Source organism: Nuphar pumila, chromosome 13 (assembly GCF_984573655.1).
Source record: "Nuphar pumila chromosome 13, dmNupPumi1.hap1.1, whole genome shotgun sequence".
NCBI classification, from domain to species: Eukaryota; Viridiplantae; Streptophyta; class Magnoliopsida; order Nymphaeales; family Nymphaeaceae; genus Nuphar; species Nuphar pumila.
The window spans coordinates 94,838,580-94,901,645 of record NC_143261.1 but is presented as its reverse complement, the minus strand read 5'-3'; the positions used below and the strand labels follow the sequence as shown (position 1 = coordinate 94,901,645).

The 63,066-nt window shown below is 37.7% G+C and overlaps 3 protein-coding genes across 3 annotated transcripts; all 3 read right to left on the bottom strand.

Annotated features, from left to right (window-relative positions):
* Positions 1-10,678: 10,678 nt before the first annotated feature.
* On the bottom strand, positions 10,679-24,876 carry LOC149819282 (uncharacterized). Its single transcript, XM_089986372.1, has 2 exons — positions 24,822-24,876; positions 10,679-11,313 (listed from the first exon to the last, which is right to left on the bottom strand). Exons 1-2 carry the CDS (start codon positions 24,874-24,876, stop codon positions 10,679-10,681), a joined length of 690 nt encoding a protein of 229 aa, XP_089842498.1.
* Positions 24,877-34,822: 9,946 nt separating this feature from the next.
* Positions 34,823-35,818, bottom strand: LOC149819281 (large ribosomal subunit protein eL37z-like). Its single transcript, XM_089984009.1, has 4 exons — positions 35,753-35,818; positions 35,509-35,644; positions 35,194-35,295; positions 34,823-35,096 (listed from the first exon to the last, which is right to left on the bottom strand). The coding sequence occupies exons 1-4, from the start codon at positions 35,753-35,755 to the stop codon at positions 35,050-35,052; spliced, it is 288 nt and encodes a 95-aa protein (XP_089840135.1). The 5' UTR covers positions 35,756-35,818; the 3' UTR covers positions 34,823-35,049.
* A 13,057-nt stretch (positions 35,819-48,875) lies between these two features.
* On the bottom strand, positions 48,876-61,258 carry LOC149819280 (pre-mRNA-processing factor 19-like). The gene is made up of 18 exons (XM_089984008.1): positions 61,191-61,258; positions 60,926-61,011; positions 60,730-60,801; positions 60,559-60,621; positions 58,726-58,812; positions 57,751-57,898; positions 57,518-57,639; positions 57,212-57,328; positions 56,930-57,025; positions 56,648-56,707; positions 53,175-53,249; positions 50,823-50,936; positions 50,636-50,752; positions 50,443-50,520; positions 50,193-50,289; positions 49,584-49,635; positions 49,362-49,432; positions 48,876-49,286 (listed from the first exon to the last, which is right to left on the bottom strand). The coding sequence occupies exons 1-18, from the start codon at positions 61,201-61,203 to the stop codon at positions 49,174-49,176; spliced, it is 1,581 nt and encodes a 526-aa protein (XP_089840134.1). The 5' UTR covers positions 61,204-61,258; the 3' UTR covers positions 48,876-49,173.
* Positions 61,259-63,066: the final 1,808 nt, after the last annotated feature.

Sequence of the window (63,066 nt, the reverse complement as noted above, 5' to 3'; positions counted from 1 at the left end):
ATAAGTGGATCCAGTTTCAGATCCACATCCAACTTGGGATACATGATAGAATCCTAGATCCTCCTCTTGTACTAGATCCACAGAAAGTGGGTCAAGTATATATATGGGCTTTCATCTGAAATGAATAAAACTTGTTGATTCTAACCCAACCTATTCATTTATCCAATTTTAATCCAGATACGACTAAACTAAGATGTTCTGAATCGGATCCATTTATAAAACAGACATTTAATTTTATGGCTTGAAATACCTTAGACCAAGTCAGATATCTGAGCTAGATCCGACCCACTTTCACCGTGATAGGGTTGTGGGGAACACTAATAGGTGTAAGATTTAGGCCTTGAGGCTGGTATTTGAAACCTTAAGGGTTTAGCATGATTTTTCATCTGAACCCGATCTAACACAGATTGTCAATTCTGAATAGTAGATATTACCTAAAATCCAGTTTGAATCCCGAATAAATCTAGTACGGTGTTTCTCGACCCAGGTCACAATCGGTTCAAATCCATATCCACTTGAAACCGGAACCGGTATCGTCTCAGGCATGACCCGACCCGTTTTTTCCGGGTCTGCCCCGCATTGCAAGCACGGGTGCACTTCCCCATGTGCCGACAGCTGCTGACGCAACTGTCCGAGACATGTCCACGCACCTGGGTCCGCCTCGCCGACAGCAAGCGACAAAAGTGCCTCGAACGAATCTCACTCTGCTGGGGATCCCCCATGACGTCACTGCATCTCAAAGTGACGTTTCCCGGTTCGCTTCGACTCGAAACCCACTGGGATGGAATTGGTTTGGTTTTTGTCTCGGCCTATTGCAGCTGGTTGGCCATAGAGATCACACACTCAAGGGGAACCCTCTCCGACTTAGCAAGGCCGGTCTAAGTTAGGATGAGGCTGGCTTAGGTCTATAAATGTCTCGACGGAGTCGAGCAAGTCTTTCACAGTCGTTACCGAGTCTTTGATTACTACAATCTCACTGTCACAAGCTCGACGTAATTCCGGTATGTAGAAGAGACAAAAGCTTCACAAAGTGTATCGGTCCGATCCGACGATGTTTGGCTAGGACTTTGAACTTGGTAAGGTACGAGTCTATCCGAAGTCGACCCGTACCGAGTCGGCAAATGGTGCGATATATTAATTTGTCTGGTTTCGAATTTTAATGCTCAAATATTCCATTTTATTTGCTTTGTAACAAGTTGGTGAATGTGGAACTATTTAGTTGTGTGCCCTAAGCTTATATTCTCATTCTGTTCAAACATGGCATGTGATAATAAGATGCCTTGGGCCTTGGATGTCTAAGGCATAAAATTTTGCAACTTCCAAGCTTTAAAAAAGAGTGGGAAAGGATTTTCCTAATTCCACTATTTTCAACCTTTTTGTGTTGGAAATATTACTGACATACAACATGACACATGAAAAACGAGCGGTGTCTATTTGTGACACATGATCATGTCTGATAAATAATTAAAGAGGATACAGTATTGCATCTATTCTTGCAAATAGTTAAGCACACATTGGATCTATTTGGCCATTATCATGACCTACTCAGTACCAGACAAACTTTATGTATGGTGATTTGATGCTAAGATATGACTTTCTAGAGAATGAGACAAACCGAAAAATAAAAAATTCAGATTTTGTGGGAATATATAGTCTTTTTGGAAATAGATAATAATATATGCCTAAACGCCAAGGCATTTGGCAAAGAATATGCCTAAAACTTTGGCAGCATACCAAAGTGTTCTCTCTTTTGAACTAAGAATACTTTATGTTATTTTTCCAAACCTCATGTACCATGCTAGAGAAGACCTTGGTGTAGCACACTTTTGTGGGCCTTTTTTTTAGAGAGAGAGAGAGATAAAAAATTCATTTAGATGTAGGGAGAGTTGAAAGATGAGAAGTCACCCTATATAGGGATGGCAGTGGACCTGGGGAAATGGGGCCCTGCCCCACCTCGCTCCATTTGGACTGAGGATGGATTTATGCTTTCCCCTGTCCCACCCCGTCCTTATCCTTGATCCCCGCCTTGCTCCACCCTGTCCCTTACTGAGGAAAAATGGAGCCCCACCCCGCCTGGATCTGTGTGGATCGAGGATGGAGGACATGAAATGGGGATGGAAGTTAAAATTAAAACCTGTGTGGAGGATGGAGGTAGGGATGGAGGTTAAAACCAAAACCCGTGTGGGGATAGAGGTGGAGATGGAGGGTAGGATTTTGAGACAGAAGCGGGGTTGGAGACTTTGTCCCCTGCTCCGGCCCCGGTCCAATGCGCTCCCTAACCCTATAGATTCAGAAAACAAAAAGTAACATTAAGAAAAAACAACTTAAAGAGAATGAAACTATTTAAATACTCAGATGGTCAAATCGTCCATCTCCCTCTACAGTTCCCTCCATCATCCATTAAAACTACCACGAATACTTTATTCTTTTTTTATTAATTTTGGAGTTTGTTGGGGAGTCGAGCAAGTTAATATCATGGATGATCATGGAGTTCTAGGCCATATCACAAAGGCGAATTCATGAATTTTTCAGAAAATAAAACACTAAGACAGATTTTTCATTGTTTGATCGATCAAAAATATTTTTTGATATTTAATGTATATTAAAAAATAAAAATTATTATGATTTTATCAAAAACAATAATGTACATGTCCTTTTTCATGATACTTACACACATCGTCCTACTGTCACCACCACCATTGTTATCACTACGACCATCATCACCATTTCCACTACTTCCATCCACACCACACTCTTAATATATAAGAGATTTAGTCCCCCCACAAAACTAGCCTAGCCTGCACTACCTCCCTAAGCCTTGCCCCCAAAATTGCTCTTCAAACTAGTTATATATATTGGCAGAACCAATGACCATAACAATGGTGGTGACAATAATTGTGATGATGGTAATGGTAGTGGTGGTAGTAGTAGTAATGATGGCGGTGGTAATGGTAGTGATAGAAATTGTGGTGGCGGCGGCCGTGATTGTTAATGATGATGGATAGTTCTGGTGGTGGTGTTTATAATGGTGGAGAAGTGGTGGTAGTGAAGATGGCGGTGGTGAGGTGACGAAAGAAAATAAGTAGTTTTAAACGTCTAATTGGAGCTACTTATTTTTCAAGTGAGAGTAAATCAAATTTTTTGTTTTTTGTTTTTTATTGTCAAGCTGGGGTTAGGCAGATATATACAGAACATTGCAAAATGTTGTGGCCATTTTTAAAAAATGTGTTATATTTTGTGGACATGCCGGTCATTTATCGTTTAAATTATGTTAAATGTTATATAGATGATAGGGCTTAAGTTTACAGGAGCTCAATGCTTTAGTTTCCTCACTCAAAAGAAAGGTCATATTCCTATTCATAATTAAATTGGAATAAAAAAAAAGGCGGACCAAATTTCCATTACGTGGAGAGCATATGGAGCAGGGAGCTAAGTGCCATGACTATTCTACACAGCCAATCACGTGACAGCATTTCATGTGGGGGCCTGCACTCCGTATCTGTGGGCGTCATGTGATTGGCTATGGCACTTAGCCGCTCCTTTGATCTCATCTCGAGCATGTTTAATGCAGCGATGTTGCATATGCAGCACTGTTGATAGCCGCACATCTCAACATTTTTGAGATAGAAATCACGCCCATCTCGAGAAATGCCAAGATGGGTGGCTGTCTGGGCGATGCATGATACAGCGGCGGCTGCATTTTATTTCAACACTATTCTATTTCCCCCTTCCTTTTTTTCTTCTCTTGGCATCACTTGCTCGAAATCAACAGTTTAGACTCTAGAGGGCGTACATGATTGACATTGACAATGTAACATTTTCTGTGGTGGGCTTTCACTTGACTCAGGGCTGTCCATGGGTCGAGTATCCAACCCATTATGGTATACCCAAACCCGGTCAAACAATAAATTGGCGTGTTCGGGTTTTGTATGGGCATAAAAATGAAATTCTAAACCCAGATCCGTGTAATTTCAAAAGTTTACTTTTATAAAATATGTGAATCGAGTTGAGTACCAGACAAAAAAGCTGGAATACCCGGTAAAAATCATAACCCAAACCCAGCCTACATATCAGTTCAGGTCGGCTGGAGTATTATTCGAGCCCATATACTTTTTGTGCCCATACCCAAAAATTCAGGTTCAGGTTGGGTCAGGTATGTGGTACAAACCCGACTAGAACTTATGATAAGCAAATTGCCCACAAATTGGTGCATTCTAGAACTCCTATATCCAATAAAAGCTTATTTTGGTGGATGTGGGTGACAATTTAAGGGTATTGACGGATCACATCTTCACCCGACCCGGTTTCCAGACCAGGTTCTATCTATATATAACATGCTGGCCCCAGGTTCAGATCGATGTCTGACCGGACCTACCATTGTCCAAACCATACTTGAATCCTATATGAATAGCATAAATCAAACTCGAATTAGACTAGTGATAACCATTTTAATGGACGGTGAGATCAGTACCGGGTTTCCCTTTGGCTTAGCCCCCAAAAGAAAATCCAAATAAAATACGGGTCGGATATGATGTGAGATTTTGCATTCAATTAGATATGGATATGGATACGGCTTTAAGTAAAAAATCTAAACTTTCCACCAATATCTAACTCATGTTGTTACTGAGATCATTTAACTGTGAAACATAAAAAGTGATCGGATAACATTTGACTTAGTTGGATAAGGAAACTGGATATATATATTGATCGAGTTGATCCTACCCCATCAATGACCGACACCTATCTTAACCAACTTATAGTCCCTGCTGTTTAGCTCGGCTCAGACTCAGAACTGGCTATTGGAACCGGATCGGTTTGAGAGCATTGACCAGAGGCTGTGAGCTGCTCCCTTCTAGGCTTGCTCATTTTATTCTAATCTCACCTCTATGATTAGAATACAAAGGTAAAAGTAAATTAAAACACTATCTAAATCAATTTTGATACTTAAAATGCCCTACCATCTCCAACTCCAAGAGTAGTCATGTCAAATCACAGGAGCATTCATTTCATTTAAAGGCCCAATGGGGGTTGAGGCCTTGGCTGTTTGACTAGCAGTCATGGTTCGATTCTCATGGGGGTTATTAAGGCAAAGATCCAGACTATAGAGCATTCTAATGATAATGATGTGATGCCTTCCAAAATAACAAAGAAAAATGTGGTGCTTTACAAAGATAACAAAGGAAAAGCAAAATTCATAATAAAGAAAGCTTATCAACCCGTTAAGGATAAATTCAAGAATCATTCAGTGCATAGGAAAGTAATAAAATAAAAAAGAAAAAAAAATCAATAGAAAAGATTAACTTAGAATATTAACAACTAAGAAAACTAGTTGTAAGGCAGGGCTTGATGAATGAATTAAGCCAGTATGTGTTTTGATGTATGTAGGCATAATAGCCGAACCACATTAATACGTGTTCAATTTCTTCTCTCTTTCTCTACTGTTTTGATTTACCCCATGGCAGGCTGAGCCAGCATGACCAGATCTTTCATGCCTGGTGTGGTTTCTTCAGGTTATAAATTCAAAAAAAAAAAAAGGCATTTCATTTAAAGTGTAATAGCATGTATGTGCTACAATACCCTCCACATTTAATTATGGATCAGTTCTTTACTTGGTTGACTGATGCATTTATTAAGATCACCAATCTTTATTAGGTTTGAGCATCAACCCAATTTATGACTTCCTTCCATGCATTAAAAAATAGATTTGGAATAAACAAAAGGGATGGCTCAGATTTCATAATATGGAGAACATATTCTATTTCCCTCTTGTCTTCCTTTTTCTACTTTTCTTGACTTTACTGCTTTTTTGCTTCCTAAATCAAACAGCTTAGAGCGTAAATGATTGACTTTGACAGTGTACTTGACTTTGACTGTGCCTTCCATCATCTTAGTATGTGTGCAAATTGTCGAGTTGATAACATAAAAAATTTCTCTAAAAAAAACTTCAGTGCAAATGTGCTGCATGTTGTGTGTGTGTGTGCAATAGTTTTTTATTCAGACCCAATGATTAAATATTTCATTGCAGTAGACCCAAGGGGTTTGGCGTTGTGGGATAGGGCCTAGACCGTTTAACAGGCAGTCCAGGTTCAAATCTGAAGCTAGGTGCCTCTGTAGGGTCGATCGGTAAGCCCTCGGAGTTTTACGCTGACATGGATAGAGCCTATAAATAGAGCTGGTAGACGAACAGAGCAGCTTGTAAGTTGACTCAGTTCGGCTTGTCACGAACTCGTTCATGATCGTTTGTATAGTTGGCGAGCTGAGCCACAAGCAACTGGTTTAGCTTAAAGGAGTCGAGCCTGCACACAAGGTGTTTAGATCCACTCAATTCGATAGTGCTCGTATAGATAAAATATATATATTTTGTGCAATATATAAAAGGAAGAATGCATATAATATATATATATATAAGGCTGAATGAAAAATATATACATCTATTAAGTGTAATTTATAAAAAGTTATATATATTTTCAAGTATACAACAACAACAAACAACAACAACTACGCCTTCATCCCAAAACAATTGGGGTCAGCGATATGAACCAAAAAAGAAATTCATTTTGGGTCTTCCACATGAATCCTTTTCCTCCAATCATTTCTATCCAACGCCATGTCCTCGGTGAGGTTCAAAGCATTCATATCCTTTCCTATCATCTCCATCCAAGTCTTCCTAGGCCTACCCCGACCTCTTTTAACTAATATATTTTCCCATTTCTCCAACCTTCTAACTGGAGCATCATTAGGCCTTCGCCGAATATGTCCAAACCACCGTAAACGATTCTCTCGCATCTTATTTTCAATGGGTGCAACACCTACCTTCTTACGTATCTCTTCGTTCCGAATCTTATCTTTTATTGTATTTCCACACATCCATCTAAGCATCCGCATCTCAGCTACACTCATTTTTTGAATATGATGTCTCTTGGCAGCCCAACATTCCGTACCATATAGTAAAGCGGGTCTAATAGTCGTCCTATAAAACTTTCCCTTCAACCGCAATGGCATTTTACGATCGCACAGCACTCCAGTATATATATTTTCAAGTATAATATATAAAAATATATATACTATGTATAAATAACATATAATGTTTTTACACTAGCCAGCTCGTGTTCGGCTTGTCTCATTCAGGGATGAGCTACAAGCTCAATCCACTAGTAAACGAGCCGAGCCCCAACCTGCCCTGTTCGGCTCATTTACCACCCCTACCAGTAAGTATGGCAGGCTGAGCCAGTGCAGTTAGGTCTCTGCGTCTGGAGCAGTTTCTCCAAATAATTTTTTTTTCATTGCAGTAATTTTTTTGTTCAAACTGAATGATTAAAGGCACGTTCGTGTGACTCCATGCCACTCGATTCCATATCATGTGATATCACAGTGTGGACAATGTGATTTGGGATCACATGAAGCCCAGTAAAATGGCCCCAAATGTGATTTTGAATCTCACTGCATTATTTTCTCATGTTTGCTTTAAGAAGTATTTTAAAAAAGTGTAGCTTAACACCATTGCTTGTATTCCTGCAGTTTGCTTCTTGGAATCCAAAACAGACAATTTAGAACTATAATTTTGTCATGCATGTTCATTCTTCAAAAATTGACAAACGGGCATTTCTAACTATTATCTAAGAATGCTCTTTCCTCCTCTTTTTTTTCTCTTGGATATGAGTTGGTTGATTTATTTCATGTAAACCACTGTCTGGTCGCCCACATGGTCAGCGGGTGGTTGTGAAGGTGTTGAGATGAAAGCTTTGAATCAAACCCCGCTGGCACACGAGTGTTTTCATATATTTTGAATGTGGATGGCATAAGAGCAGCATTCAATCTGGGTCCACAAGAGATTCATTTGGATTCAATTTAGTTTTGGGTTATTTGAGTTTTTACTTAGATTTACATAATTTTTATCATGCAATGGATCCAATTTAGAATTAGGGTTTCATGTGTCTTCTATAAATGCTCATTATAGGGATTTTCCAAGGTGGTTGATTTATTGAGATTTATAGTACTTTTCTTTATTTTATAAATTATTTCATTGCTTAATTTCCATTCTTACTGCTTTTCTAAGCATAGGAGTAGAAGTAAATTAGACTTTCTCTATAAATCTGGTGACAGGAATGGGCTCCACGGGGGCTTTGCCTCGCTGGGGATGAGTCCATTAAGTGGCCTGGTTCTCAACAAAGGTTCCTCATAATCAAAAAATAAAAATAAAAAAACATATAAAAATTTTCTTCAATCAAGTGTAAGGTAGTATCTCTCCTGGGTTTTCTCATGGCCTAAGCAAAAAAAAAAGGTCACCATCTCTTCTCTACTAGCAGTTTGAAAATGTAAAGCTTTCCATGCAAAGGAGACCACTAACCCAAAGGCGTAGCTAGGGGGGGGGCAGGACGAAACAGTTAATTTTTTTTTTTTTAAAAGCCGAGTCCTAGCCCAGCCCTGACTGCAGCAAATAGTTTGATTTGTCCATATGAAATAGATTTTTATTAATAATTGTAGCCATTTTTTATTTTATCTCAAAAAAAAAAATTTCGGGGGCGCTGCCCCGGAACCCCCGACTATCACACAATTTTTTTTTTTTGCTACACCCCTGTTTGCCCCCCCCCCCTCACACGAATCCTAGCTACGCCCCTGCACTAACCTATAGCGGCGCAATATAAGAAACGGTCTCTCCAACGCATAGACTGTTGAGAGTTCACATTCCCACATTAATGGGTGGTAAAAATGAAGACCTAAAACCAAAGGGGGCCTCCCCTTGTCTGGTAGGAGAAGTTAGTGCACGTCAGCTTGTGTTGGGACGTTGCAAGTTCGAATCCCAATGGTATAGTTGTATAACTGGCAGGGGCCTGCCTAACCCCCAGCTTTCTCTGTTGAAAAAAAAATGCAGACCTAAAGAACATTGGATGGCCCAATGCAGCAAACCAAAAGAATCTTGTTTCCTCATGTAATTCCTCAAGCGTTCCCATTTCCATGTGCATCTTTAGACATGAAGAATCCCATGTCACAAGCCTAGGAAATCAAACACATTTCACGGACTATTATTTAATTCCAAGTATAATTAAAATACATTAGGGCATGAAATGCATGCACGTATGCATAAATGCAAATCAATCTCCAATCTATGCTCATTTGGGTCATCAATCGGGTCAGACTTGACTTGGATCAGACCTTACCCAGATCCCTGTAGACAAGATTACGTACCTGAGCTCGAAAGATAGACCACACCCAGTATCAGGTTTGACTGTTCCCATTAGAACTGGGTTTCATCCAACTTTGACCAAGAGTCGATTGCATGTTTTTTTTTTCCTTAAGTGTTGGACCCAGCACCATGTGGACCACATCCAGATCCAACTTCGACACCAGCTTGTATCATGAACCTCAGTTTTATTCTTTTATATCTGTTCTGTTTCTTAACATGCATGTGCCAGTTGGGTCTGCAAGCAAACCTGTTTAAGGAATGGCAAAGCAGCTCAGCCAGATCTCTGCACATGGTAGCATGAGCCCATCCAGGCATCCACACGGTGCCACGATTTTTTCCTATTTCCTGTTAATCATTAGACAATATTTGATGAATTTCACATAGTATTATAAACAATTGAAATAATGATAATATTGTGATATTGCAGAACTCTTGTACATTAAAGTAGCTTTGCTGCTAATGGTGGTATCTGTATGAAGGTTAAAAAGCTTGTGCCCAAGCGCCCTAGAACAAGATAGTTGATCTTTCCTTTTCTTGTTAAAAAGCTAATTTTCCTTATTTTGATGTGGGTTTTTGTTGGCTTATCAAAATTTCAATCTTTTTTCTTTCCCTCATCAAGAACGAGATAGTAAAGTTGGAATTACTGTGTGCCAGCAATCTGATAGATGCCTGGCATCATCAGGAGGGGAGAGCGTAATTGACATAAACCACCCACATGCATGATCTACATGTTGAGAAGATGAGAACCATCCTGTTTGCATTGCAAATAGAATGGATGCCCACCAGCATTCTGATGATCTGGAACTTGTACCAATTTGCAACTTTTATTACAACGAATCTTGTTCTTTCTACCATGTTACATAGTAAAGGTGATTTAAGCAGCTCTGTTTTCCATATTTTTGGTCTCCCTAGCATTCAACATTGATCTCAATTTAATGGTAGTTATACTTTTGGCGGGTCCCATAAAAATTTTGTTTCCAACACATCCTACACAGAACAAAGGTTCAGTATCAGTGGCTAATATTAGCTCCTGTTTATGGTGTCCAGTGCCAGATATGCTAACACATGAAAAAGTGTGACTCAAGAACTCTACGAGAACTCCAAGCAAAATCCAGCATGGCCAAAAGTTCACTCCCTTCAAAACATGGTCTGGCTTCCCATGTTTCAAAATGTTTCAGAACTAAAAGAGAAGTAACATTATCCAGCCTGAGATTGTTGGCTTCTAATATCAATTCTCTGCAGAATGAATTGAGAACCTCTATTTGATTTTGCTAAAATCTTCAAAATTTCTTTCAAGTTACTATGCTCCAAAATAATTTGGAACCAATCAAGCACGGGCCTTATACTCTCATTCTGTTGGATGAATTCCTCTAGTAGATTTTCCTAAATCAGTAATCCATGGGGGAAGGTAGTGACTTTTTCTATAATGAATCTATTAAAAGAAAACCGTTCTTTAAGTATTGTATGCAGGGAAAGGGTAGTTTCAGAAGTTTCTCAACAAGCTGGGAACCAGACAAAAAGGGTATTCAGCATCAAATCCCTGCTTTTTGTCACTGTAGTAGCTTTAAAACCCCTGCACACCACAAAAGACATATTTTGAACCCAAGGAGAAGAAACAGTGAATGATAGTCCTGAGCCATCAGCGTCTGAATCTTCTCCCAGCACTTGTTTGTATGATCTGCATACTTGATACACATGCCTTCCCATAGGCAACAGAAGATGAAACAGAGGCGACATATTCTTTGTTAGGCTGTCAGGGTCTGCGTGCAGATTCACCACCACCGTTCCATGATCAGGATGAAGCAGGGTGCTCAGTGCTTTAAGAAATGGACCATCTGCATCCCACAGCTTCCGAGGAAAATTATCATCACCATCATAAGCATCAATGAAGACCAGGTCATAAAATTGGACAGACATTTCAGTCGCACTTTTCATCACAAAACTTTCAGCGTCAGCTTCAAAGAGAAAGAGCCTTTCATGAAGACCACCCCATAAGACTTGATTGATCGAATCCACTTTTGTAAAGGATCCGGTGCTCGCAATCTTCGTTGAACATAATGGAAAACCCATTGCTTGGAAGGAGGCCGTGATAACAACAGGATCTATCTCAACCACATGGATTATGGCACCTATGCAGTGGAAATCCAAGCTTGATGGTCAGCATGGGAACATAGTTATAGTATACAATATTTGCAGTGAAGTTTCATATGAAAGACATGAGTGGAATATCTCCAGTTTGAGTCACTGATTAAATCATCAATAGACGTCAGCAATTTGATAAAAGTAATGAACTTATTCACACCAACTCAGCCATAGGCATTAAAATCCCCAGACTGAAACATGAGTTAGACGGCCCAACTCACAGTTAGACTTTGGTTTGATGCAGTCCGGTAATTAAATGTTTCACAATTGATGAACTATGGTTAATATATATATATATATATATATATATATATATATATATATATATATATATATATATATATATATATTTAAAAGCCCAGTCCTAGCCCAGCCCTGATTCCATATGAAATAGATTTTTATCCATTTTTTTAGCCCAGTCCAGTCCTAGCCCAGCCCTGACTGCAGCAAATAGTTTGATTTGTCCATATGAAATAGATTTTTATTAATAATTGTAGTCATTTTTTATTTTATCTCAAAAAAAAATAGGGGGCGCTGCCCCCGACTATCACCCCAATTTTTTTTTTTTGCTACACCCCTGTTTGCCCCCCCCCCCCCCCCCCCTCACATGAATCCTAGCTACGCCACTGAAAAAGTGCAAGGCATACTTCTGAATAAGTGGATATATGAAACATTTATCTCCAATATCTTAGATATAAACAAAGATATCTGCCTAAACAATGTCTCTAGCACCAATTCACTCACAATTCTTCCACATGGACTATATGTTAAAGTTTCCGAAAAGATTGTCTAATAGATTGGTGTTTTCCAATGTTCCTAATTTAGGGACCCTTGATTACATGCTTTAAAATCAACCTGCATGCACACATGAGAAGCAACTGAAACATCCCTTGGCCAGAAAGCGGGGAATAATAATAATCATAGTTGTCCTCATCCTTGGTGGCTAACAGGAACCATCATCATCAGCTAATCATAAGGAATTGTGACTAATCAGCTAAAATATTAAGTCATTTGTCTATTCTTTGCATGTTAAAGTCATTTTCCGTACATTAACTGGACACCCTAAAATAAAAACAATATCATCACTCCTAGCATTGGTCAAAAAGAATGTTTACCCAATAATTTAGTTGATTAGAAAAAGATCAATTTATCATTATACTAAACTTCATGTGTAATAGCACTATGGAAATTATTTAAAAAGGAAAACTTCAAAGAAATTTCTTAAGATCATCTCGCTGTTCTTAGGCATAAAGCTTTCTCTATGTCATGAATAGTAATTTTTTTGAAAATTTTTGCAGTAAATCATGATAAATCATGACTATTTATCAATAAAACGAACAGACAATTTTCAAGGGAAAATCGTGAAAACCACCAAAGGTGGCCACAATAATAATCATGATATAACACACAAGTATGAAATTACAGACCTGCATAAATTTTCTTTGGTAAAATGTGGAGTTTGCACAACAATTATCTACTGATATCATTCGTCTAAGAATCAGATTCACATCGAACCAGAACTCTAGAGCAGTAGGCCACAAGACTTGGTCAAGTTATTGAAAGTTCTTTAGCTTAGCATGAAGATCTACATTACTCTAGAGAGTATTTCTCTTGGAAGGTGTCAAATATTCTTTAAAAAAGAAAAAACCTACAGCAACCATGTGGTGTAGGCAGAATTAAGACCTCAGAAGACAGTTCACCACTTGAAGTTGAGACAGACTGCTCACCTTCACTCAACACAGACAAAGACCTGCCCTGGTGACTGTCAACTTTGCATTGCAGATAAAAGCGGCTATGAGATGCAATTTCATCATCTTCCTTTTACAGACAAGCAATGTCAGGCAAATACATCTCGGACAAAGCTCAATAATGGTATGAAATTCTGGGATCTTCTCATTGTATTTAATATTTCAGGGCAACTGAATGAATTAAGGTGCATTTGATATAAAATTCATCAAAGTTTTAGCACTGAATGATAACTCATCATTCAGTCTAAAGTGAAAACTTCCAAGTAGATGTACTTTTTTTCTCCCAAGTTCCTAATTTTCCTAGGTTGTCATTCTTAGGGCACGTTTGGAAACAAGAAAATTTCTCATAGGAAAAGAAAATTTTGCCTATGAGAATTTTTGATAGGATAACTTTTCTAAATGAAAATTTTTCACTTGTTTGGGTAGTATGAGAAAAACAGAATAGAAAATGTGAGAAAAATGGGGGGGGGGGGGGGGGGGGGGGGGGGCGATCAGCCTCCTCTCAGAGAGATAGAGGGGTGGTTGACCACACCCAAGAGAGAAAGAGGGGATCGATCAGCCCTCTCTCAAAGAGAGAGAGAGAGAGAGAGAGATGGTGGTGGGTAGGAGAAAGATGAAGATGAAGATGAAGGAAGCTCTTCTTGTGGCAGCCCATGTGATGAGATGTGTTGTGGGTGAATGATTGCCCTAATAAAAATTAATTTTTGATAGGAAAAATTCCTCCACCCTTCCCCCCCTCCCCCCTTGAGGAATTTTTCCTATAAAAAATCACACTTTTTAGAAAAATCTTTCCTTTCAAATTTTTTCTCTCGTTTGGAATGGTTGGAAAAGTTATCATTTTTTCTTTCCTACTTGCATTTTTCCTACCATTTTCTTGCTTCCAAACTTGCCCTTAGATTTAATTGGTTTCCTCACTTCCAAGACCAGCATGTTACCTTGCCCTTTAATTTTCCTATGCCACGTTTCTTATCTCTTAACTAATCTTTCCTCTTTTTTAAACTATCTTCTTCATTATATTTTCAGGGGAGACAAATGCCCTTCACCTTGCATATTTTTGTGACAAATTTAAACAATAATACTGCCACTGCCTTAAAGAGATTGAGATGGTAGCACATCAAGAGATAAAAATATGTAATCACCGATGGTGCTAGACTCCAAAAAAAAAATGCAAATGACCATGGATACTACAGATTTTCAATAATGTTCTAGTCACCTTGAAACTTGCTAGCCAAAACAGTGGGATGCTGCCGCCACCATGACCAATGCATAAAATGTGCAATGTTTTATCACCAAAGATGGCACTCTTGAAGTCGAAACAGGTAGAAGCAAAAGCTGATATCATACTCTTCACATCTATCAGAAAGCGATTGTTTGGTAAAAATGGAGCATAAGAAAAATACAAAGAAATGGTAGCTAGACTATAAATATGCAGTATCGAGGCTTAAGAGCCTACCAAGAAGTTGTTAGAATAAGAATGCAATGTGAGCCCATGAGATAAACACAACAGATTAAAACATGGAATACAGAATGCTAATAATAAAGCAAACATCTGCTCAGAAAAAAAATACGCACAGATAAATCATCTAATTCAATTCAAAACATCACTTTTGACTGCACCTGCACAAATCATCCGAAGATTCACATGGCAAGCAGAGGAAGGATGTGAGATGTTGCAGATATATTGGGATTTGAATCATGTTAATATAGCTGACAGAGCAAATCAATGTCTCAATTGTGCATCAAAGCATATGATGAAGTTTAGCTTGTTGAAAAAGACAAAATGTTTTCAAGAGCTGATTTTAAATTATTATTTGGTGTACAGTTCTTGGTTTAAAAACATTAATGTTTTCAAAATCGACACCAAATTTTGGTGTTGTTTGTCGGGAAATGGTGAAAGGCAAAGTTCACTTCTTGCTTTATTAATATCTGTATTAGTTAGTTTATATCTATAGATTCTTACATAGTTAGATATAGATTTTAACATAGTAAATATAAGTTCACTTTTTCTTGTTTGTTGCTAGTTAGAGTCTTCTGTTTTTATTAGATTAGGTTTGTTTGTGCATATTTGGTCTAGGCACGTGTATGCAAGAGCGTTGGACTTTGGGTAACCCGTTGCATCTCTTTGTTGAAGATACCGAGAGAAGAATTCATTTTTCTCAAGATCAATGAGAAATGGGTGACATGGAGCCCACTACTCCCACATGCCCTTTAAGGGAGTACTTCTTACCCATAGAGTACACCTAGAGTACTCCCAGGCATCCTGCATCAGGAGACCTGCTGAGAATAAGGCAAGTGTGATTAAGATCTTACCCTCTTTTTATGGCCTTAGTCATGAAGATCCCTATAGGCACTTAGATGAGTTTCTTGAAATATGTTCTATTGTGAAAATCCAAAATTTTGGGGACAATGCTTCAAGGTTGACCATCTTTCTGTTTTTATTGAAGGATAATGCTAAGTATTGGTTAAAGTCCTCAAATATCATAGAAATAAGGTCTTGGGATCATATGCAAAAGGAGTTTTTAAAAAAATATTTTTTTATTGGTCGCACAAATCAATTTAGCCTAGCCATTACTAGCTTATCAGAGCTAGAGGGCGAACAATTTTATGAGACCTGAGAGAGGATGAAAGATCCCCTTCAGAAGTGTTCCCATCACTAGGTGCCGAGATGGCAATTGGTCCAATGCTCTTACGATGGTCTATCTGAATGAAATTATGAGATGATCGATTCTTCTTGTGGGGGTACATTCATGTTAAAGAGTGAAGATGAGGCATGAGTGTCATTCAACATTTCAGTACCCTAAATTTGTTTAAGAACAAGTTTAGGATGCTCAAGGGTTCACCAAACCCATGAATGATCTATTTTCTGTAACGTATAATCCAGGTTGGCGAAACCATCATAATTTCTCATAGAGGAACCAACAAGCTGTGTCCCTCCAAATCAATAGGTTAGGCCCAATGCATTCACTCATTCCTATAAGAGGCCAAACCATCTCCAATATTCTCCCATGTTTTTCACTATTACCTCTCAGGAGACCACCCCACAATTATTCTTTAAAGAGAAACTTTTTCAGGCATTTCAAGAGGTGAAAACCTCAAGTCAAAATGCTTTGGAGAAATCCAATCAAGTGCTAAACTCTCATACACAATCAATAGCCAAATTAAAATCTCAGATGAGACAAATAGTAGAAGCATTAACTAGGAGAAATGAGGATAGTTTTCCAAGTCAACCTGTGATAAACCCAAGGGTCCAAAAAGACCCATCCGATAAGTTTGGAATTATAAAAATTGTCTGTATTGATCCATAAATTAGTTTATTTTTATATTTGCATTGAATAGATTAGCTTCAGGTTAGTTTTAGATTAGATATGATTTTCTTTTATTTCAGATTTATATTTTGTATAAAATAAAAATATATTAAATTAGGTTTTATCGATTTTCATGATATTTAGGCATAGTTTTATGTTTTAGTCAAAATTGTTAGGTATAGATTGGTTCTTTTTTATTATTTTTGTGATTTTCATTCAGTTTAGGTTTAGATTTAGTTTAGATTTAATTTAGAATAGGTTTTAATATTCGGCATTTGCTTAGAATTTTGCAACTTTAGAAAAATCTAAAGTTGTCGATTAAAGTTTTTGGTATTATTTTTTATTATTTTTAAATTTTGGTACATAGATATAATGTTTCCAGTTTCTTTTTATTAACAAGTTAGTTCTTTAGTGATTGAATTGCGTTCTTGTTATTTTTTAGCATGTTAAATTAGTTTTGTTTAATTATAATTATCGTTAGTTAATAATTATTTTGTGAATAGTTAGATTAATTGATAGTTAAAATAAATTAGAATAATTAGTTTTTTTATTCAACCGATTATAATAGAGTATTTTATTTCTTGCTCTTTATTAGTTAATTATGTTATTTTAACTCTATCACGTTATTTCTTGTATTTAGTTTAGAAAATAGTTATTTAATTGTAATTATCATTTTTAATTAGATGTTTATTGTTTAGCCGATCTAGATAATAATTAATTGTTCCTTTTAGTTAGAAGTTTTAATTTCTGTCAAATCCTGTTTCACCGTAGTTAGATTAGTATTGTGTTTAATTTAATATTAGTAAATTAGATTGGATTAAATTTAATTAACTTAGTTAGTTTAGATTAGCTGAATTTCCTCTTTTGTACAATTATTGGTTTTTAGCATAGTTAATAATATTTTTCATGTATTCATAATTTTTGTAGATAAATTCTAGTTAATTCTTGAATTCGGTTAGTTGTTTGCTTTCTTGTTTCTTGATTAGTTAGTTTCTTTCTTGATTCATTGAAATCATATTAGATTAGTTGTTTTAGTTAGTTAATTATTAATTGCATTAGTTAACTTTTGATAATTTAGTTTATTTTTTTAGACGATAGAATAATATTAGAATAATTGATAATTCTTTTTGGTCGATAATTATACTTTAGTTTTAAATTCAAAATAATTAGATAATTCATTCTTGTATTGTCGTTAATTTAGTTATTTATATTGTGTCGTTAGATATAATTAATTCTTTAATTGACATTCCTTTGCTTAATTGTTTAGAATATGATAGTATAGTTTTTCTTTATTTTATTTTATAGCTAGCTTAGTTTAAAATTTTTATTATTTTTGTTCCTTTTTAATTTTAGTTAAAATTGTAATTAAAGATAGTATATTTTTTCTTTTTCAGTTATTAATAAAGTGAATAAAGTGAATTGCTTTGCCTAAGTTCTGTTTTTGAAGGAGACGATCCAACTTGCTAGTCTGGAATGAGTGCATGAGCTGATTTTAAATTATTATTTGGTGCGTAGTTCTTGGTTTAAAAATATTATTTTCAAAATCAACACCACTTATGATTTTACTTTAATATATGCTCAAGCTTTCTACCCAAAAGTATTTAGCATCTGGATGGTTATAAAAATAAAAAAAATAATATATAGGATGAAATTCTTTTAAGATAAAATATACTTTCTAATATCTAAACACCATATCATAATATAGTTTCAAAAGCGCCAAAGGAGCGTGTGGTTTCATTCTTTGTAACTGTGGGGTTATTTGGATGACATGGGTGCAAACCTGTTTTTTTTGCAAGATGGGCCAAAACTCAGTTTTTTAACAAACACAGTTTGCCAAAGCCAGCCTTAATAGGTTATTTGGGTGACAAAACCCTGGTTTTCAGGTTTTCGGTCACCCAAACAAGAAAATTACAAAAATCATGGCCGGCCATTTTCTAGAAGGTGACTGGCTGGAAAATGGCCAGCCACCCATTTTTTAATTCATATCTTAGGAAAAAATTAAAGAAAAAATTGTTGGCCTAAAATTGGCCTGCCAGCCATTAACAAAAAAAAGAAAATTGGTCTGCCATTTTTCGGCCATCAGGCAAAGCCATCCTCACCATTTGTTGGGTGATGGGTGGTCGAAAAATGGCAGAATGATTAGTTAAAAAAAATCACACATTTCGGGCCATTTCCAACCAGTGATAAGGTGGAGAGAGAGAGAGAGTTGGGGGAGGGGCTTTTGATAAATCAAGGGTGAATTTTTTCACTTAGTCAAGTTTTTTCAAATCTTGTCTTGAAACCAGGTTTTGGTGTATCATTCAAACACACTAGCGATGGCAGTACCGGGACGGGGGCGGGGATGGGAGACAAAGTCTCCACCCCTGCCCCGTCTCAAAGTCCTGCCCTCTGTCCAAACAGGGCAAGGCGGGGGTGGGGCCCCATTTTCCCTCGATCCACTGCCATCCCTAAAAAAGGATTGGGGACGGGACAGGGCGGAGCAGGGCAAGGCGGGGGATTAGAGAAGGGAATGGAGTGGGGCAGGGAAAAGCGTAAGTCCATCCCTGCACGGGTTTTGATTTTAACCTCCATCTCAATTTCATGTCCTCCTTCCCCAGTCCAAACGGGGCAGGACCCCATTTTTTCCTGATCCACTGCCATCCCTAAAACACACCAAAACCTAAGTTTTGGGCACATAACTCAGTTTACACCCAAAACTCGGTTTATAACTGAGTTTTGGATGTCATCTAAAAGGTACCTGTGGCATAGACATCACGCCGAACCCAAATTGAGCCCATCTTGCCAAACCATTTAAATAGAAGATGGGATCACATTAGGCCTAGCAGGGTCTAACCGAGCTTTGACTTAGGGCCATAATTTATATTTTGTATCAACCATGATAGGCAATCCTCAATGATTTGTATCACTTAACCCAATAGGGGTGTCAACGGGCCGGATCTGACTTTGAGGTGCTGACACTGGCACTGAACCCAAACCCAATCAAATCTACCATAAGACATACTTGGGTTTTATATGGATTACTTGGTCCAGACCTAATAACATAATATTTTAACTTTTTACATTAAAAAATCATGGATCTTAATTTGAACTCGGGTCGGACTCAGGTCTGGTATGAAATTTTACACACCATACCCAGCTCCATATACTAATCGGATCCTTCAGCCTCAATCCTGATTCTAATTGGGCCTCCTTTATTACCAAACCCTAACCCTATAGGGTTTGGCATGGGTAAGGTTCGGGTCAAACCTGACCCATTGACACCCTTAGGACCAACCCAACTCAATTGAAGTTGAAATATTTTATTTTAGAAAATTTTCAAGAACACACCTAAAGTTTGGGCATTAATAAAAAATGTGCTTAAGTTTTGATTTTTTTTTAAAATGTATCTAAACTTTGCACTCTTAATCAAAAACAAACTTTCATTCATTTAACCTAGGTTATCACTAACCTAAAGATGAGTAAAGAGAGTCAGTTTAGTTGTTAGCCCTTTAAAGACTCATTCCCTCTCTTCCCAGGCGCATTTTAAAAAAAAAATGATAGCAGGGGTAAAATGATAATTTTACATCACATTTAACAGCCAACTTGACTGTAATAAACTCTTAGGCTTTTTTAATTAACTATGGTATTTTTGAGGTGTATTTTTATATTTTTTTCAAACCTAGGTGCCTTTTTGAGTAATGCCCAAACTTTAAGTGTTTTTTTTTTTATTTTACTTTTTTTTTTACCTTTCTATTAGGCCAAGCAAAACTCATCACTTCACATTGTTGGTGAAACCCTTGAGGTCCATCGTGGCCACAAGGAGTACACCCCATCTTCTACTCTGGGCAAAGTATGTGCATGGGGGGTTTCGATCTCATGACTTGATTAGTTTCAGCTGAGCTCAACTAGGGATGACAGTGGATTGGGGGAAAATGGGGTCTCGCCCCGTTTGAATAAGGGATGAAGGACATGAAACGGGATGGAGGTTAAAATCAAAACCAGGGACAGAGGCGGGGATGAACTTACGCTTTCTAGTGTCCCGCCCCATTCCTGTCCCAACCGCCCCCTTACCCTGCCCTGTTTTCAATCCTTCTTTAGGGATGACAACAAATCGAGGGAAAACGGGGCCCTGCCTGGCCTCGCCCTGTTTGGACGGAGGATGGAGGACATGAAATGGGGATAGAGGTTAAAATCAAAACTCGTGCAGGAATGAAAACAGGGATGGAAGACAGAGGGGTGGAAACCTTGTCCCCAACCCCCAGCCCGGTCCATTGACATCCCTAAGCTCAACAAAGTTTCAAAAGGCATACATTACAAACTACTACAATTTATATAAATGAAACTGATCTTTATTAAACCGTAAACAAAAGTAAGAAAATAAGAAACAAAATAAACTACAGTAGCCATCCAACCAATCTTGCTATTGCTTTTGAACGAAAAGCCTTAAAAGATACATAGTTTTTAAATATGGATGCAATATTCAAATAAAAAAAAAGGATTCAATTGGATCCTATGATCAATGTCGCCTCTCACTCCTGGTCTATGTTAGTTAGGTCTCACCTAGTTGACTAAACTGGTCTTGATTAGGCCCAACTGATCTCATGGCAAAAGCGAGTTAAATTACCATTTGGGTTTTGACTAGAATCCTTCCTAATTTTGTGTCTCTCCCACCCATAGTCACAAATATCGCTAACTTTTTTAAAAATTACTGCAATAAAATCATGATATTTTTAAAGAGTGATTTTATAACGAGAAAAAACACAATATTTTAAAAATATCATGTTTTTAACCCAATATTAATACGATAACAATACTTTTGTCCAGTTTTTATATTATTTATATTTATATTATACTTAGAATTATTTATGTAAACCAATATTCATTTGCGATTCTCCCAAGAAAATCACTTTTTTCAAAATATCATGAGATTTTCATCCACTGACTTTTTGTTTGCTTTTTGCTAGGCCACTAAAACCTTTGAGGTTCCCCCCTACTCAATAAGGAAAATTGATAAGATATTAACCTGAATCGGTTATTTTTAATAAATACAAAAAATACTTAAAATTAAATTATTTTAATAGTTTTGACATGTGTCATGTTCTGATTGACACAAAATATTTTTAAATTATTTTTAGCCGATTCAGAACGATTCACTTGAGAATACTCAACTTCAACCTTGCAACAAGGAACACCTTAGTGGTCATCAACTTGGTGAAGTTCACTAGTTTCCTGGACCAACGATAACAGCCCTTGTGAGCACCTCATCTGTATTTTCTCTGAGCAAGATTTGTGACTATGCTTTCAACCCAATTTTCTAAATTGGGATGAGGATGAAAGTTTTGCAATTTTTGGATAATCCCTATGTATTTAGCTACGAATAGAGTGCAATGGCATGGCATAAAATGTGTGCATTAGGCACTTGATGGACCTCCATCAGGCATTAGGGCGGGGTTTTGAGACCGGTCCGGGTGACCTTGTCCCTGCCCCTGGTCCACTGACATCCCTAATGCTCGATCGCAAAAAAAAAAAAAAAAGGAAAACCCCCTGGTTTTTCAAGTTGACTACCTGCCATTATTTCCTGGTGGTTTCCTTGCTTTGACGTTACCATATATGCCTTTGGTCGGCTTTGATCTCTTTTGTATAGTACCAACAGCATAGAGAGGAAAAGAATAAAACAAAAAAGAAAAAGACCAACCGAGAGAAATTTGGAGATTTTTTTCTCCCTACTTCTAGCGAGTAATTCTTTGTTTTTTCTCTTTTGAGATTGGATTGGGCAAGTTTTGATCTCTTTCTTTCACAAAAAGACTATTTTCTGATGTTGGTATCCTGCTTTGGTTGATGATTGCAGTGTATCCAAGGGTGAGGGTGAGGGTGAGGGTGGAAGATGACTCTGTTGCAAAAGCTGAGGCAGAAAACCAGTTGCCGTTGGAGAAATTCAAATCTCTTTCTGTGGAGAATTCTGACCGTTGCTCACACAGTATTGTATTTTCTTAGTGTTGTTGCTATGTTTTTATTTCTGAAAATTTCTCTCTTGTTTTCTTTTTTTACTTCTTCCTTTGCCTTTGGGGTTGATTTTTGTGATTTTCTTTTCGATTCATGAATGGTGGGGAAGAAGGATTTTGTGTTTTTCTCTTTTTGGTGATTGATGATTAATCGATGTTTGAGTATACAACTTTTTGGGGGCTTAACTGCGTAATCCCAAATTTTTATAAAGATAAAATATAGTTTGTGGATATTGTGATCCGATTGAGCACTTCTTGATTTAAGAAGAGCAAAACCATGCTGCAGGTTTTTAATCCTTTAGTTCCACGGGGTTCTTTTTCTTTTTCTTCTTTTAATTTTTGAGTTGTCATCATCGCAATTTATCTCTAAAAATTCTGTATTTTACATATTGACATGCATTTGCTTCCCTTTTCTCCTTCTCTTTCCATGAAAACTTGAAATTAGAAATAGCAGATTTTGCATATCCGTCTTGTGTCTTTCTATGCATTACTGAAATCACCGAATGTTAGAAACGAAAAATCTGAAAGCTAAATATTCCAGAAGTTACAAATGAATCATTCCTCAATCTTGTTCCTGGCATCTGCATATTTCAGCATCTGATGAAAAAGAAGATACGAGTTCCTTAAATAATATGATTAAAAAGTGACATTGTGAGACAAAGATATAAACCTGCTTATGTTGGCTTTTTTGTGGCATGTAATGTGATTTATATATTTTAGTTGTCCCCGTTAAGGATACAGTGATGGAAATTTCCAACATAAGAAAATCATCGATTCTGTAGTACTACACAGCTGTCTTTTTTCCCGGTCTACTGCTTAAAAATTCAGGAAATTTTGAGAATAACTTTAAAGGGGTGGTACGTGGGTGTGCGTACTAGTTCTCCCTGTTAGCATAAACAATGAGAGAACACTACTTATGGGATGTTGCCATGGTCATCCAATTGAACCTTCGATAGAGGTGAGTTGTTAGTATTCTCAGCCAATTGACGCCCTCGATGAGCCCAGGCCACCAAGTCGAAAGGTGAGCAGGACCCTACTACTCAGAGACTAAGAATGAAACCCAATAACCACGTATGCTCTCATCAAGCATCCATTCGAGGTCTCTTTGTATAGTGGGAGATGAGCGGGGGTTGCATGCATGGGATTCATGCATATTGAATGTAAACCTTTCACATTCTCATAACAGCCCCCTACTCTCATGATGTCCCTTGGTGTGCTCGTGTCAAACCGGGTCACATCTGGTTGGACCCGATCTAAAAGTCCAACATTCTCCCATGACCTATTGACACGAAAAAACACATAATTCAAGTTTTTTACTGTCATCTCGATTTAATTTTCATGTGGGTTCACATGAATCACAAGAATGACTTATATGAGTCATGAAGATGAATACCTCTTTATTTTCATGCATTACAATATCATTCATTTTAGGTGTGTAGCATGTTAAGATTACCTTTATGAATGGGTTGGTCTCTGACCCATTCAATTAGTCATTTTAATATTGTTATTCTGCTATTCATTCTTTCCAAAATAAGATTCACTTTACACAAAATCAACAATGCACAAAACCATAGAGAATAAATTTAGTTTCATAAATGAGATCACATAAAACCATAATGCATTGTCTTACATCAAAAGGAATTAAATAGACGCATCCTCATTATATATTGGGAATACAATCTGGTGTTAGCCCTTTAGTAAGAAGATTCACAATCATTTCTTTTGTATCGATTGTATCAATACACAATAAATGATTCTTAGTTCTTTCTTTAATAATAAAGTACTTTAATTTCATTAATCTACACGAAGTGCAACTTTTGTTGTTATTCGAGAAAGACACAATAACTTTATTATCACAAAAGATCTTCAGTGGCCTCTTAATAGAGTCCGCAATACCAAAACCCGTAATGAAATTTCTAATCTATATGGCCTGAGACGAAATTTTGTTTAAATCAATAATTTTTGCTTCAATGGCTTTCAGAAATTCCTTCACTGTCGTGCAGTGAGAGATGACAACTTGAATATTCCTAGCCACTTGTGATTCCAAAAGCAATAAGTTAAGATTATTTGAACGCTCTCACTTCTCATAGACAAACCTTCTGAGTGCTCCCACTTCTCATAGACAGTCTTCTGATCGGTTATGCTACTTTTTGTAGGAGTGGGTTAATCGCCCTATACGAGATTTATATTGAAAAGGTAAAATTAGTGTAAAACCCCACTCCGGCAAAGTCGTCGGAGGGGATAAACATAAAAAAAAATGATTTCCCCAAAGGGGAAACCGCGTAACAGGAGGGGGTGAGGATAAACCTCACCCCCCAAAATCCGCGGAGGGTGAGGGTTATCCTCACCCTGCGTGAGGACTATAAAAGCCCTCACGCAACCTCCCTCCACCGCACCTCAACGAGCGGCAGAGGGAGAGACAGAGAGAGAAGGGGAGCCAGAGAGAGAGTGAGGCGCTTACCGACGACGATGGCGATGGCGGTGACGACGGCGAGGTAAGTCTTCGTCCTCCCCATCTTCTTCTTCGTCCTTCTTTTCTGATCCGAGCACAAAAGGGGGGGCGATAGCCATTGCTGCCAGCGAGTTGCAGGAATTGAAAAAAAATAAATCGATAGAGAAAGAGAGAGAGGGGTCGGCCGACCCCTATGACGGTCGACTCTGACGGCCGGCCCGACGACCGACCGACACCGTTGGCCGGCCCAGGCTTGTGGGTGCAGAGAGAGGGTTGGCAGGGGCCGATCCCCCTGCACCTGAGATCAGAAGGGGCGCAGCCCCTTCCACCCTTTTTAATCAGGGGACCGGTTCGGTCCGGGCACCCGGACCGAACCGGGTTGGTCTGGGTGCGACCCAGACCGAGCCCACCGGTCTGGGTCGCGCCCAGACCGAGCAATAAAAAAAAACAGTCAGAGGGGGGGGATGGTTCGGTCTGGGTGCGACCCAGACTGAACCGGGTCGGTCCGGGTCGCACCCAGACCGAACTGAGACATGCGATTTGTGTGAACCGGTTCGGATCGAACCGGTTCAAGCCAAACCGGTTCGGTTAACTTTGGTTCAAGTAGAACCGGTTCAAACAGAATTGGGTCAAAACCGATTCGGTTTGAACCAAGGTCCGAACCGAACCAGTCGGGTCTGGATCTGGGTTTTCAGTTCGGACCCAGTTCGACCTGAACCTGAATCCAGATTAACTAGGTCTGGATCCGATTGGATCAATCTCGAGTCTAGACCCAGTCAGACAAGTCTGGATCCAGTTAGATTATCCTGAACCCAGTCAGGCAGATCTTGATCCAATCAGACTGTTCAAGATCCAATCAGGCAGGTCCAGATCCAGTCAGACTATCCTGGATCCAGTCATAATAGAATGGATTCAGTCAGACCAGTTCAGATTCAATCAAACTTTTCTGAATCCAGTCAAACAGTTTTGGATCCAGTTATGTAATAGATCCGAATCCAAACAGACAGGGTTTGGATCCAGATCAGAATTTGATCATAAGATAGTCTCGTATGGTACCGAAATCCAAAATGTATCAAGATATCTATTTGGATACTTGAGATCCATTTTAGTAAAATGGACATATCTTCGCACTCCGAACTCAGAATCGAGTGAGGTTTGGTGCGTTAGATTCGTATTGAAGAGGGGAATCCATTGGTTCATGAAATTCAGTCAAACTAATAATGCAAAAATCGTGGTTTCTCGAGCAAATTCGGGAAGGGGTATATTGGTAATTTTATTATAACATAAGAAGTTTTATGCATTAATATGACTATCTTATGTGACCAGATCACATTGTTAGAGCTTCATGAGGCCCGACTTCGGAGAGATCATAGTGTCCGCACTTGAGGTAAGGGAGGTTATAAGTAACTTTAGATGTGAATAAACATTTTCACGTTGCTTGTTATCGTAGTGTTATAGATGTTATGTGATTAGCATGATAGCTTTGAGTGAGACCATGACATGCATCAATTTCATGCTTGACATTATGAGTTAATTTATATACATGTTTATTGTGATATGCATGTTAGTTTTGATATGTCATGCATGATAGAAAGCGATTGTGTTTGTGATTTCATGTCTAATTGATCATTAATATCATGCATTGTGATTAAGTTTAGATTAGAGTCTCATTTAGTTCATTCATGTGGTATGAATGAATATTTAAAGTTCAGTATACAGGACCCCTTAAATCCCGGAAATGGCGACCTGTGGCAAGGGCTACCTGGTTCGCGGCCAGAGTGCAGCTACCATGGAGAGTGGGTTGCCGGTGATTTAATGATGTAGAGACACTACATCATTGCGTGCTAAGTGAGAGAGGTGTGAGTCCTAACGTCATCATGAGATTAAGAATGAGATTGTTGTGATTAGTCATGACACCACTCGTGAGAGAACAAGTGAACTATGAATTTGAGAATATTATTCAATGTGTGAACTTAGTTATGACTTAGGATTTCACTCACACTGGTTTGGGACTCTTGAGGACCATGGATAGTTGATAACCATTATGGATAGAATGTAGCATGAACCATACCGAGATTGAGAGCTTGACCTCCCGGCTAGCTACCGGTGGGGTCCCCGTGGTGGTTCACTGCAGTGCCTGGTGGTCCGGGGACCACTGGGAGTGTATGGTTCATTGTCTTACCAACATGTAGAATTAGGGTGTTCTACAGGGTTGCTACGCCCATAGATGGCTTTTACCGATATAGATAGCCTAGTGATAGTTGAGGGAGAGTGTGTTTGAGAATGATAATGGGGGTAACTAAAATATACAAACATGTGTGGTGTATCGAGAACTAAACTAAGACTAGGGGCTTAGAGCCCACTACAGTTGTAAATTGATTATTTATTTACTTATAATTATTTCTTACTGGGTTGTAGACTCACCCCCATTTTTGTTAAATTACAACTGTAGGTTCCAGGCATTAGTATCAGCCAGAGTGTGAGCAGTTTTCAGCAGAGCAGTTGGTATAATTTATTTTCCTTGTCATTGAATAAATTGTAATTGTTTTTTTTCTGTTATGAATGATGAACATTGTAAGAAAAAATTGATTATGGAAATAAAATGAAAAGTTTTTTTTTTTAGCCACGTTTTCTCTGTGTAAACTTTGTACTTTTTCCCTCTGGGAAGTAATACCAACCGAGCTAGGACTCTTGAGGTCCCAGATCGGGGTGTTAAAATTAGACTCTTTATTATTCACCTTTTCTAAGGCAAATATAATAGTTATTATCGTTCCACTTTAGTGAAAATAATAATACTCAAAGTGGCTTCGTCTCCTCAATTCTTAAGGAATTGACTTCAATTGGTGAAACTGGTAGATCATGTAACCAGAGGCAATTCAGCATTGTACCTTTGAGTACAAACATGTTCTGTAGACTAATGTACACACCTACTATTATATCTTGTGTGAATTTGGAATACAATGACCTACCTTTGGGTAAAATCATTATTTCATAAAATCACACACAATCGTAATATCAAATTTCAATCTCATCACAGTACAAAGAACTCTCAATCAACACAACTCTAATCACTTTGGTGATTGAAAGAGTGAATTGATCGAGATCTATTATTGTAAATATATTCGTATTACAAAACGTGCTCATGCAATCATGATAATGATACATATTTATGATAAACTATGTATAATAACATCAAAAAATACAAATTCATGCTATATCTTATATGCACAAATGAATTTTTGATGAAACATATCACATATATATATCATGAATTAAGTCATAATTTCATTCCTAAATATCATGCATAATTTAAAACATAAAATGCATGCAATGTCATGCAAAAGTCATCCATCTATGATGAAAATATACATAAAGCATGTGAAAAAATGACAAGGCATGCTTTTACAGGTAATACCGGGGGTCTCAATATTGGAACCGGTCAAAAAAGTTCCCAAAACTGGTCAAGAAAGACCCTAAACCGATCCCAAAATGGTCGAACCAGTCTGAAACATGCACAGAAAGCCTTTAAACCCCTAAAACCGAATGAGAAAACCCTTGTTCTTTCTCAGATATAAGAAAACAAGATCTCCTCTTATAGGAACCAGTGAAAAACCTTTCGCAAATGGTTAGAAAGGGCTTTGAACCGGTCCCAGAATCCACCAAATCGGTCACCAAACCAGTTCTACTCTTTAAAAGGGTTAAACAGTGCATGGATCCGATGGACAAGATCCTGTTTCAGACTTGATCCGACCCAAAACAACACATGGGTTAGATCCCTCAATCCATACCCGGTTCGGATCCAGACTTGAACCATTCGGATCTTGGGTCAGAGCTAGATCCGATCCACACAGAACTCGGTTCCCGAGTTTGGGTTCTGGATTGGGCCAAATGGGTCAGACAAGGACCCGGTCCGTCCAAAACCCCAGGACGGGTCTGGACCCTGGACCAGATCCCATTGGATCAGGCATAAACCTGATCCACCCCAAACTCAGTATACTGGGTTTTGGGTGCCGGACCGCGTCCTAAACGGGTCAGGCGCATACCTAGAAACTATGGCTGGGTTTTGGATCCCAATCGGGTCGGGATCCACTGTAGATGATATAGTGAATCCCGACCCTTTCCCTCCCATAACATTTTCTTTTAAGGTGATGGTGGTTACGCCACCACCCCTTCCACATCTTCCAGTGCCAGCCTTCGCCACTGGCCTATACATTGACGACAATGGTTGTGAAAATGTAAAACAAAAGGAGGTGACATATCCTCCCCCTTTCCACTATCTAGCCTCCGCTGCCTGCAGCCGCTGCCTTCGGCGACGACAGGCCCTCAGTCGTTCGTCGGTGGCTGAGACGACAAGCCCTTTCCTTCTTATGCTTTTGTTGCTGGTAGCCACCACGGGCGATCGTCCCTAGCAATCATTCACGACGGACGGCCTCATGCGGCCTGCCCCCCGACAATCCCACTCATCTGCCGCAGCGAAAAATAGAAAAAAAAGAGGATAAAATAAAAGGGAAGATAATAAGAGGAGCGAACCGACAGAGCCCCCCTGTGGCGACTTTTGCCGACCTTGACAAAGTCATCACGACATCTGCAACAGGCTGGCAGATAGTGTCTTGAGAGAGATGAATGCGTTATCGAATCCGGTGAGCACGACGACTAGGTCACCGACGCACCCACACATACAATGCCAGCATATTGTGGGCCCAAAACCCAATGTTAGCATAAACAACGGGAGAACGCTACTTACCAGACACTGCTATGGTCGATCCGATCGAACCTTTGGTAGAGGTGGGTTGTCCGCGTTCTCCTCAGCCAATCGATGCCCTCGATGAGCCCAGGCCGCCATGTCAAAACGTGAGCAGGACCCTAGAACCCAAAGACTCAGAATAAAAAACAATAACCATGTGTGCTCTCATCAAGCATCCATAGAGGTCTCCTTATATTGTGGGAGATGAGTGGGAGTTACATGCATGGCATTCATGTATATTGAATGTGAACCTTTCACATTCTCATAACAGTCACCCCCACACACACACACACCACCACCCACTCTTATGATGGTGTGCCTGTGTCAAACCGAGTCACATCTGGTTGGATCCGATCCAAAAGTCCAACACTCCCTAGATGGTGCACATTTATATTTGATGGAATGAACGATGAATATGAATTTATGAATCTTCTAAGCTTTAGCGGAATGTAAGAAAGACTGTCCGTAGTGATGGCTGACAAAGAAAGCAGAAATAAAAAAAAGATGCGTTAAAAACCTCAGGTTCACCAGGGTAAATGCCTTTTTAAAGGGACAAATGGCAGAAAACATGGATATGGTTAGCAGCGAATCAGTCTATACCACCTGTTGCAGCAGTCTCGTCTTGAGGCTATCAACCTGAGTTTGTCTTGGAGGCAAAATCACCTTCACCTGGTTGTCAAGGAAGGCTTTACATTTTTTTCAATATTGGGGTTCAAACCGCTGATTGTATCATTCATTCAGGGCTTAATAATTTTCCAAAGTATTGCATGAATTAGTTTCTGTTTCGTCCAAAGAATCTAGATAAGACTTCCATTTCCAGTGGATGTCCCCTAAAATTATCAGGGCTCCATGTCAGCACTGACAGAGATGGTGAACTTTTAATCTTGTGCTAATTTTAAAAGATTGTTGTAATTATATTTTTATCCTGTTTATCATGTTTCTAATCACCACAAGCTATTATTGCTCTGCAGGAAATGAGCTCGCCCAGAATCTAATGTTGCAGTGCCAAAATCGTATCCAACACTTAGAGTCTATTCTACACTCACTCCTCCTATTCCCATAACCAAAGGTTTCAGTTTCATCTCACTTGATTTACTATGAAAAGATTCCGCATCTTTAACTTTATGCTGATTTTTAGATATAGTGAACCAACAAAAGAATGTGGAGAACTGGCCAAAGCAAAAGGAAGAAAATAGTGAGGAAAGCAAACCTCCCATAAGAGCTAGTTTGGTGCCACTACCTCGTGCTGTGTTGTCCAGTCTGGGTATATGCTATTTTCTTTCTATTGAATTTTCATTAGATGCCTGATATTTTAGGGGAATATAGTTTCCCAGGAACTAATTATTTTATCACAGTTTCTCATCTTAATAATCCTTGGTTTTCTCCAGCCTCACATCAATAATTCAATATTGTTAATTCTTATTAGATGATTTATTAAGATCTGCATAAATTTGTAAAAGATTACATGTCAATTCACTGTGCTAACAAATCTGTTCGTTAATAAAGCATGTTTCCTTTAACAGTTGAGGGGAAGCACACGTCAGACATACATATTTGATTTTGTCATCTTATACCAGACTTACATTTTACAAATGTTCACTGCAGTATGACTAAGGATAGTCACATGTGGGCATTTGATGGTTGGTGTGCGCTTTGGCAACATCTTAAGATTTATCGGTTTGACAACTTGGTGCATTTTTTCAATCAAAATACTAATTTGCAGATAATTTTATGGTTTTGCTAGTGACAGTAAGGCTTCATAATTTGTATTGCATTTTAATTCTTGTTCATTATCTTTCAGTTTCAATGAAAATGAGAAACTTGAAACGGAAAGCAATTGAATTTGACATCAATGCTGTAACTTTTAGCGAGTATCCTCATGTTAAAGTAAATATCCCATAATATTTGAACTTTAAAACTTTGAAGATCTCTTTCAACCCTCAGTTAGCCTCTTGTATTTAGAACAATATGGTTTACAACAGTTTCTTCTGCTAAGATGCCGTGCAACTGAACCTTCATTTACATATTGGCAACTGCAGCTTGCGTCGCTTCAGAACATAGTAAAGGTTACGATGCTAGCATATCTTTTAGTATTTTTGTCTTCAGTATTTTCATGATTAAGCATTCTGCGTGCAGAAGTGATGCTTAAACTGCACAAAAACCAACTTGAGCCCAAGCATGACCTATTCAATACTCAATCTCATCACACCAACACTTTTTATTTGCTTAAACTGCTGCATATAAAGTTGTAGATATCATATATTATTGTTCATGCTGAAGCATATTGAGCTCTTCATGGGACTAAGCTCAGGCTTAAACTTGGCTCATGTGGTGAAGCCAGGGTTAAAGCTGAAGCTCAGCTTGTTCATCTAATGACCAAGCCTGAGTCTCACATGAGAGGTCATCTTGTTGCCTATCATCTCTATGTTTCGTGTCTTCCCAATCAAACTTGAAGACTAAATGGAGGCTGCAACTTGTTTCTAAAAGTGTTAAACCACCATGAGACTTCATCATTTCCTTTCATTGTACAATCTAAGAACATTTCAATTCAAACCAGCCTTCCTTGACATTTAAGCAATTTATGGATTATTGAGGATTTACAGCTCTAATTGGATTATCATGTGCCTGTTACAAAATTTCTCCAATCCTTAATATGCCTTTGGATGTCTATGTGTAGGCTTGTGTATGTTTGCGTTCGTGTGCATTAGCATAGATGTGTGTGTGTCCATGCATGTGTTCGTATGTCCTCATGCTTCTGATATAATTTATTCATTAATAATGCATGCAGATGTGCCTGTGTGAAGTGTGCTATTTGTTACTCAAAAAACTAGTTTTTAGCATCTAATGGTATCAAATCATGAAACAACTGGGAGCTTATTCATAGATCAACTTCTTTTCTCATTCCTTCGTGTGCAACCAAACATAACTGTTAGAAAGGGCCATGCTTGTTACAAGTAAATCATGATAAAATTTCTTAGGGTACAGAAGCTCAAGCAGTTTTGCATTTGGGGTTTTCAATCAAGTGCTCATGTTGCTGTTTGCCTTCATTTCTGAACGGATATATCCAAATTTTGCTGGGACCTTCTTCTGCTGATATATTTAACTCCCAACTGTTTCTGGACATTGAAACATTGACTAAATTTACTAAAAAATCACAATCCAGAAGCTTGGGTTGCACATGTAGAAGCCCCTTGGTACATTTAACTGCATAATGATCCTAAAGAATGCATTTACCATGCAACCCCATGTATGATGCATTGCACATGATAATACAGAAGGCGATTCATACTCCAGCCAGAGCACTCTATGCTCAGCAATGAGGGCCTCAGAACCAAACTGCACCATCCAGGCCCCAGTTACTAAACCTTCCAATTTCAAACATCAAACTTATTTCATTTTCTGGATGCCGGTGTCAATTAGAGCACAACACATCAACATTGATAGAAAGTAACAAGACTACGGAGAATAAGTAAAAAAGTGTTAATCTTTCAAGGCAAGGAAGCTGATAATGATAAATAAAAAGAGGGTTCTAATTGGGTGAATGTAGCTTCAAATCAAGTTACTCCCCAGTGTGTACCTTTCAAGGAGAAAGCCCTCGGTACATGTTCCATATCATCTAGATGGGAAAACTAAGACCTACAAAAGGCAGTTTTCATCTACTTTTCAAAAGACCTCTGTCCAAGTTCCAACCAAATATAAAGGGAGCAAAGACGACCAAACAGAAAACAGGAAGACCAAAAAGGCTTATTATCCAAGCACTAGAACGGGATAAATTTTCAGCTAAGGATCTTTCAGGAGTCAATCATCTTTCAACCCCACACTTCTGACTCATGTAACATGATTTTATTGCAGTAAATTTCGGAACTGATAAAATCACAATAAGTTCAAAGTATTGTTTGTTTTCAAAATATCATATTTTTATCACCATATCTATGTTCTTGTATGCATTATCTTATTTTTGGATATGTATTTTCCCCATTCAGCTTTACAAGCCAAGAATTTCCTGATATTTTCCCCAAAAAATATTGAAAAAAAAAACTGAGTTTTCCCTTGCCAAGAAAACCTGAAAACATATTTATGGTACTGAATCTAACCAACATTTTTAGGCATCGTAATAACCAACTACAAAACTGGAGGACCTTTTTTTTCAAAAACAATTCCACAACTGACGACGATTGCTCTAACAAAAAAAAGGCCAGAAATCACTAGTTTAGCAAAATCCACTCAATTGTTCATGCATGCAAGATAATATCATCAACACATGTAGCAACATCCTCAAACATCAACAGGCACACAACCATGGATAACAAAAGCAGCAACCTCCCTTCCCCCAAACTCAACAACAGAAACAACACAATTTGCATTGGTGTTGAGCATGATACTTATCTTCCCACTTATAACCTCTTTCAAGACTTCTGTGCCAAAGGTTTTTGAAAAAAAGCATATGAACTACTCAAGGTCTGCATGATATATGCATACATGACCAGCTATTTCCAATAAAGCTCAGCATGTATATAGGTAGCATATGATCAAGTCACTAACATTTCAATGTGTTTCACCACCAAAGAATTCAAAATCTCTCCAACAATGTCCTAGAACATTAACCCCCTTATCAACTATAGCTTCCAAGCACCGCCCAGCTTCTCACACTAAAAGCAAATCACAACCAAACTCTTATCAATATGATATTCCACCAGTGCAAGCTCCTTGTCAAATCAATATTTGCCGCTTGCTTCCCATAAAGCTGAAGATTATATTCAAACAATTCCTAGGTCCCAATTGCTACCTATCTATTATCGACCAAGAGTGATCAATAACAAATAAAATTAATTAGACAGAACGTCCATAATCATGAGCAAATGATTGTTGAAACATCTGAGTGCATACTAAGCAAAGCAATACCCACCATCACTGCAGCGGATAAACTCAAGACAGAAAATCAGAATGTAAGAGCAAGTATAGTTTATCCCAACAGCAACCAATCAATAGTAGTGCAACACCCAGGATAGGTACATCAGGAAATAGATAGATAAATAAAATAATGCCGATTAAACTTTAAGCATTTTGTACTCCTCCTCTTTAACGCTCTACAGCCAGTTAATTGCTTCTATACGTTCAAATCTGTAGCTTGAACGATTAGCAAATCAAGAGCACCGCTTATGATTTCAGCATTTGCGGCAGAAAACAGGATCCGGATTGTATTTTATCAAAGAACAGCAGCCCGTCAAACTGCAGCATATATAGCAACGAACAATAACCAAACAACTTTGAGAATTAAAGCACTTGATGCCAGAAATAAGATGCCTCAATGGAACGTGAACATCTTAAAATTAACACAATACAAAAAAAATGATAATTCTAATATCATAAACTCTGATGAACAACCCATCTTCAAAACGGTTTGGTCCATAAATAGGAAAAAACGACAGAAAGGAAGATCCCAAACGAGAATAACATCGCGACTTTCAGCTACTTCTTGAGAATCGATACGCTCTAAGACGACGCTGCATCTGCCCTCTTCCGCGGCACCGCTTGGGTTCCTAAAAACCACCAAATCAAAACAGAACCAGTTCAGAAAAAACGGCATTTCGCGTATCAAACAAACAATTATATAAAAAGAGATGCCACTAAGTTTACCTTCTCTGAAATTGCTCTTGAATCGACGGGGCATGTGGCGGAGGTAGCGCATACGGCCTGACCCCGTCGTCTTCCTCCTGATCGCCTTCACGCTCCAGTTATCTGCCTAATCGAACACGTTTCAGTCCATTAAAAAAGAAGGAAAAAATCCTCCATCCTCAATGTTGCAAATCGAAATTCGCATCAAAGAAGAGAGAAATAAGAACAAGGCGATCTCAATTCTCAGCTAATATATCAAATTGTCAAAGAACCAAAGTCGCATCAGAAAGAGTGATCAAGGAAGATGAAGAAATGAGAAGAAGAAGAAGAACTCACACTTGCGAATCCGAGCAGACGGATAGCCGCAGGAACCGCAGCGACTCTTCTGGAGATGGAAACTCCGGCGACCGCATCTCACGCAGAGGGTGTGGGTCTTGTTCCTCCTCTTCCCGAAGCTTCCCGTTCCCTTACCCTGTAAAATTCCCGATCAAGAAGACATCAAAATCAAGAAGGAAGAGAGAAAGAGAGAGAGAGAGAGAGAGAGAGAGAGAGAGAGAGACAGAAGGGTTGCAGAGATTACCATAGCTATCTCTCTCTCTCTCGGCCGCCTCTTTGCGTGAGAGGGAAAGGGAGAGAAAAGGAGGGAAAGCAACGAGTTCCCAGAAACCCTAATTCCTAAAGAGAGGGGTCTTGATATTCGGGTCGGATCTACTCCTGATCTGTGAGTCCGGACTCCAGTCCGATTTTGGCATTCTGGTACCGGGTCCTGGTTCGGGTCTAATCGAACCTGGCTTAAGCAGAACCAGATCCAGGTGCAGATACAGAGAGCAAAAACCATGCCCCATAAAATCTTTTTAACTAGGTTGGTCGGAATTCAGGTCTTATAAACAGGACACAGATCCATGTACTATTAGGATCTTGTGAATCCCACCCGACTACCTGCCAGCCCTAATTGATTAAGCCCAAAACTCGGTATGATGATCCAAGTGGGAATCAGGTCAAAGCCCATGTCAGATATTAACAGATCAGGTGCTATTACATTGCACACTTTAGGGTGTTTGTCTCTCTGTCAAGGTTAGGACAGAACACCTTGCCGAGGACAGAGGAATCTTGTTCAGGGAACACTGTTCAGTTTGTCCTGAACAGGATTTTTTTTAAAGTTGTCTTGCTCCGACCATTCTCTGTGGGGGTGTCTCCTTACAAAAAAAAAAGCGTCTTGCATGTCATGTGAACGCGTGTTAATTTGCAGCATCTCGCATGATGCATGTAATGCGCATTCAAACACGCCCTTAGTGTGCCGCTGCACCTGATCTGTCCTCCATCTTTTGTTGGGGTCCATAGTCAATAAGCTGTACCTCAACTCGTATAGGCTTGTAAACTAGTGATAAGTATATTTATATCACATAGCATAGATGGTTGAAGTGTTTCACTAATTGACTTGCAAACGACAAGTTTGAAGTTAAAATCAGATTGCTTACAGTTTTGAAAACAATGTATTTATCATGAATTCGATTTGGTAAGGTCAGAGTTCAAATTCTATTACTTTAAATTTTAAAAAAATATTTTTTTTTCTAAACAAACCAGCTTGAGCTCATAGTGAACTAAGCTCGTTTAACTCAAGTTTGCTATGTGCTCAAGCTCATATCTCACCACTAGAACAAGCCAAACTTGAACACCACCTTTTAATGAAAGTCTTCAAGGGAGCAATAGCACAAGGCCACTAAGTGCACTCATAGTCACATGACAAATAACAATTTTATTAATAATAGTATGCATAAGACATGCGTTACAAAGGGGTTTGGACCTTATATATATACACACTAGGGAGCAGTGGCACATCTAGGATTTTGCTTAACGGGGGCAAAATTTTTTTTTATAATAAAACAACATAAAATAGTCCAAAATAAGGTTATTTATGGGCCTCATCTCAAAGAAAGAAGATCATGATGACAATAGGTATAGCTACACAAAAATTAAGTGGCATGCACGTTATAGCTGCTATACTATACAAAATTATAAAAATATGTTAATATGCATTAAAGCTTATGAAGTCTTCTAAAGTAAAGACCCCCATCATATTCATTTGTTAATGTTCTTAGTTATGCAACTAAGTTGACTTCAACGGTTCTTCATATTTTGGAACTTTGCATGATTGTTTTATTATCAATTTTCTTGAATATGTCCTTCTCTACGTATGCGACCAAGTTATCATTCATCCACTAATCTCCCATTCAGTTTCATAATCGTTTTTTCACGATTTTCATTGCAAAAAATGCCCTCTCAATAGTGGACGTAGAAATTCATATATAGGATCAATGCCAACGTCAACAACAAGTAAACCAATGGATATAATATATCTCTTCTCATCTCAAACATATTTTCAGCAAGTTGATCAATCCCTCATATTTCTGAAAACAAAATGTCAAACTGCACATCAATGATATATGTCTCAAGCTGAATAATTTTTTCTTGATCAAAAGCAACAAAAGAATTGCTTGGATTCAAGCATGCTATACAAAGCAATAACTCGATGTTCCTTTCTGTAAAACGAGTATATCCAACTCTTGTAGTTGTAGATTGATGGCAACATAAAATAGTTCAACATGATAATAATGCAAATTTGTCACTTGATTGATATTATCGGGAATGACCACTGGCCAAAAACATATCTTTCATGTTAGGAATGCTAACATCATATTTGTCACAAAATATGAAAACAACTTTAAATAATGAATCCCATATGTCATCTTTCATTGCTTGCAACCTTTGTTTTGATATTTGCACTAGATTCATAGCGTTAACAATATATTTATCTTTTCTTTGAAGAGCCAATGACAAATCATTTGTGATTTCTAAGATATTTTTCATCAAATGTAGGTTGAATACAAATTCAAAAGTATACATTGAATACAACAAATTTTCTGATTCAGTACTTTATTTTACATCTGAACCATCATTCATTACAATTTCTACCATATCACTAACAGGAAAGAACATGATAATCAAGTTAAGCAGTGCACTATAATGAGAACCTCAATGTGTAGTATCACAAGTCCCTTTGATACTAATTTCATGATTCTGGCCCTGCCCACTTTAAATCTCATCAATATTAAGTGCTTGATTGATTTCTGCAATTCTTTTTTCAGGAAGAGTATTTCAACGATTACATGATAATCCAACAATTTTAAATGCAGTAGAAATCAACTCAAAAAAGTAGCTATCTTACTATGATCATTGACAACAACAACTAGTGTCAATTGGAGTTGATGTGTGAAATAATGAACATAATGTATATACTTATTTTCTCTCAATATCAATGTTTTGAAGTCATTCATTTCACCACACATATTATTGGCCCCATCATATCATTGTCTTCGTAGTCTTGTTATATTCAACTTATGCTTTGCCAGTAATGATTCAATTGACGCTTTCAATGTTATAGATGTGGCATCAAGAATGTGCACAATACCCAAAAAATGTTTGGCTACAGATCCACGTTGACGTTGGTCCACATAGTGAATAACAATAGTCATTTTCTTTTTTGTTGTTACATCATAACATTCATCAACTAAAATTGCAAATAGACTATCTCCAAGATCGTTAACGATAGCATTAGTCATTTCAACGACAAAAAAATTTGCAATATTTTTTTGGATGATAGGTGAAATCTACCTTAAATTATCAGAAGCCTTTTGCAAAATGACCCAATCAATATCTTTGTAATGCTCTGCAAGAAACTGGAGAAGCTCAAGAAAATTTTCTTGATTGTTGGAGTCCTCTGATTCATCATGACCTTGAAAAGCCAAACACTAATGCTGTAAAAATTGAATGCAATCAATAGATGCATTTAAACGATTCCAGTAATCATTTTGATCACGATATGATTGCCTATTGATAAAAGTTTGAATCTGTTGATTTTGATTTAGCAAATTGTCACACTTTTGTCTAACATTGTTGTGTTCACTATTATTACCTCCAACATGATAATCCAACTTCTTCTTCTTTTCAATTTTTAAAACCTTCAACATCAAAAGTATCCCTTGCCACATGTTCTCTATTGTCGAGCATAAATAGATAACAATTCAAACAATATACATCTTTTGACATGCTATACTCCAACTATATAGGATACTCCTTGAACCAATCTGGATTGAAGCGTCGTAAGATTTTTTCAAACTTAGTGTATGGAAATAAATGCTTATTCAACTCACAAAGCCCCTTCTACAAATATGCTCTTTGATTCATACCTCAATCATTAAGATAATAGTAAAAAATTTGAGTTCTTAATTCAGGGTCTGTTGAAAGATTTGTGATGTCAATCTCCTCATGAACTCACTTTAGACATGGTTGTTCTTGTATAGGTTCCACTAACTCAGACATTAGATATGCTTGAGAAATGATGATAATGTATCAACATTATAAATGTATCCTTTTTGCCTAATCCTAATATCAAGTTCATTGGTAAATCTCTAAAATATGATAAGCAGAAGGGTATAGAACTATCTCTGATTGGTGACTACTGATAAACTTAATTTGTTCTCTATTGTACAGAAAACCAAATATGTGTTTGATATAACAAGCTAAGCAAATAACAAATCAAAGATCGATGGTTTTTGTTTATTTAGTTACGTAAATGCTTCCCTATCTTAAAGCATATACTATAGTTTTGACCTTTGCCAAGAATAGTAAGCATGTAAAAGGGGACAACCAATTCATTTAGAAAAAACTTTGCAAATAAAATCCTTGATTGCTTAATAATTCAACTTATAGTGCCTAGAGCTCCAACAACCTAGCTTCTAGCCAACAAACAACGTCAGAGATTTAGAGATATATCAAATGATTCAAATTAGAACACCCACCAAACTACCAAAATGAATTCAATTCTATCTTTTTAACATCTTCCACGACAAGACTAACATAATAAAAAATCATAGTAAAAGGAATCCTTTTAACCATTTTAGGCTTTCAGCACATGCCATACACAAAAAAATATCAGAGATTAAAAAATAAAGATAAAAAAATTTGACTAGATTAATAAAATACTAAAAGAATAGGTGAAATGGGTAAGCACAAAATTTTAAAACACTCAAATTTCAAATACATAAATTGATAAACCAAGTAATCAAGCAAGTATTTTGTTGCTAACTTGATTTTTGCTCGTCACATGGAGAAAGATAGATGTGTCCAAAAGAAGACCGAGACAATCAACGATTCAAGAGAGAGGCCCAAGAAAATAGGGCAGCTTGCATAGGATTGGAAAGAGAGAGAGAGAGAACCCAAAAATGGGGGCAGAAAAATTGTGAACTGTCCTTCATTCTTCACTTTTTACCCTAGAAATTAGTTTTTGCTTTTGCTATTTTACTAAAGGTTGTTTTACTTTTTTCGGTTTTTACTTTTTTAAATTATGTTTTTGTCTCAATTATTTATCACTTTTGACAAAAAATAATCATTTTTTACTAGAAAGACCAACATATGTTAGGGTGTGTTACTACTTGGTTGAAAATTTTTAAAACTTTAGGAGAGGCTTGAGCCCCTCCTCACCCCCTGGATCCACCCTTCCTAGAGAGGGAGAGGGTAGAGTCAGAGCTAGAGGTTGGAGAGTAGAGTGGCAGCCATAGATATTCTAAAGGATCGTTTAATTATTGGTTTTTCTGCATCTTGGTTTTGAGAAAATCATTCAAGCGAACATGGTTGTTGGTCATTATTTTGTCTAGAATAAACTTGCAAGTCATGATGAGATTCATTAGGCATATCATCATTAGTACTAATCATAACATCATTAGAATCAAGTAACGCATCATTAGAGCTAGATAACACATTGAATTTAGGCAAAATGATCTCATTTAAAGAAACATCAACTTCAACATCACAATCATTATTCATATCACATGATTTAGAAAGTAAATCAAGAAGAAATGAGTACTCATATTCTTTCTTAGATTCAACCTTATCAAAACTATTTTCATGTTCAAGAAAAGCAACATTCTTAGAGATATAAAGTTTGTCATTCTTCATGTCATAACATCTATATCATTTTTGAAATTCATCTTATCCCAAAAATACACATGGTATACCTTTTGGTGAAAAATTGTCCTTGAGAAGAGGTTGGAGGGCCACCACCAATTGAGAGAGTGTCATTGACAGTATGCTTCTTGAGCTTTCATCATTCTTGCATGATTTTTTATGAGGAGGTCTTAATGCTGCCACTCTCCTCTTCCTTTCTTTCATCTTTTTTTTGAGCAAAAAAGCTTGATGCGGTTGAGCTCATTGCAAAGCGATATATTGATGTAGGAGCAATGCATAAAACCTAGTTTCATAGAGGGTCCAATTAAATCCATTTTTATTTTAGATTTGTATTTTAGTTCTTGGGTTTGGATCATTGTATGAGATTCACCTTTTTAGGATAGATCTTATATTTTTAGAAGCCAATCTTAGGAGGAAGTTTGTTTGAATTAAATCAAGAAATCTCTTTTTTTAAAACGCTAATATATTTCATTGTTAAGATAGAGTTGAAGATGAGAAAATTTTAGTTATTTTTGTTCTTTAATTTAAAGTTATTTTAATTTCTCATTATTTTCAAATTTATTTTCTATTTTTCACAAGTATTTCATAGTTAGTTAGATTCTCTACGTAAATCGGGCTTTGGTATCAGAGCGAGGGATCATCACATCAATTCTATTCAAGGGACACTCCTATTAGTTTTTAATTTTGCCAAGCAAAAAAACTTGGGAGTAACATGATTTATAACTCTCAAATGATTCATTTAGATCAACGTCATCTTTGGTCATCATCAAATCATTCATCTTTTCAGTACATTGCAGCCACCATTTATCCTAACCCCCAACCTTATGCTTTTGACGGAGGCACATGATCCAACCATCCCAGGAGACTCCATGACTACCACAACTTGGCAGCTAGATGGAACGTGCTGGAGCCACATCGAGGAGGCTAGCATAATAGGCATCTACATGCTCGTGGTGCTTGAATAATGTTGCTCTTGTTTATCAACACAATGGGCAGGAGTGGTCGACTGGGTTGCAAGTTCTGTCAGTGAATGTCATGAAGAACGACCCTCACCGACAACTGCACCTCCTTTTACCAGTTGTTTAAAACCCTAACCATGCATACCCACAAGAGCTCCACCCTTGCAAACCAATCAACTGACCATCGGTTGGCCTTCTGATGGATGTGTTGTATCCGATAATCAATTGTCGGCTAATCCAATTCACTGGTACCCCTGAGCGCCACCCATCGACCTCCATGGTTCACCATCATCGTCTCCATCTTTGCCTTCATCTTTGACTCAACCTCAATCTAGCCAAAACCTTATCACCAACTGGACCCTATCCAGCGATCCTCTGTTGGTTGGGACTAGTTGACAAGATTCTCCCCTATTGACATTAGCCTTTTCCAGGACCCTTACTCCACCTGATCACCCCCCCCCCCCCTTTTTTCCCTCTTTCTCCTACTTCCTCTCTGATTTAACTGTCGTCGGTGAGGTGCAGGATAGCAAGGATCACATTGGTTGGTGGACGCCAACCACCCATGACGAGTGGCACCTCGGTTTGTTGATCGTCTGCCTTGTTGGTGGCCTGCCATGGATGGCGAGATCGAGGGAGGGTTTCCAAAACCTAACTACACCACCCCTTTCCCCATCACCATTGTGAGGATAAGGTCTTTAGAGTGAATCAGTTTTGTTCCATTACCTACCCTCTACTTCTTATAATTTGCCTTTTGAAACCGGTTCTTTGGTTCAAAATTGATTTTCTGCGATTCTCAACCTAGGTCTAACCCAAAACAACCTTATTTTGGACCTTAAGCCATCCCAAAACTCAATTTCCTACCTAAACCTGACCCCAAACCCTATAAACCTGACCCAATATTACTCAAGAACCTAAAATCCTCAACTAACCCATGATCTCAATTTGAACCAAACTCAAACCTTTGATCCAAACCCATTAGATCAAGACCATACCCAAAATCCCAAAACAAGTACATGCCCTAAAACCCAAATATCCACCAAAAAATTGCAAAGTAATGGTTAGAACTTGAACCCACCTTAGGACCCAAAGATCCATCCCTAGACGCACTTGACCCAATCTAGAGTGACCTTTTGTAAACCCTACCCATACCCAAATATATTCATGATCCAAACCATAATAACTAAATCCAAGTTTGTCCTATATCCATATTCCATAACCCAAACCCATTTAAGACCTTTGACTTGCTCCAATTGGATCAGTATGGGCTTTTACAAATAGCTATGTATGAGGTTCCTTCAGAGTGGATCCAAATTTTGTCTCAGTTATCTGCTTTAGATCCGTTTGACTCGTTTCACTATGGAGACATCGCACATGACTTTGGTTGGTTCAAAAATAATGTTCTTAGCTTCAGTACACATGTTAGGTAGATCATGCTTTGTTCATTCAATTTATAAAGCAACACCGAGAACAAGTTCTGTATTATAGACCCATAACCCACAAGGTGAAACAAAATCTAGACTTGAGGGCAAGTCTTCTCCAACCAAGAGAGAATGATGCAAGAGCGAAGCAAAACACCCGGGTCCATAAAAGGTCTAATTGGATCCATTTTTATTATGAATTTTTATTTTGGTTCTTGTGTTTGGGTCAATGTATCAAATCCACCTTTTTATATTGATCTTATTTTTTTAGAAGGCAATCTTGAGAGGAAGTTTGTTTGAACTAAATTAGGAAATCTCCTTTTTAAATGAGAATGTATCTCATTGTTAAGGCGGAGTTGAAGATGAGAAAATTTCAGTTATTTATGTTCTTTAATTTCTAGTTATTTTAATTTACTGTTATTTTCATATTTATTTCTTATTTTTTCTAGAAAATTCATAGTTGGATAGTTTTTTCTCATAAATTGGGATTTTGATTTACATCACATATACCTTTCTTCTTGCCTTCAAGTATGGTTCCTTGCTTGTTGAAATTTGGTGGTTTATACAGTCTATTGTTTGATCACAACCTAGATACCGCCAAGATAGAGTCATCGTTCTTGATATTTTATTCATTTAATCTATTTTTCTCTATACTCAACTATTGCAATGTTTCAGCAATAGAGAGATCACTTCATCTATTAAGAATGAGAGACATTGTGGTGTAAAACTCAGTTCTAAGCCTATTTACAAATTGATAAAAATGCTCTACATTATTTTATTTTTGATGGAATTAGTGTCATTGAGTTTAACGAAAATTGCAACAATAGTCTCATCGTCTTCCGCGGTGGCAAAGAGAGAGAGAGAGAGAGAGAGAGAGAGAGAGAGAGAGAGAGAGAGAAAGAGGAGAAGGAAGATCATGAAGATGGAAGAAGGTGGAGGGGATAAGCACGCCATGAACACATGAGCCACGAGGGCTTTGGAAATCATGCACGGAAGCCTCACGTGCAATTGAATCTTTCAACAATGAGAGCTTCTCAGGATTCAAGAGCCAAATAACTCTAATACATGTAATGAAATAGTCTTCAAGGGAGCAATAGCACAAGGCTTACTACTAAGGGCACTCACAATCACATAAAAAAAGTAACAATTTTATTAATAATAGTATGCATAAGACATGCATTTTACAAAGGGGCAGAGCCCCTGTGTATACTACACACACTAAAGAGGGAGAGTGGAGTGAGAGCTAGACGTTAGAGAGTTCTAACGGCTAGTATACTTATCAATTGGACTCTCTAACCTAACGTCTCGTAGTAAAAGATTTTTTTTAAAAAGGAAGCATGCACACTACTCTAGCATATAGTCTACGACAGAGGGGACATACACATAGCCTACGACATAAGAACACTATCCTACCTAAGTAGGTGCATATAGGCTATGCCACAACCAAACTATAAACCTAGCTTATTAACATTTGACATAATACAAAGACAAAAAAATAAAAAGAGAAAATCAAACCTATACCCTGAATGCATTTTGTGCATTAATTTAATATAATTTAACACATCTGTCTGGTTTGTTTCACTTGTTATTGAGATTTATTTTCTCAGGGAAAAAGTGAGAAATTAAAAAGATTTGTTTTTCCTCAAAAAAATTGTTGACGTGTAAAACTTTAGAAATATATAAAGTTACATAAAACATAAAAGTTTAGAAGAGTTGTAAAAAGCAAAATATCGCAAAAATATTGCAAGAGAATCATGTTCAGATGGCAGCACTTGAAAAATAGGCAATATTTTGCAGAAATCGGGTATTCTTTGCTGAAAACATCAGGATAAAATCACCAATTTTCACAATAATGCATATATTTGCCACTATGGCTGGGTGGCAGTGGACTTGGGGAAAACAGGGCCCCATCCAGCCACGCTCAGTTTGGACCGGGGATGAAGGACATGAAATGGGGATGGAGGCGGGGATGAAGGTTAAAATCAAAACCCGTGTGGGGATGGAGGCGGGGATGGACTTACGCTTTCCTCCGCCCCGCCCCCTTCCCTGATCCGGGTTAGTAAAATAACTAAAATGCCTTTTGGAATAGTAGTGGATCCAAGTAGATATCTTTTTAAGAGATTAAAGTACCAATCACTAATATTCAAGTAGATATCTTTTGGCATTCAAAAGAGGGTTAAATGATGGCAATGACTTTCACTTTCAATAGCATTCCATTTTTATTCTTTTCTTTAGCATATTTTGCCTCAGTTGAATAAATCTTGCCTATTTATTCTGAATCCTCCGCTACAAGTCCATCTATCCTTAGCCAATGGATATCTTTTTTGAATCAGCTAGACATGATTCTTTGGGTACCAATACCCAGACCTAGTGCAAGAATGCATGTCCTTGCCCAACTTGTCTAGACTTGATATTACTTTCAGCATTTGGACCATTAGCAGCTTGTAAAGAATCAAGTTAGAGAGACTATCGTTCCTGCTTCTACTTACTAACCCTCTAAGTCAGTATTCATGCACATGATTGTAAGTAACATCTAGATGTAAATTGGAGGGGGTTTGATTTACGAGGAAATCTAATCCACTATGAATCATCTAGGGAAAACAGGAAATAAATCGGAAAATAACAGAAAATAGAGAAAATTTATAGGAAAATGCTAAAAATTATAGAAATAAGAAATAATTGAAATAAAATAAAAATAACACTTTCTGGAATCCAATTCAACTCTAGTCTACTAAACCCCAAGATTCCCCTTCTATTTATAGATGAGAAATTTCAAATCTTGATAAACCGAACTTCCAATCTGGATAAAACCTATCTAAGACAGTTTTCTAAATCTATTTAACTTCCTATTGAATATGGATCCATCATTTGGATCCAATACCCAAATACAAACTAAACAAAATCCAAATATAAAAATGGATCCTAATGGACCCTCGTGAACCCAGTTCTTTTGTTTCGTTCCTGCATCACATCTACAAATGGAAAATAAACAATGAATTATTCAAAGAATTTAAAAGTAAAGCTGAAGTATAATTGACTTTAAGATTGCATGAATGACCACAAAATTCTGTAGACAATCAATGAATACTTGTGACAAATTAAGATGTTTATTGGAATTTGAAGAATAGGAACTTTCAAGTTCATGTTAAATTTTTGCACCATCATTAGACAAATCTATTTTGATATGCTGAAATTGATTATTGCCTCTTGGTAAGGATGATATGGCCAATAAATTTGCGGCTCTTGGGTGATAGAAAAGGTTCCACTATTCTGTTGGCAGTGTGGGACTCTGTATCATCGATCATTTACTTGTAGCATATGTTCGAAATGAACATGCGGTGAACCCTAACAGTGAGTTCCTATCTTTTTTTCTCTTCAATTATTGTTTTAAACAACTGGTTTGCTGCTAATGGAAAGAAACTAAAATGTTTTTGCAATTTTAATATGGATTCCAGATAGTGGTACATTAGACTCTGCAGAGCTGAGGGAGGGTGGGAAGAATGAATATCTGAAGGCTTGTAACGTGAAGGGATTGTACATCAAGAGGGAGACTCATCCACCATCAGCATCATGTTCCATCAGAGGATCTTATAGCTGGTTCTTCTGATTATTTGCTACTCCCATTTGGCCCTGATATTTAGGGAGATCTCACTATGCTTGTACAGACTAAGATCAAATGACTGCTTATGTAAACTGTGTGGACACCTACAGTAGGAGTGTAATATAAGTTTTTTATGGATGCCATGTATACTGTTTTTACAGAAAGGTGATGAATGTGCATAATGTTGCCTTCTGCAAATAGTTTACATGATTGTAGTGCTATGGTTTGTCAAGTGCCTTCCTTTGTTGTGTATGACACTAAGCATATTATTTATCAACAAATATGTAGTTTGTGATGAATCAGATATACAAAGGATGGTTGTAGAACTGATTTGATGTTTTATTTTGCCAATGTCCATGAAACAAGCAGTGTTTTCTTCCTGCTATCTTGCTTCCTTGAAGCATTTAAATCTTGCATGTTCATCATCTTTAATTCAGAGACAAGCACCGAGTACAACGGGCATTACCAAACATAGTATTATCGACATTTTACTGCCACCATAGTCTTTGTTACAAAAACAAGGCTTGAGTGCAATGTGAACGGATATTTCAATGTAGTAGTAGAGCATGTGCAAGCGCATATACATTGAAGGCAACATATGGCCAAATTACCAAGTCAAATAGATTGGAGATGATTTTGTTTGGATGTTCCTTGTAGGATGCTGTTACAAAGCATCCATAAATCACATGTAGACTTTAGCTAGATAGCTAAAAATTGACATCGAAAGAGAAGTTGGAGGTGCTCCATACCTGCAGTAGCAGAAATTTATTTATGCTGCTGCTACAACTTTTCTGATCTCTCCACGTAAAAGCAAAATGCACTTTTAAGTATCCAACTAGTTTTTCATATAGTACACGAGAACTTGAAGAAATGCTATAAACCATCTATTTTAATATTAATTCATTAATGCATGTTTAATTGTTAGAAAATTTCAAAAGCAACCCTCCATTTTCACTAATAGACCAATTATATGCACTCAGCTCAAAAACAAAAGTCCCAGAATGCCTTTTTTCTCTTCTCATATTTTCTTAACCTGGAATTCAGCGGTTACATTTGATTTTCTAGGCAAATTTGTTTTAGGTTGTCAATGTAAATCACTCAACTGCCGCTTCCACCCACCTTCATAATTACTTCACTCTAAGCTACTACAGAGTTTCAACTATAACTTGTCAATGTAACTGACATTTTCTTTGAGATCATTTCTAATGCACTTCTTCCCCACTGATCAATGCTACCATTCTGTAATCTTACATCATGCAACCGAACAAGCTAAGCAACCACCAGAAGCAATTTAGGCACACTAGCAGCATTGGATCCCTGAAAATCGGGTGTCTCAACATGTAAAACCCGATCACTACTGCCACCATCTTTGCATACCAACAGACATGTCCCAGTGCACACCTAAGTTGGTCGCGGATCCCGCAAACTCAACAATGCCTGCAACCTCCTCCGAGGGCCTATATGTTATGTTAGGCTTCAGCTTACACAAGAGGTATGACGCCTACACTGTTCAAACCTTAGTTGCCCATCTAATGACCTTGGCTGAATCCCATTATGACAACCGCCCTAAGCTTTTGTCTTGGTTGGTCGAGAGACACTTGACATTAAAAAGGCAAATAAAAGCAATGTTCTTATTTATAAAATGTGTTTTTATTTATGTTTATAAAAAATAAATAAAAACACGTTCGAACAGGATCTGGATGAGTCAAACTACAATAAGATTTTAAACTGAAGATGATCCTTACAGAATTTTACATGGGGACGATACAGCAAAAATGCTTTCTCAGCAGCTGTTCATTTTTTTAATTAAAAGCTTAACGCAGTAAACTCCAAGGCAACAAAAATTACAATAAACGAAAAAATATCCATATGCAGAGAAGCCCAGAATCTTTCGAATCAAACAGTTTCTCTTCGTCCACATTCTGTTGCCCCAGAGAAAACATAGTTGCAGCTGACTCTTCTGCTCCTTGCACACAGGCATTACGTTGCTTGTATGCCTTCATGACTCTTCTGCTCCAGCAACAGGCAAGCCAAAGATTCGAAGATTTCTGTCCATGGTTCCCACAGACAGGTATTTTGCATCCGGACCGAATTTGACCGACATAATTCTTTCTGCAGCCAAACCAGAAAACAAACATGAGCTTCACACATGGACATGCACGTGTGCACGGAGAGAGAGAGAGAGACCTGTTCCTGACAGGTCTGGTAGAGTATTGATACAATCCCATTCCTGCTTGACGCTACCAACATTATAGATCCTGCAGTAATTCAAAAGTCACTCATCAATAATAGGATAGTTTTATCACCCTCACCATAAATAAAGAAGATGCTGTGCCTTTCTGGAAATATAAGACCATGGAAGTTTAACATTACACCAAAGGTTTCGTTCTATGACAGCAAAAGACTGACCTTGTGTCTGAACCAGCTATTGCAAGGAAAGAACCACTGTGGTCAAATTCCACTGCAAAGGGAACGAGTTATGTAAGCATATTTAATCCACAATAAAAATATACACCAGTCCATGCAAATTGAAAAGAACAGCTAGTCCATGCATGCCAAGGACAACCAATTTCATTGTGACTTGCACCTGTCTTGCCGATCAGAAAGAAGATCAAATGGACTTGGGACTTGATTCCAATCAAATGCCACAAATATGGGCATCATGATTTATTTGGCAAAGAAAAAATCCACGATAGATAAAAATTTTTGTTATTCCCATGAAGACCTCAGAAAATATTGGCATATATAATATTAAAAACTTATAAATATATAAACCACAAAGAAGTATATAAAAAATATAAAAAAAAAAATTAAGTGCTAATATGATTTTTCAGGATCATATTGGATTTTGCAAATATCACGATAAGATACATGATATTTAAAAAATATTGCTCATAATTATTAGATAGGTTCTGAATTCACATCCGAGTAAAATGTCTTTAAATGTTGAAATCAAAAGCAGCAGGTAGTAGCACACTAGTAGATTGTCAGGGAATAACCATGTGGAAATAATCTAACCAGAATTTGTTGGTGTATTTGGCTCGTAGGGGCTGAAGGACCGAAAGTTTCTTAATTTGCGCAGATCCCAAAGTTTCACGCCATCTCTTGCTGCAGTCTGATATTACAAGTCAAACTCATCAGGATTTCATCATATTCTTCATTTTTTGACATTATTGTAGTTGCAATACCTGTGTGCTAATAAGAACATTTTCACTAAGCATTGCAATACTTAATGTCTGTAATCAAGAATTTGAAACACGAAGCATACCGCAAGGAAGTACCCATTTTCTGAGAAAGAAATCGCAGTCACTGGCCCAACATGGCCATCAAATGTTGCAACATTTGTCTACATGTTAACAATGTAAAAAAGGATAAATGGGAAAATATAAATACATGAAGATAACTGCTGTTAATAGCAGAAAAATTTAACAATTATTGATGTATACTTCTAATAAACATACCTGAGTTTTTACATCCCAAATTCTGACTGCAGCTCCTGAAGTTCCGGTTCCAAGGATGAGACCATCAGGATGGAAAGCAGCAGAAGTATACCCTGCCTCACCAGTGGAATCATCAGCCTGCAATAACCATCTCAATCAATTAGAATGTGCACATGTGCATGCTTGAGAGAGAGAGATAGAGAGAGACCTTTAGGACTTGTGCTAGGCATATTCCTGAAGTTATATCATAGAAACACCATGTAGCATCCATAGAAGCAGTCACAAAGTAATTATGAGTGGCATGTACAGTTACGGCTTGCACCTGGCAATAAAAAATTAGGAGGCTAGTGAGCCAAAAGATGCAACTAAAAAGGCAAAATTAGAAGGAACCAAGTTAAACTTTTGAAACATGGATAAAAACTGATGGAAATTAGTGCTGCCATTTATATACAAAGGTCAAAACCTAAACTTCCGGGCTGTTCGACCTGTTGCCCAACCCTAGTGCAGGCTGGTTCAGGGTCTAAAACAGCCCCAAACCCCAAACTTATGGGTTATGCCACGTCCCGACTGTAGGCCACCCACCCAATGCCCGCCACTAATTTGGAAGGGAAACTGAAAAGGCCCAGAATACACACGCCAACATGGGGGACTTTGTGGGTTGAAGAAGATGAACACTGGAAGAGAAGTGACTGGTAGAAAATATAGTTAATTGCTTGCAGGTTATCCACAGGGCCCAATCTTTAGGATTGAGGGAGAAATGCCAAGAAACAAATCGCTGCGGTCATTTTAGCATGAATAGGAATATAAGCAAAGTGAAAATGAAGTGGAACTAAAATCTGGATGGGAATCAATAGTGATTTGGAAGAAGGAAAACATTTCGGAAGGTGCCTGCAAAGGGAAGAGAGAGACCTTCTCCATTAAGATAAGGTCCACTCGATTAAAGAATTAAGGGTTGATGGCGACTAAACATTGTTTTGGCTTTGCAATGGTACTGACCACCAACAACCCTTGCACCACTTAAGACAATGGCATCAACAAGAGAAAGACTAGTGCTTCAAATGATATGGTTAATGCAGCGACAGTAAATTCAAGGCCATCCTAATTGTAGCCTTCCATGGTAGTGCACTATTAAGTCCTTAATAGAGTTATCTAAGCGATGACAGATGGTAAGACAGCAGGGAAAAGGAGTAGTTTTACTTTTAACCCACCTATGAATCTCATTTCTGTCAAATAAAGGTATTGAAACCGCAATGTCCTGATTTCTCAACAGTGTACACAAAATGTCCAAAATCAGGTGAATAAATTGGATGCAGACACAAAAAAGGAAATCTATACTACCTGGTTATCTTTACCAAAAATCTATGAACACCTGTTCTTGTGCATCCGCTACTATGGTATCTTAAAATATCATGACATCAACATCTAGGGCATGATAATCTAACGACTTACTGATGTTACAGTGTCAATTCATAATAATTCATAATAAGATATGGAAAGCTGTCTACATTTAGTGTTTCGTTTAAAACAATATTTAAGAAAACAAAAAGGGCCAATTATTTGATTGATAAATGTGACACTTATAGCTAATGTGTTCAAATAAAAAAAAATAGGCCCGTCTCTGGATATATCTGTTTCAATGAAACCATAAGAATGTTCATTATTTGTGCAACAATAGATTATCTACATACATGACAAAATAATGCATTTTTGAATGATGACTTAGAAAATAGCATACACATGAAGCAGCTTGAAAGATTCAGAGAAAAATCACTACTACCAATTTTCATCTTAACTCTCTTGATATAGATGACTTACATGGTTAGGATGAAAAGACCCAATTTTCCCTAAAAACAAATCTAAAATAGCATCAAGTAACAGTTCACATGGTGGAAATTCTCTTGATTGCCAAAGAGTAGCTACATCAAGTAATTAAAAATTCAATACATCCTCGAAATTCTTGTTTTCAAGCACTTGCAGAGTATTAACCAATTCTCCATAATAAAACCTATCTGGCACTGTAACATGCACTCTACTGGTTCTTGTCAACTTATGCATGTGTGTTTGCATGACCATTTACACATGCATAAGGGTACAAGTAGAATGTGCATTCAGAAAGTAGTGATACAAGTATAAGATACCAAGTCGATGTGTCAAACCAAGACGCACTTTAATCATAAAGTGTATATTTCAAGCTCCAACTTCACATGTTCACTCTTTTTTTTAAGAAATGAATAAACCACATGTTAACAATCATAGTCACAATACCGAAAAAAATGTGATACAATGTAGTACCAAAAAAATCAGTATTTTAAAAATATTGCATTGTTATCACAATATTAATGTGATAAAGAAACCGCTTTAGGAATTTTCTACAATTTTATTCATACATTTATATTTTATATATACAAGATTTTCCTGAGAAAAAACAAAAATTTTAAAATTTTATTAGATTTTCCCTTGCCGAGATTTTCCTGAGAACGATATTTGTGACTACGGTAACAATATACATGAAAAGGGATAGGTTAGAAGAAACAATAACATTAGGTCACATAGAACAAACCTCTGCTGTATGATCCTTCAAGATGTGCAGGCAATTATAGTTCTCATTCTCAGACTCTCTCCATACACGGACTGTCTGCAAGAAACAAAAGCAATTATAAATATTAAACTTATGTCCAAGCTCTGAACAATGATAGACAATAACAACAAAATGACTTAACTAGTTGCTTTGCCCATAAAAAAAAACCTAAGTTCAAACTAGATGCACATAATACATCACTAATTTCTCACAGTTCTAAAACTGATTCCTAAATTGAGGCACTATGCCGTGTAAGAGCATGGTCATGCAATAGTTGATGCGATTAGAAACGAAAATGAGATTTAAAATGGCAGCAACAAGAACTCTTTGTAGCAAGAAAAAGATACCTAGAAGTCAGTTTACTGATACAACAACAGTTAAGGTTCTTAAATCCATCATTTGAAGGTAAGAAGCAACCTTAAGCAAAGCAAGCAACTTGGGAATGGATCCAAGATCTCTCTTGGTCACTAAAACTTATATTCAGATACTGATTGTAGGCTATTGATAAGGTCCTAAATTCTGCGGACTTAGCCCCCGATCCGTATCCGTTGTCCCAAGATCTCAACATGGATCCAAGTTTTGCAAACTTAGATCCAAGTTCAATGCCCCAATCATTAGAAGAGGATCCATTGAATACTACATATCCAGAAGAACCGAATCTAGTTCGGTGTTGGTTGGAGCGAAGCAAGGAGAGGAGCGAAGCAAGGAGAGGAGCGAAGCAAGGAGAGGAGCGAAGCAACGATGACAGACCCATATTCACCAAGGCACCCCAATGGATCATATCTACCAGACCAAGGTTCATCCACTCAAAACAAGATCCATTTCATGAAGTGGATCAAGTGGATTGGATCCTTCAAGACAAGGTCCAACCGCCCAAGTCCGATCCATATAGGGGAATTCTTGGTATTAATGAAATTTCGTAGGTCCACCTTGGAGAGCCCAACTATCTTGAATGTGGCCTAGATGAGTGTGCAAATGTGTTTAAGAAGACCCTAGGTGTTATCCTAACCCTAGAAAGGTTTTATCTAAGAATAGAGTTGAGACTCTAAGAAGCCTCTTTGGGTTTCACAAGGCTCTTAGGAATTTCAAGTTAGTTTTAATATTGCTTTAATATTCCTTGTTATTTATATTGGGCAATTATAGAGCTCCCTTTGGCCTATAAAAAAGGCTCCCTTGTGCTGGAAATGACATGCAATATGAAATGAAATAGAAAGATTCTATTATGAAAAAATTGTCCCCCTCTCGCTACTTGAACCCCTAGGCTTTCGTCTACTCTCTCTCTCTCTCTTGGCCCCTAGGCCCTCATCACCTTGACCCCCTAAGCCCCTAGATCTCTCTTTCTTCTAGCCAAGCCACTCTTTTGGCTCAACTTTTGGGTGTGCTCGATCTTTGTGGTCAAGCCCACTTAGTGGACCAAGGTAGTACCAAGGCCCACGCAAGCGGTCCGTGCTCGTGCCGATGTTCCAAGCCATCCTCAGCCCCAACTGTGCAGACCAGACCTTTCCCAGTACTCTAAGACGTCTCCCCTGGGCCTCGGTAAGTTGAACCCACCCTCATCTAGGCTAAAACCCACTTCTGGACCTTCTTGACCCAAATCAGATATAGTTAACCCAATACATTCTGCATGCAGAGATTTGCAAAATTTATCCTGACTTCCTTAGGTCATATCTCCCTATTCAGAACAAGTTTGGTTCTCAAATTTGAACCCTAACTCAATCCATATGTCCCCAGCCTACCATCCAAAAATTAGCCCTAAAATCCCAACCAATTAGGAGAACCACTATGTTTACCGAAACATATCAAAACAGAAAACCAAACCCAGGAAGATTTCCTACGGTACGATCACGGACTCATAAATCCCCAACCGAGTGGAGTTTGACACTGGTTTGTTACAGTGTCTTCCCCCACGTATCCCCGTCTACCCTCCAAATTTGATTCATTTTTGTTCAGCCAATTACGAGAAATCACGTTTTTACTAAAGTCTGTTAGAAATTCCATAACCTGTTTTTTTGACCTAGATCCTGTTTTGACTTGACCGACCTAACCCGAGCCTAGTTTCAAACCCAGTTTCATCCCGGCCCCACTTGGAACGTAACAGGTATGAACCATGAACCCCTATCATTATCAGTGAGAAATTGAGTTTCTCATAGGCTGCAAACACCAGAAATTCAATTTCTCACCTAATATTGAGTTTACTGTAAAATTACAAATGATAGTGTCAAGAAACTATTATAATGTTATCAACTTTGTAGTCGAAGTCCCAACTAGGTACCTAGTCATGCATAGCCTGACCATCTAGGCTAGACCACCTAGTTGGCTGAATAGCGACTATCCTATCAAGGGACAATTTTGCCCCACTTTTACTTTTTCCATTTTGACTTTTTGAAGAAAAGGGGGTTTTGGTTTCTTCAGATTTACTATGAAACACATCTACTGGTCCAAATCAAGCAAAGAACACCTACAACTATGATTTTTCAAGGGCCCTAATGAGGGACTAATGAAAGGGGCCCTAACGAATGCATTCCTCTATATGTGTGTGTGTTGTGCTGATTGCTGATTTTACATACATATATATACATATATATAAAAGAAAATAAAAGATAAAAACAAGACATAAGGTCATCTATCCAATAAAAAAAGGATATAACAAAAAATCCAGATAAATTTGTAATAAGGCCTAAGAGATTCAAATGGATAGACCATGGTTGATCAGTTACAGTAACTATTGGCGAAGAAAATCTTAGCCAGTAAAGATTTAGTCCACCTTTTGACCATGAGAAGATGACAGAGAATTTTGGTTCATTGAGCTTTTCTTTTGGTATTTGTTCCTGTTTTAAGCTCGCATTTTGCTCTTAAAACTGATACCATGCTATGTCACATAGGTGTGGATGCGGGTGCGGGTGAGGGTGTGGATGTGGCGATGCGGCACTTTAAAAAAACTTGGGTCCGGGAAGGGTATATATATATATATATATAATTTTAAACAGTTTTAAGTTAACACTATGTGTATGTGTGTGCATTTATGTATATATATATATAATAGACAAAAATGGACTTGATTAGGATTAACTGAATCTACTTTTGGATAGAAATGGACCTCAGTGTGGTTGACTTCACCTAACACAAAGGAAGTTGTGTCCAAGTGTCGCACCCTCCTGGGTGCGGGTGCGGTGCCCTGTTAGAAGAGTCCGTGTTACATAGATACCATGCAAAACTCTTTGATTTAAGTCATCATCCTACTGAGTAAACTTGGTTCAATCACATAGAGAATAACAAGATTGAGGCATGAAAATAGCTGGCTATTGCCTTAGGGAAAAGAAGATGAGTATAGATATGTTTTCGTTTTTAACAAGTTTATATATTACATATGTTAAGAAACCAACCACTTCAACTCTTCTAGGTAACAAGTGAAATGACATGCTAGTGCAAAACAGCAGAATGCGCTTCTAACATACCTTATCACCTGAACCAGTTATAAACAGCTCATCTCGAGGTACAAATTTCACACTTGTAACCTGAGGAAGCAATAAACAACAAATATTAGCTGACACAGATATTAAAATTTCTGGAAAAATTAAGGCTAGGGTTTGGTCGTTAAATATGTGGCCAACAATCATGAGCTCCAGCATTTATACAAAACATAAACACAGGTTCAAGGTTTGTAACATTCAAATGTCACCTACATACTCCTAAATGTACTTATTTCCAGGATAAAAGGAACAATTACTACAAGAAACCTTCTTGGTATGCCCACTAAGAGTAGAGAGAATCTGTCCCGATGATCGGTCAAAAATTACAGCATTTGTGTCAACGCCTCCTGTTGCAATGACATCCTACCAAGACACAAATACAGAGCATACAAGGAGTGAGGAATATAAATAATGAAACCACAGGAGTGCCCTAATGAAATTGAGAATTAATCCTTACCTTGGCCTCGGAGTTTAAATCCAGTGTATATCAATGAAGCATATCAGTGATCAAAGCACAATGGAAATGTAGTGGATCTCATGAACACTTACTTTGGATGGATGTATATCAGCAGATAGTATTCCTGGCTTGTTAGTTTTGTGCAGTGGATGACTAGAAATCTGAGTGTATCTCATCAATGACTCTTTTGATGGTAGTGTTGATGGAATCTAGTGAAGAAAGGAGCATGATTAATGACCTCAACTATGTATGATAAACCATAAAATGAAAGCTCACAAAAACTTCTAGATTCTCAAAACTGACTAGAGAATAAGAGTGAAAACTAAGTGGTAGCACAAGCAGAAGGTGATGCAGGTGAATCAAACAAATTCAAAGCTAGTTGAGGTCAGCACTAGTACCTGGCGCTTCTTCCGTTGCCCTGACAGCAATGCATTGCACTCTGTGAGTTCCTCGATGATTTCTGCAGATATACCAGGACGAATTTTCTTTCCACCTGAATCCAACTCCTCATCTTCAGCAACTGCATATTGCAATGACATGTTCCATGCGTTGAGTTACAGCAGGTTCCATGAGCTGTGATATAAAATGTCAATCACAGAGGACATTTTCTTGGATATGAACATAATGATACCTCTTTTACCATTGCTAATAACTGAAGCATTCACCGAAATACCAGTAGATGTTGCCAATGGGATCTGTCTCTCTGCCTGAGCCAGTAAAGCCTTTGCTTCATCCCTTTCCTTCTTCAGTCTTGCTATGACTCGACAAGCAGCATCATGCTGAGACAGTGAACATAATTAGTCCTACACTTGTAAGCTAATTCACTTTATTTATACATTTGTTTCTTGTAAAAAGGTTAACTGATTTATTGGCTGACTAATTAGCATTAACATGAAATTTTTCTTGCAAATGTCAAAAAACGTTGAATATTTAATATTTACAAAAGAACTAAGAGTTCAGTTCATGTCTTTGTCCATGAATAGCATCTACATGTTCCAAATCCAAACATGATTAAGGGCATTTCCATGGAATCTTGCAATGAAATAAAGGAGATAGGCATTCATGAATTTTATAAAGAAAACACATTCTCATGCAGGATTAGAAGTATAACCATCCTGTAACATTGGAAATACCATCACCTCCAATTAGTACAAAACTGGAGTTACACATTATTTCCGTGCAATCATGCAATGAACTTGAGGTAGGCATTCATGAATTTCATGAAGAAAACACATTCTCATGCAGGATTAGAAGTATAACCATACTGTAAGGTTGGAAATACCATCACCTCCAATTAGTACAAAACTGGAGTTACACATCATTTGAACCATGAAAGCAAGATAACCAGGACTGATTTCAACATGCAAAATTTTGAAAGAAAGGCACACAAAAAGTCGTATGGGGCTCTACAATAAGTGCAAGAGATTCAAGAAAATCGCTAAAGAAACAGAAAACTTTTTTTAAGGCTTTCTTTTTAAGGCAGAAAAATAAAAAGGTTGTATCATCAATTCAGCACACACACAATCTTATCTTCAGATAAAAAGAAAAGAGGGGAAAAAGGGGAACAAACACAACAAGATAGGAAGAAACCAAAATGGTTCAGTACCTGGTATAATGCATGACTTAGTTCTTGTCTTGAGGCATGTAGTTGCTGCTCCAATGCGAAATTAGACAACATTAGAGCATCCCATTCCTAGGAAAACAGCAGAAGAGCCAAACGATAATCATAATGGGGCTGTTTCAGGAAATAAATGTTGCAGTCATCAGGTTGAAGCAAGAAGAAAACCAGGATTGCTTGCACAACAGAGTGGATATATGAAAATAGTTAGTCCAGACCATGGGAAGGATATTCCAAAAGCAATTACATATTATAGGGTCCATGTACACAATATTGACTTGGAGCTTCCATTCCATAGCAAAATACTTTGATTTATTATATGTGTATCGTCAGTTGAATTGCAAACTTTCAGTTATCACGGAACTAAAGACTTCCTGAAAGGTTACAAATGAAGGATTTGGGGATTACAATTATTTGGATGATAGATGTACATGGCATTGGCTTGGAGCTTCAATGTGGTATCAAACATAGAAATTGATTTATCATATGTGTACAGTAGGTTGAATTGCAAATACTAAATCAACACAGCAGCATTCAGTCAAAAGCTGAGGAAAATTGGAAAGTAAATAATAGCTGATTAACTCCAGTACATTGCCTTGAATGATCCTACTCTTCACATAAATCAAGTTGGCAGTTAATGCATGCAACAACGACACATGGAAGTGTTGAAAAGAATTATCCATTATATCTAATATAACATAATATTTGTCATGCACCTCCCAATAATTGAATAGACATATGAAGTACATCCCCATCATACAATATTGCATGGAAATAAAAAAATTTAAAACATCATGAGCATATATTCGTAATGACATTGTTGCTGAAATAATGGAAATTAAAACCACTGTGACATCATGAGCTATAATAATGAAAATAAGAGTTCTTCATGACATTGTTGCTGAATTGGCATATATTCTTGACCAGTTGCCAAGATTTGACACATACATGAGCATCCATGGTTTTACTCTTCTATATGCACTTTGTCTGGCCCCACCTGGAAATGAGCAGTTTGAGCACCTAGCAAAACCACTGTGACATCTAACACTATGATGTATGAAATACTGGTCCTACATTGGTCTCTTTGGTTAGAACTTAGAAGGAAACCCATTTATATACTCTATGTTCGTAATCATCACATGCTCAATTACTTTTATCCCCATAAGAGTGTCAGAACTCAGAAGTAACTAGAACTATGTGGAAAATTCTAAGACAATATATCTTTAACCAAATACTAGGCAAGTGAGAGATAAAAAATCATGCTCAAGATAAGGCTTGGCTGTCTCTTATTTCAATATGAGAGATGTTATGCAATCCCAAACAATATAAAGCTCCAAATTGTACAAGAAACACAATGAGAAGAGGATTGCAACACATACATAAATACCATCACTACCTACAGATGAAATATATATATATATAAAGCTACAAATTGTACAAGAAATGCAACAAGAAAAGGATGGCAGCACATACATAAATACTATTACGGCCTACATATGAAATCCCCCAAAATATCAACAAAACCAATTCGGAGTGACATAACCCATCAAGTTAAAATAAACACTGATATCAGGCAAACGATCAAACTGCACAAAAAAGGACAATAGGCAATGCTCCGCACTACCCAGCTGGTGGCAATGTGATGCAGGTACGTATAGATGAATGAATCAAACACTAAGCTGAAAGGAAACAAATTGGATACCCATAACCACTTGAAGAAAATCAGATAAACAAGATACCACAGTAACATTGTATAGGCATGTTTGTGAAATCGACAAAAACAGTATGGAACGGAGAAGAGGGCGGTTCAAATATGCATACGTTCTGGAACAAACCGAGCATCCCCGGAATGCTTGCAGCTTGAACAGGCCTGGGCTTGACCGCCTGCGCATTGCGTACATTCACAACGACCAATTTCGTAAACAAAGCTAAATCCGATTAGAAACAGATCAGTATAACAAGAGAAAAATCAAGCATTGCCAAAAGGATCGCCTTATTAGTCTTCACGGAAACAATGTCCTCCATAGTGAGAGGCTCTCCAGTAACCGGACACTTTCCATACTCCTGCATAAAGAACCAAGACATAAACAAAAAGAAAGAAAGAAAGAAAGAAAGAAAAGGATAAAAAACTGAGACTTGGTCGCCTTCTCTACAACCTCAAAGAAAGGAAAATCGGGGAAAAAGATACCGAAATATGCTGCTCGATCAATCGTCTCTCGAACAGGAGACCGGATTTCTTCGAAATCACGGGCTCCTCCGGCGTGATACCGGAAACTGCACGGGGAACGCAAAAGAGGAACGATTTAAGCAAAACGGATTGTTTGTTCTCACGAAAGAAAAACAAAAGAGGAAGGTATATAATAATTGAAATCCGAAAGGGAAGAAGCTGAGAAGAGATGAAACGCTCCAAAGAAGCGTCTCAGTATAGAGAGAGAGAGAGAGAGGACGCCTACTTGCACAGAACATTGTCGCTTAGCCTCTAGGGTTTTCACTTCCTCCCTTCCTGTTGAGAGAGAGAGAGAGAGAGAGAAGAAGGGTTAGTGATCTATATGTCGAGGGAAGTCCAGATCTGGCGGCTCGCCGGCTAGGGCTGAGACAAGCCAAGCTGCCAGTGGCTCGGCTTGAATGGTAGATGTTCAGCTCGGCTCGGCCCATAAAAGAAGTCGTTAAACAGTAATAAATATATTTTAAATATTTTATTATTATTATTATTATAATATAAAGATACATGTTTAATACAGTCGATTGTACATAGAATCTAGTTAAACCTTAGAATCTTACGACACGTTGCTTGACTCGTCTAACATGTGTTCAACATGATTGACACTTGTGTCATGTTTTTAATTAAAAAGAAAATGATTTTGAGTCGGGATAAAATCAGTGCATTTATAACAGTTGATTTTTGCATCGCTTAAAAAAACTATCCAAAGGCTAGTTAAGCCGGTGCTTACTAAAAAATATATATCACATCTACAAAGTTATATTGTCTAAAAAAAAAGCAAAAAGTTTGAGAAAAAAGGATTGCTAAATACATACAAATAACCCTAGCAAACTTTAACTCATTATATTTTAATATAATGTAGAACAAATAAGTAAGCATTTGGTTTAGGGATTGCATTTGTGGGTAAGAAACCCTTAGTTAGAACTCATAAGAGGAGGTTCTTTGGATGTGTTCAACATGGTCAAAATAGTATGAAGTTATAGTCTTTTTACATAAAAAAAACATGATTCTTTTATGTTTGAAAATTTGGTACATTGTATGCCATTGATTTTTCAACCCTCCACATATGCATAATGATCACATCTAAAGGGCCAGATGTGCAAGAAAAACTAAAAAAGTGAAGATATGACATTTTTTCACTGGCGGATCCTTACCCATACCCATTTGTTTTATGAGAAATGGCAACGTAGATTAGTTGCACTGGCCACAAGTGTTACATCTAAAAAGGGAAGTTGCTGGTAGGTCAGGAAAGGAGTGAGGTGAAATTTGCTATCATAGGCTTTTGCAACTACTGGTGGATTCCAATGTTATCCATATCAGTGTGTGTTGACCGATACGGCAGTATCGGCAGAAAATCACTACACATCACCTACCACCTGAATCAGTTATTTATAATAAATATAAAAAATATTAAAATTTAATTTTTTTTAATATTATTTTAATGATTTTAACACGTCACATTTTGATTGACACATAATGTTTTTTTATTATTTTTTGGCCGATACAGAACAATTCATTTTAGTATCATTATCGGCCGATACAACTGAATCATTTGCCAAATGATTATGGGCCGATACCGATCAGTGTTGTGAGAGGCGTACGCCTCAGTACCTGAAGTGTACGCCTCAGAGGCGAGGCGCACGCTCAAAGTACTGAGGCGTTGCTGTGATGCGCCCCTCATCAACCTCCGACCAGTTGTGACCACCGACCACCGGAGTTGTTGTGCTGCATCTGCTGCTCAGTCTTCTCCGACCACCGGACGACCGGCATATCCCTCGCTTCCGTACCAGCTGGGCGCATGGTCCTTCTCTTACTGCCTCCCCTCCCACCGCTTCACTTCCATACCGTACGCCTCAGTACCGAGGCGAAGCGCAGGCTCAACACCTCGCTTCGCCTCATCGCATTTAACAACCTTGATACCGATACTGACAACATTGATGGATTCCCAAAAAGTTTGCTTAGCAACCTCCTTGTGAAGAGGGGAGAAAGAGATGGGCAGGGCCTCTTCATTCACTTTGGACATGGATAACTAACAAGCAACTACTAATAGTAGGTGCTCCAACTCCATGTTTCTAGATGAATGGCTTAGACGACACCACTCTAGAATT

Excerpts from the sequence above, each read along its gene's own strand:
- LOC149819282 (XM_089986372.1), bottom strand. The coding sequence starts at position 24,876 with ATGGGGAGGACGAAGACTTACCTCGCCGTCGTCACCGCCATCGCCATC. Across the intron at positions 11,314-24,821 it reads CGCCATCGCCATCGTCGTCG|GTGCCATAATCCATGTGGTT; the intron begins GTAAGCGCCTCA and ends TCCACTGCATAG.
- LOC149819281 (XM_089984009.1), bottom strand. Across the intron at positions 35,296-35,508 it reads GTCTGCTCGGATTCGCAAGT|ATAACTGGAGCGTGAAGGCG; the intron begins GTGAGTTCTTCT and ends TCGATTAGGCAG. Across the intron at positions 35,097-35,193 it reads CAAGAGCAATTTCAGAGAAG|GAACCCAAGCGGTGCCGCGG; the intron begins GTAAACTTAGTG and ends GGTGGTTTTTAG.
- LOC149819280 (XM_089984008.1), bottom strand. Across the intron at positions 60,802-60,925 it reads TGATCGAGCAGCATATTTCG|GAGTATGGAAAGTGTCCGGT; the intron begins GTATCTTTTTCC and ends TTCTTTATGCAG. Across the intron at positions 50,290-50,442 it reads AAAATGGGTACTTCCTTGCG|ACTGCAGCAAGAGATGGCGT; the intron begins GTATGCTTCGTG and ends TTGTAATATCAG.